General features: G+C 30.4%; 5 protein-coding genes and 1 pseudogene across 10 annotated transcripts; 4 read left to right on the top strand and 2 right to left on the bottom strand.

Annotated features, from left to right (window-relative positions):
• Positions 1-19,477: 19,477 nt before the first annotated feature.
• On the bottom strand, positions 19,478-28,937 carry LOC112785810 (uncharacterized). 3 transcript variants are annotated; one of them, XM_072225441.1, is made up of 9 exons: positions 28,074-28,937; positions 26,725-27,358; positions 25,432-25,541; positions 24,749-24,855; positions 23,830-23,934; positions 21,556-23,497; positions 21,110-21,519; positions 20,753-20,960; positions 19,478-20,346 (listed from the first exon to the last, which is right to left on the bottom strand). In XM_072225441.1, exons 1-9 carry the CDS (start codon positions 28,471-28,473, stop codon positions 19,703-19,705), a joined length of 4,560 nt encoding a protein of 1,519 aa, XP_072081542.1. In that variant the 5' UTR covers positions 28,474-28,937; the 3' UTR covers positions 19,478-19,702. The 3 variants fall into 3 exon arrangements, with proteins under 3 accessions (XP_072081542.1, XP_025685027.1, XP_025685022.1); XM_025829242.3 differs by having other exon boundaries at positions 21,110-23,497; positions 28,074-28,552; positions 28,683-28,935; XM_025829237.3 differs by having other exon boundaries at positions 21,110-23,497.
• A 233-nt stretch (positions 28,938-29,170) lies between these two features.
• LOC112785800 (lysM domain receptor-like kinase 4) lies at positions 29,171-33,739 on the top strand. Of its 2 annotated transcripts, XM_072232185.1 has the most exons (2): positions 29,171-29,395; positions 31,839-33,739. In XM_072232185.1, the coding sequence occupies exon 2, from the start codon at positions 31,946-31,948 to the stop codon at positions 33,626-33,628; it is 1,683 nt and encodes a 560-aa protein (XP_072088286.1). In that variant the 5' UTR covers positions 29,171-29,395; positions 31,839-31,945; the 3' UTR covers positions 33,629-33,739. The 2 variants fall into 2 exon arrangements, with proteins under 2 accessions (XP_072088286.1, XP_025685018.1); XM_025829233.3 differs by lacking the exon at positions 29,171-29,395 and having other exon boundaries at positions 29,901-33,739.
• A 1,359-nt stretch (positions 33,740-35,098) lies between these two features.
• LOC112785784 (carbamoyl phosphate synthase arginine-specific large chain, chloroplastic) lies at positions 35,099-41,979 on the top strand. Of its 2 annotated transcripts, none has more exons than XM_025829224.3 (5): positions 35,099-36,508; positions 36,949-37,641; positions 37,975-39,541; positions 41,114-41,316; positions 41,492-41,979. In XM_025829224.3, exons 1-3 carry the CDS (start codon positions 35,174-35,176, stop codon positions 39,478-39,480), a joined length of 3,534 nt encoding a protein of 1,177 aa, XP_025685009.1. In that variant the 5' UTR covers positions 35,099-35,173; the 3' UTR covers positions 39,481-39,541; positions 41,114-41,316; positions 41,492-41,979. The 2 variants fall into 2 exon arrangements, with proteins under 2 accessions (XP_025685009.1, XP_025685003.1); XM_025829218.3 differs by having other exon boundaries at positions 35,100-36,508; positions 41,111-41,316.
• A 375-nt stretch (positions 41,980-42,354) lies between these two features.
• LOC112769234 (alpha carbonic anhydrase 7) lies at positions 42,355-46,520 on the bottom strand. 2 transcript variants are annotated; one of them, XM_025813692.2, is made up of 7 exons: positions 46,390-46,520; positions 45,520-45,734; positions 44,579-44,685; positions 44,224-44,338; positions 43,295-43,465; positions 42,740-42,793; positions 42,355-42,560 (listed from the first exon to the last, which is right to left on the bottom strand). In XM_025813692.2, exons 1-7 carry the CDS (start codon positions 46,478-46,480, stop codon positions 42,486-42,488), a joined length of 828 nt encoding a protein of 275 aa, XP_025669477.1. In that variant the 5' UTR covers positions 46,481-46,520; the 3' UTR covers positions 42,355-42,485. The 2 variants fall into 2 exon arrangements, with proteins under 2 accessions (XP_025669477.1, XP_025669482.1); XM_025813697.2 differs by having other exon boundaries at positions 44,230-44,338.
• Positions 46,521-57,135: 10,615 nt separating this feature from the next.
• On the top strand, positions 57,136-57,815 carry LOC112769223 (putative lipid-binding protein AIR1B; annotated as a pseudogene).
• A 1,409-nt stretch (positions 57,816-59,224) lies between these two features.
• Positions 59,225-60,628, top strand: LOC112792810 (uncharacterized). Its single transcript, XM_025836183.1, has 3 exons — positions 59,225-59,825; positions 59,947-60,506; positions 60,575-60,628. Exons 1-3 carry the CDS (start codon positions 59,225-59,227, stop codon positions 60,626-60,628), a joined length of 1,215 nt encoding a protein of 404 aa, XP_025691968.1.
• The last annotated feature ends 11,461 nt before the right edge of the window (positions 60,629-72,089 follow it).

The raw sequence follows: 72,089 nt of genomic DNA, 5'->3' as shown, positions 1-72,089 counted from the left end.
TTTTTATACTCCATCATGTTAGGTCAAAACTACCCCTGGTGTTCTGCATTATTGCCTTCTATTCATGAGACTAATTAGTAATTATGGTCATTATGTTCATTTTAGTCTTTAGAAATTGCACCCCCAAAGTGTAACCGCCGCAACTTTATGACCTTTCCCGTTTACGTTTCAGCTCAACTAATCATTATCTCAATCAATAATGTTATTTAATCACAACTATAAGAATATCTTATTTAGATACATAATTTTGTCACTATTATTTGATAATACAAAAATATTATTTATACACTAAAATCAATCATTAAAATTATTAGTTATTTATATATAAATATAGATGTAGTTTAATTTATTTTTAATGTGTATTTATATTTTAATATATATTTTATATTAGTGACTAATTTTAGTGACGAATTTTAATATTCACGTAACATTACTCTTGATAATATTATGATTCCTACTCATCTTTGTTCATTTAACGTTTTTTGCTTTTGATTTTTTTAAAAAAAATGTACGAAATAAATTCTTTTAATTTAATATATAACAATATTAAAATCATAATAATAATAATAATAATAATAAAATTAGTAGGAATGGAATGGTAAAAAAGTATTTTGAAGAGCGATAAGAATTTTAACATGACAATAATTAAAAGGAGTGTGTATTATAAAAAAAATAAAATAAAAAATGTAACTACAGCATCTCCTATTACCTGTATATGAAAAACAAAATACTTTACTTGAGAATAATATCAATTTCAATTAATTTTAATTTATTGATAAATTTATTAACATACAGTTCAAAGACGTTATTTTTTAATATAATCAAAATCAATATTATATTTAATTCTGAATATATAAATAATCTTATGTTATTCCGTGATAATTTGCCCATCCTAAGAAGGATAAATGCATGCATTTGGCTTTCCATTTTCTTTGAAATTTCTCTTTCAACCCTAATATATAACTTCTTCTTTTCCTTTTCTCCAATTTAGAGGGGCATGCATCAATCATGAATAATGTCACATTACCATCAACGTTTTCAGGTCCCAGAGTTACTAAAATCATGAACCCTTGTTCACTAATATAAGCGTGAAGGACGTTCTTGTACATGATAACTTTTTTTGAAAAATAAAATAAAATAAAAGAATAATACTCCAAATAAGTTTTCAATGATTTAGCGATTCGGCAAATTTATTTCTCAGAAAAATTAATTAGGTTTTGAATTTTTAAAATTATTGGATATATGTCATATAGGTCTTAAAGTCAAGTTGAACCGGTTAATACGACACTCTCTCTCCTGTGTAAAGGATGTAGTTATGTATGACATGTTAGCTAAAACAACACGCGTTGCACTTAAGACACATTAGTCCTTGGACACTGGCTAAAATGACATCATTTTGGGACAGCACCAAACGACATCATTTTAAGGGGATAGATTCATCTCTATCTTTGTTCTCTGATCTTCAAAATTTCGATGTTATAAAGTTAAATAGGTCCCTTAAAATTTTTGTTATAAATAAAAAAGGTCCCTCAATTTATAGTATATATGTCAAATTGATCCCCTCAAATTAAGCAACTATAACGAGAATTAGAATAAAATCATGATGAAATTACCCAAAATATGTTAAAGTATGAAATTCCAAGCACATAAAATGACAAATTTTAAGTATAATTAAAATTCGTCAGTATTCTCATTTAGCATCTTATTCTTTTGCAGAATTTTGATCTCTTTATCTTTGTGAATTAGGTGAATACCAGATTCTAAGTTATTAGTAGAAGTGGGATCATACTAATACATTGTCTTGTAGTCAACTAGTCATGGTAACTCAAGTCCAAGAAAAATTTCTATAGGTTAAAGAAATAAACCAAGTTAATGTCCATTGAGATAAATTTTTTGACTTTTTCTATTGATGTACACAAGAATTCCTTTGTTGTCTCTCTAACAAAACTTTCAACACAGTAAAATTCAGGTATTATATCTTCACTCATCTAAATACCAAAACATAAAAGTATGTCACAAGTTAACCAAACAACCAACACAATACAACATCACAATAGAATTAAAAATTTAAAATACTTGCATTGTTTTTATTATTATCAAATACCTATTCGTAACCATTTCACAACTCTCACTTAAGCTATACCTATAACATACTGTCTTTGATCTATCCTAACGTTACGTGCACGTTTATCATGCTTCATTTTTTTATTGACAATTTACTGCAACAAAAGCTAATTTAACTTACCTCAAATAATGGCGATATGCACAACACATCAGCACCAAGCAGTTCATGTACACACCGTCAAAGTACTATTACAAATTTAGATAAAGGTTAATGGGGTGAAGAATATGAAAGGTTAGGTCGTAAAACCTAAGTGAGAATTTGGAATACTTGTAATTTTCCAAAAAAAATTTTATACAAGGTACCTACTTAAATTTAAGAATTTTTTTGACTTATAACAAAAATTTTAGGGGACATTTTTAATTTTAAAACATCGAAGTTTTGAGAATTAGGAAACAAAGGTGGGACATATTTGTCCTCTCAAAATAACGTCGTTTGAAGTTGTCCCAAAATGACGTCATTTTAGTCACGTATCCAGAAACTAATGTATCTTAAGTACAACATATATTATTTTACCTGACACATTATATCTATAATATCTATATAAAAGAGAGAATGTTATGTTAACCAATTCAACTTATTTTAGAGACCTATATAACATATATATATCTAATAATCTTAAAGATTTTATATAATTTGTCTAAAAAATAAATCTACTAGACTGTCAAATTTTTAAAATCCTATTTGGATATTACTCAAATATATATATATATATATATATATATATATATATATTATTGATAAATAATAAGTCATAAGTAGTAGTGATCTATATATCTTAGGATTCTTCACCCAATATATATATATATATATATATATATATATATATATATATATATATATATATATATAATTAATTAATTAATTAATTGTGGCATTAATATTTTTCTAATAAAAAAATTAAATAATTTTATAAAATTTATATGAAAAAGTCACACTTGTCATTTGTGTCTTGAATAATGTATATATTTTCCTACCGAATATTTATTTATTTTACTTTAGCCAAATAATAATAATAATAATAATAATAATAATAATAATAATAATATATTTTTTCTAATATTTACAATTTTTAAAAAAATATTTTTAACATTTTATTTTATTCAATTTTATTTTTAACGAATTTTATTTTATCTTAAAATTATTACTGGACATTAATTTCATCTAAAATATTAATTAAAGACAAAATTAAAAACATCAAATAATAATTTTAAAATAAATAAAAAATATTAGAAGATAATTTTGATGATACAATCGAAAATCTTAAGAGCAAACTTAAATAATATTAAATATAATAATAATAATAATGAGAATTATCTCAGGCTTTTACAAGATTATCATCTCATGGGAACTGGGAAGCATCAAATATTGCTAAATACTAATTAGCAATTATTTCTTAGCAGCTGATGCCTAATATTAATTCATGCTTTAGGAGTAATTATTGAATATCATCAACAACATAATTTTCGCCATTATGCATGTTAGAGTGGGGAAGGCACTCTTCATGATGTGTTCAAACTTCAAAGATAAACAAAATAAATAAATATATAATATAAGGGTCAATGGGTAATTACAGGATTTTTTCTTTCTTTTTTCTCAAATAAATTATTGCATGCAAATTTTTTAGTCTCGGCTGAGTCAAAAAGCTCATCTATATTTAGCTGCCATCTAGACGCATAAAAAATTCCTCTCCTCCCAAAATAATTTTTAAATAATTATAATAGTGTCAAAATATTTTTAATAATTAATTGTAATATAAAAATAAAAAATTAATTTTTCCTCCTTTTGTTAAGACACCGTCAAGTTTTAAAATTAAGATTATTTTTTAATTGATAAATTTCAACTTCTAAATAAAAAAGAGACATAAATAATTATATTCTTAACATATTTTTTATATAAGAATCTTTTAGATCTTCATGGTTAACAAATATCGGATTCGATTTCTATCTATGGCCATGTTTTACTAGTGTAACGTGAGAAGTGTGGCAAAAAATCTAACTAATTACCACTACCAAGAAAACGTAATTATTTTAGATAAATAATTAAATTATTAAATTAAAAAACAAGTAACAATTTTTAAATTGAGAAAATATTATTGTCAATCATTTTTTATTTTAATTAAATACATTTTCAAATTTTTAAAGATTTAATTTTTTTTAAATATTTTTTTACTAAAAAAAACTTTATATATTATAATATATACATGAAAGTAAATTATTTTAAAATTTATTTATTTTTCTCATAACATTAAATTAATAACATATTAAGTAATTTTATTAAAATAATTATATTTTATATATTTTACTCATGAATATATTTTAAATGTATATAACAAAATTATTAGAACAACTTATTTATATTATTTTATAATATATTTTTTATAATATAAAATATAAAAATATAACTTACTATCATAATAATAATACTCAACAAAATAAACTAATAAAAAATAAATAATTTTTATATTTTATCAAATCCAAAATAAAAAAATATAAAAACTAAGATAAATTTTTTATATAACAAACACTTATTAATATTTTTAATCAAAAAATATTAATTATGATTATATATATTAATAAATATATAATATTTTAATTTTCGACTCTTCCTCCATCAAATTTCTAGATTTTTCCTGGACAACAAGACTTTTTGTTAGTGAAACTAGACTTTTATGTTACAAAAATTTTAATATTATATCATAAAATTATTTTTTTAAAAAATTTAAACTAATAAAAGAAGACTCATATTATATTATACATCTAATAATATAAATAATTAATATTATTGACAATTTAATTTTCAAAACAAACCAATAATAATTTAACAAATTAATTAGCTTCTAACGGGCTTTTTATCCTTTATAAAGTTTTTGAATAATCCATCCCTATCAGTAAGGAAAATAGAGGAAGAAAGTGAGGAAGACCAAGCATTATTATAAGTGTATGGTTTGGAAATGGATTATCTCAATTTTTTTTAATAATTGCGAAAGTAAAATGTGATCTTTTACTATTAATTTTATAAATAAAATTAAAAATAAATATAAAAAATAATAAAAAATAAAAAATTATATTTTATACTCTCAATTTTTTTTAACAATTAAAAAAATTCATTTCCTATGTAACCCTAGAGCCTAGTAATAATAAGCGCAAGTCATTTTCTGTATTGGAACAAATCAACGTGTTTCTGTGGACTAAAGTGCTTTCATCTTATCATTATCCCAATATCCAACATCGATCAACCTACCAATTTGATTATTTTTAATTTCTTATTTTATTTTTGAAGGCTGCATTGTCATTTTCCTCTCACCGGGCGTGAATAATTAATTCTATTTGTACACCTATTATTCAGGGTAAAAATTTAGATGTAGTTGACTTCATGTGAAGTTAATAGGTGAGAGCTATTAAATGAAAATTTAGTCAAATCAGTCAAATTATTTAATAGTTATCAGTTATCAACTTCACGTAAAATCGACTACATCCGAATTTCTACCATTATTCAGCTTCATATTTTCTTAAAATATTTATTAAATTTAAAGGTGAAAGAAAAAATAAAAGGAATAAAGAATTCATAGATCATAATCTAATTAATAATTAATTATATATTGGGGGTTTAGAAATTTGTATACATTCAAGTATACCAAAAACGTAATCATTTGCATTTCATGAAGAAAAGGAGAATTGTTTCACTTTTTTTTGTTTTAATAATTTATTTTATTGTTATTATTATTAGCTACTTGTTCTGTTGTATTTCAAATATTAAAATATATATGTAGAAATGCAGTTCCAAAAGCAAACTTGAGCACCCCGTTTGCTAACCGGTGTTCCAGAAGGAAGAAAAAAAGAATAAAAGAGTAATTATTTATTTATTTTAGAGAGAATTATTAATTCAATTTTTTACTTTTTTCTGGAATGATAATATAATTTTTTATGGAATTTTTTTTGTTTTATTCTTTATCTACTATTTTCAGGCGAAAATTAGTGCACTCCAGATAAAGTAGGGAGTGCAACACTCTTTAAAAGTTAATATATTATCAAAAGTTATCAGGTAAATTTAATTTATTTATTATTGTTATTATTTTTTTTTTTTGTCATGGGCTGAACAAACAAACCGACACTAACAAAAATATTAATTCCCTCGTTTAACACACGGACGACCTTTGCACCACAAAAATACTCAGGAAAAAATTTGATTGAATTCCTCCATTACTTTGTTATTGTCGAGGTGATGTCTTCAAGCATATTCACTATTTTATTTGTTGGCAGGTGCTTCCATTATCGTTCTGACTAGTCACAGATTTTAACGCTTTTGAACCCACCACATTCCACCTCTACCATAAATGACCTTCAAAGTCCGAAAAATTGCTGCCATAGAAAAGAAAGACGCATGTCTGTCGCTGCTGCTGGTTGGCTAACTCCAAACGCAAAATCGATTCTGTAGAAGAATCACGGTCTCCATGAAGGCGCCATCAGATGACGACATAGTCAAAGCACAAAATAGATGGCAGTTACAACAAATTCATTATCTTTTATTTCAAATTATCCTCAAATTGTACATAATAAAATAAAAAATTAAAATATAATTATATTTAAACAATTATTTGTATTATTTTTTATTAATTCAAAAAATAATTAAATTTTAAAGTTAATTGGTATAAAATATTTCAGATATAAAATTAAGAAAAATTTTTATTTGTATAAGAATGAGCCTAGTAAATAATTATTCTATTTAATATATAATTAAAAATATTTCTTTTTTTATCAACGAGTTATAGTTCAAATGACATAATTTTCATCTAAGAGTTAATAAAAAAATAATACTTCTTTCTTTTATTAACTTTTTTTAAACATTAATTATTTATTTTACATGCAATATAGAAATAAATGAATATAATATTTATTGAATAGACGCAGTTACGTAAAATTTTTTTATTGTCATAGTGTTTGAATCAAATAAAAGAAAATATTATTTTAAGAAAAATTAATAATATATTTTTAATAATATTCTTAATACAAAATAATAAAATTTAAATATTTTTTTAAATAATATATATTAACTAAAACAATATAATTATCTAAAATAATATATTATAAATATAATAAAATAACATATTTCAATAAAAAAATTGTTAATAAAAAATTATATAAATATTTTTTATATAAATTTTTGTTTCGCACAAAATAAAATTATTATATGTTTGTTTGTTTTTTATGTTGTATATATGTTCTTTTTAATTAAATTTATATAATACAATTTTTTTATCTTTTTATTCATATTTAATGTTTTAATTTTGTTTCACACAAAATAAAATTATATATATATATATATATAACACAAAATTTTTTTTATCATTGTCTTTATATTTAATATTATAATTCTATTTCACATAAAATAAAATTTATTTAAATTTTAATATTATATATATATAACACAAAAATTTTTATCATTGTGTTTATATTTAATATTATAGTTTTATTTCACACAAAATAAAATTTATTTAAATTTTAATATTATATACATAATATATATTTAATATTTTTTTTAAGATTCTAATATATCTTTTTTTTTCCTAGATTTAGTAGATGAATTTTTAACTTATTTTTTATGTATTATTTATTTTAATTCTAAAGTCCAATAACTTTTTTTTTTGTACAGACATGTTGTTTTTAATATTTATGTACTATTTTTTTATTTTGAACTTCAGCCCAATATCTGAGATTTACAAAAAAAATCTAAAACTTGTAAAAAAATGATTAACCTGATTAACAGATTGCCTTTTTAAATCTAGACCATTCAAATAAAATATAATACATAAAGAGTTCAGATTTAATGAATTCACAAGGTGTGTAGCACTCCATACTTAGCAAGGAGAGCGTTTAAGGATGAGTACTATTTTCATGATATAATACAGTATTTTATATATTTTTCTGTCAAATTTGAACAAAAAATATTAAATAATCACATACATACCTTTAACCAATTTGAATTTTATAAATAATAAGATTCTATCCATTTTTAATTTTCTATATTAACACATAATAATCATTTCAACAAGTAGACATGACATCTCAATTATATAACATGATATATCAATATTTTTTATTGGACTTGGATAGAAAATCACATAAAAAAACCGTATCATATCACAAAAATAGAGAATAAAGATTAAAATGAACTATTTTTCCTGTAAAAAATCTAGTTGTCATTTGAAAAAATAGTTAAAAATTAAATTGGTAGTTCACTCTTTATTTTACTTATGAAAAATGATAGAAAGTCATCAAAATTTATTATTTTAAAATTATCAACTCAATTTTTTTAATTTAATTTCTTTAATGTAATTAATAATATAATAATATATTTTATCTTATACTTTTAAATATTAATAACTAATTAATTAATAATTAAAAACAATAAATTTTAATAGCTTTTTAACATATTTCTTTTACTTATATTATCGACAAGCTAAGCAAAATTATTTACTGGATGCATATGAGGTAACACGCCCTTGAGACATGCACACCTGACCGCAAGAATTGAAGTTATTTTTAGTATAAGTTTTAACTTATATTTTTTATAAAAAAATGTAATTGATAATTTAATATGTATTTTAAAAATGTTACAAATATACAAAACAAATTATTAAATTTTTAGAATAATCTTTAAATTTTATGTCATATATTAAATTTAGTTTCTGAATAAAATTTAAATTACACTATTGTTGTATTCGAAATTGAGTTTTGAGTATTGTAATGATTCTTCAATTTGTTTTTTTGACAAAAGAAATTATTATATTTTTAGAATGGTCTTTAAAATTTATGTCGTATACCAAATTTAGTTTTCAGACAAGATTTAAATTGTACTAATATTGTGTTTGAAATTGAGTTTTGAGCATTGTAATGGTTTTTAAATTCTCTTTTTGACAAAATAAATGATTAAATTTTTATAATATTCTTTAAAATTTATGTCATATGTCGAATTTAGTTTCTAGATAAGATTTAAATTGCATTATTATTGTATTTAAAATTGAGTTTTGAGCATTGTAGTAATTTTTAAATTCTCTTTTTGATAAAACAAATGATTAAATTTTTAGAATAATCATCCGAATACCAGGATAATAAATATCCTAAAAGCTAATTTTGGGTTCACCAAGATTCGAACTCTTGACTTTCCGGATCTGAAACTCTAATACCATATCCTAAAACCACTCATTCCAAAAGCATAACCTAATAGGATAATGTAACACTAATAATCATATCTCTAATACTTTATAAACCTTTATCGTACACATTGTACGCTTAGGTCATTGGCTCCCTATACTTTCTCTTTTTAGAATAGTCTTTAAAATTTGTCGTATACCGAATTTAGTTTTTGGACAAAATTTAAACTATACTTTTGTTGTATTCGAAATTGAATTTTGAACATTGTAATGATTCTTCAAGAACATCGTAGTGATTCTTCAATTCTTTTTTTGACAAAACAAATTATTAAATTTTTAGAATGATCTTTAAAATTTTGTTGTGTACTGAATTTAGTTTCCGGACAATAAACTATATTGTTGTTGTATTTGAAATTAAATTTTTAGCATTATAGTAATTTTTTAATTCTCTCTTTGACAAACCAAATGATTAAATTTTTTAAAATGGCCTTTAAAATTTACCATATACTAAATTTAGTTTTCAGACAAAATTTAAATTATATTATTATTGTATTCGAAATTAAATTTTAAATATTGTAGTATTTTTTCAATTTTTTTTATAATATCTTAACAAATAGAATAATAAACTAAACTTTTTTTGCCACCCCGGATAATAATAAAATGATGTCATTTTAATAGTTGTGGATAATCAATATTAGCTAGTATAGGAATTTAGTTCCAAAACAAACACATCTCATCAATGGTGACGAGGGAGGAGATAATATTCCTTTAAGTACTTAATTATTATTATAGCTTTCTTTAATTAGAAGGAAGCGTATTGGACTCAACTATGCATGCTTTTTATTCATATATATAATGTTAAGAAGATTTAAAAAAAAATAGTCAGGATTTATATTATTTAATATTTATTTATTAATTATTATAATAATTAATAAATATTAAATAAAATAAATTTTAATTATTTTAGTTAATTTTTTTATTAAATATTTTCGTTATTAATTATATATATATAGTTAAAGTATACTATTACAATCCGATATTGTATATTTGTGAAAATGAAAATGGAAGTTACAAGAGAAGTTCAACAAATCTTATACTAATTATTATTAAGTCGCTGCTACCGTAGTTATGCCAAGTTGACATGAATTAATAGCTAATTACTATTAGAACAATTAGTCACAGCCAACAATAAGCATGGTTTAAGTGGCTTTCGGCTTTTGGTGAGATGCAAAGGGAAAGCACTTTTATTAATGTAGCAAAAAGCAAAGCTTAGCTAAGAGGGAGTGAGAAAAAAAAAAGGTCCCAAGCAAAGCTTAGCTTTTTAATTATCCTAAGTATTGTTTATTTTTAGAGAGATCCAGTAATGTTTTTAGTAATTAGATACTCAAATAAGCTAAAATTTCAGTTATAAAATAGAGTAGAATGTATATATAAGTCAAAGTCGTACCAAAATTTTATAAATCAGTCAAATTGAAAATCAATATATAAATCAACTAGAAACACATTTTCATGTAGTTCGAATTAGAGAAATTTGAATTAAACATTCATAGTAATTTAAATATAATAATATTTTTTTTATATCAGTGTGATTCGAATTATCTGTAAATGTTTAATTCGAATTCTCCTAATTCGAATTATATGAAAATGTGCTTCTGATTGATTCATGTATCGATTTTCAATTTGATTGATTTATAAAATTTTGATATGGTTTTGACTTATATGCGCGTTTTACCTTATAAAATATATAATTTTAGCTTTCAATATTTTAAAAAAGTATAAATACAAATAATTAAAACTTTAGAATAGAAATTAAAATTTTAATAATAATTTTTTTAAATATTTTTATTTAATTTTTTAAATTTTAATTTTATCATTTAATTTCTATATTTATCTTAAACTAAATATAATATTAAAATATAATTTAATCAAATATATTTTAGATTAAATATAATATTAAGACTTAATTTAATTTCTATTTTTTAGTTTTTATTTTTCAATTTCAATCTCTTTCCGAAACATAAGTTTATATATATATATATGCGAACTATTGGTTTAGGTGGTAAGAACTTATGAATGAAAGTGGACAAAGAAAAAAAGGTCAAACTTTATCATTAAAAGATCATATTTATATTATAGTTTTTATTTTTAATATGAACTTAGCTCATAATTTATTAAAATTTTATTTAAATATTTAAGTTGACTTATTTAAAAATCTGACCTAATCTAAAATTTTTAACGAGTCTGTTCATAAATAAAAAATGTAGTAGATAAATAATAAATAATAAAACTTTTAACTTAAAAATTTACAATTTAAACTTTATTTATAACATTTTAACATATAACATATATACATGTAATTTTAAACAGTTCAAGTCCTCAAAGTCTATATCATGTAATTAGAATATATATATAATTTATAAGGAAAAAAGTTTAAGTTTATAACGCTATTGCAAAGGTTATAATATTTAATTTGGAATATGAAAATTCAAGTACAATCAATTTTACGTAAAGTTGATAGTTAAAAGTCGTTAAATAATTTAACTGATTTGACTAAATTTTTATCTAAAAATTCTTAATTATCAACTTCACATAAAATTGACTATACTTGAGTTTTCACCCATTTGAAATCGCACATACCCCACAAAAGATACGGTGCAATTGGATAATAAGTTCTTGATTCAACAAGCTATAATAAATTCATATATTATTGTTCTCTTATTAATGGGGACTAAAAATTTTAATCTAACAATAATGAGTATTCATCCAACAACCCAGTCTATTTCTTATTATGAAGTGCTATATAAATAGTTAAATACATATACACACATACATACGGATATGCATACTTATATATGATTTGAAGAATTCCCACTACCGTACGTAACGTATACCGTAGATATATAAGTCTGTGCACAGTATATTATTGAAAAGTTTTTAAATGTATCTAAAACACTGAAATTTTAATAATTTTAATCATTAATTTTAATTAATATATTTTAAATTAAAATTAACGATTAAAAATATTAGAATATCGATTTATCTGATATACTTAAAATTTTTTAATATTATTAATTATTAATTTTAATTAATATACTTTAAATTAAAATTGACGATTAAAATTAGGTATAAATTTAGTTGTAGTCGATTTTATGTGAAGTTGATACTTGAGAGTCGTTAGACGATTTGACTTATTTGACTAAATTTTTATTTAACAGCTCTCAGATATTAATTTCACGTAAAGTCGATTTCACCTGAATTTTTACCTTAAAATTATTAAAATACCGATATATCTGATACACTTAAATTTTTATAATATTATTAAAGCATTAAGCTGCCTTTTCAAAATCCAGCCTAGTATCTTCTATACCTATCTGCACAATTAAGGTGATGAAGTTGACTTAGGTATAGTATTTACTAATCTATACGAAATAAAAGAGGGCATAATAATGTGACGGTTTAATTTATCGCTCTGATTTTAGTATATAATAATACCTACTATGCATTATCTTTTTCTCGTTAAATGAGAGTAACTAATGGTGTATTTTATAGGATAGGTTACTGTAAATTACATACATGTCGTTAATAACCTATAAGACATGTGTCAATGGATCTATGATTAAGAACTTTATATATGAAGTGCATGTTTTATTCTTCTGTTAATTTTTTAATTCAACTTTTTTCATGTCAAATATGTTGCTAAGTACACTCCTAGTAAGTTTCGTATGAAGAAGCATATAGATATTTAATTTTTATATACATTTATATACTTTATTTAGTACTCTACGAGGGTATGTATGTATGTATATACGTATTTGAAATATTTGGTCAACTAATTAACTTGCCGTTGAGGCAAAGGCAGACAGTTATATATGCGCATCCACCTAGACTCCTACATTTAATTAATATGTGATGATGTGCATTTAAAATATTGAAAATTACTTAATCTGTATATAAATATAATTTTAATGTATTGTTCATATAAAAATATTTTCTTGATAATTAATCATATAAATTACTATTTTTTTAAATTTACGGTTAAAAAATCATCTCTAAACATACAAATATAATTAAATGATTGTATAATTTTTTTTATATTTTACATAATTTTTAAATATTATTAAAATATAGATTCAAAAAATTATTTATTACAACGTATTTGGTCAAATGAATAAAGTTATGTTGGGGAACAAAGATGAGTGCTTTATAAAGCATAATGGGCACTCATGGTCCATGGACCATAGCCTATATTATTATACCAAAATAATCAAGGCTCATTCATCACCAATCACTATTACTCCCATCCATTTAAATCTATCTGTGCCACTGGCAAAGCTTATAGCCACTTGAATTTCATGATAATGAAATATAAATGGACCCAAACCCTTTGTTGGACCGAAGAGTTCTCGACTACCGAAAAGATTTTGGAGAGAAATCAAGCGAGCGAACATAAAATGAAAAAATACTACATTCAACTCAAAATCTTAAGACGTCAAGTTAATGGATGTCTTATCTTATAAATTTCTCACTTTTTCTTACTTTATTTAATATGAAACTAATTTCGACATTTTTCACACTTGCAACACTAACGATCCTAATATTTAGTTAGTTGTAGAAAGTAGAATCCCAACAAAATTTAATTATTGTCAATTTGTATAAAACCAGCTGCCCATATCAATGCAACCATCACAATATAATGCAATGAAACATATATATTAAAGATATATATGTTTGTGTACATTCCTTTATTTTCATATCTCCTAATCTCTCAAGTGTAGCTAGGACCTATATATAGAAGAATCTATATCCCTAACAAAATATTATATATGGAGTACAAATAATAAAGTTGCCTTTTAGAACCTTAAAATGATCAATTTAATTTTATAATAAACTTTCATTTCTTTCTTTTTTAAAAAAAAAAAAAAGTAAAACCCTAATTTAATATTGTTAAATAGTGAATGACAAATTTGCTTTCAGAAAAACAAGTTATCTTCCATTAATTTTTTTAGATATTAACTAAATTTTGGTATAACACTCCGTTATTAGATTTAATGATATTATTTAAAATTTTAGAAGTAAGACAATATATTCTTTTATTTTGTATATTTAAATATTAAAAATATAATATATATTTTGCGAATTGTTCTACTTCTAAAATTTTAGAAAATAGCATAAACTTTAATAACCGAGTATTACAATAAATTTAGGGAAAGTATGGGAAATCAATGGAATATTTGTATAATGCGCACAATGGAGATTTAGGGAGTATTAGAGATATAACTATTAGTGTTATCTTTTTTCATTAGCTTTGAGATGAGTGATATCATGACATAATATTAAATTTTAGATTTGAAAGGTTAAGAATTCGATTTTTGATAAATTCTAAAATTAGCTTAAGCCATTAACTTCCTAGCAGGACTCATAAATTTTAGTCGATATTTAAAAAAGTTAGCCTGTTCCATATATATATATATATATATATATATATATATATATATATATATATAAAACTAGAATCATATTGAAGTAACAACTAATTAATAGATAGATAGGATTTGGAATACTAACTACATTGATAGAGTAGTCATGTCAGGAATGAAAGAGAGGACAAATCTTCCTCTCTGTGATCTCATTATCCTCAATATATAATTATAATGATAAATGTTGTTACATCGTATATCTCTTTTTTAATCATATGGAACTGTTCTACTTAATCATAATAAAAACAATAACAAAGCAACATCATCATCAGATAGTAATAGTAGTATATATTATATGTGATGAATTTTTGTTTTTAAGCTTTTGTTTATTTCTTATCAATTTTACTCATTATTTTGCGGGCTCAAATTGCGTATAGATTTCGTTACAATATTGAATTCTTCTTCGAATAATATATAGGTTGAGTTATGCTTATGCAATAATCAAAGGATTCGACCAAATTAACTATTCACATTCAAATGTGATCTGTTCTAAAATTAGTAAGTCATCAGTGACATGTCATCATCGTGTGGAGCACCATCATTACTGAATAGGAAAAATTATGAATTTCGTTCATAAAATCAAATCCCATTCATAATTCAGTTTTAAATTCAGTCATTATAAGTGAGTTACCCTTTAAATGTATAAAATTTATCCATTTCACCGCACCAAAAAAATACATAATAAAAAGATGGAAAAATATAGGAAAACAATAAAAATATTAAATAATGTGAACAATAGATATGTTTGATATTCAATTTAATAGGTATGCAGATGATTATATTGATTATTCTTAATTAGATGGTTATTTTTTTTTATTCGATTTACCCATGCACAGTTAATAATGGCTGGATGTTCAATTTACTAGGTGTGTAAATGATTATTCTAATATTAAGGTTTATGAAGTTATTTGGGATGGAGTGTTTTTTTTATTTTATTCCGTCAATTCTAAAGCCCATTATTAATATTATTTATAAAAATTATTGTCTATTTAATAAAATCGTAAAAATGGCCTATTGAGTCCTATGTTATTTATAAAACCAATTTCAATAATTATAAAATGGATATGAGATATCGAAAAATATATATTTTTTTAAAAATTATGTTGACTAAAAAATATAAAATAAGCATGAGGTAACAATTTCATATAAATTAGAACCAATTCATACGGGCTCATTTTTAAAAAGATTCTGGCTAAAAAAATATAAGTGCTCTAATGTATTTTTCCGTGAATATATGAGTATAATTAGCAATTTTTTCGCAAAAATAAAAAGAAATTCCATATAAAACTTATACAAAGTTTATTTTATATAATGACGGAAGCTCTATTTTTTTTATTAATGAAAATTTTAGGTCGGTTTCGTTGATTTTCTTTGATTTTTATCCTTTTTTGCAAAAAGATAAGAAGTATTATTTTTTAAAGATATCTCTTTTTTATCCCAGTTTTTGTCGTTTCTCAAATTAAATAAATGAATTTTCATTCTACGTTTTTGAGTCATATATCCTCATTTAACGGCCGTCATTTAATAAATTATATTTGATGAATACCAATTCAATTTTTTTCTTTTAGTTATTCTTTTTTTTTCTGCCAGTCTATTGTTGGGAATAAGACACAATTCCCCCTTGAGAAAACACCTTTGACAGAGAAATAAAATAGACACAATCACAACACAAGAATTTAACGTGGAAACTCCAATTACCGGAGAAAAAACCACGGCCGTTGTCAAATGACAACCAGAGAATATCACTATGTGAAAATTGTTACAACACATAGACTTCTTTCTCTCACCGGCACCCCAGTACACCCACACTCTTTCAAAGCAAATATCTAACTACACCTCACAACACTCTCTAATCAAAGAGTACAGAGGAAAAGAAAAATCAGATACAAGCTTAAAGTGTTTCTGACTGGTGCAAAAACAAATGAAGAACTTAGCCTCATATTTATAGCCTAGGCCACCCACTCCATTTGCTATCCTAAGCAATGTAGGACTAATTCAACCAAATCCTAACAATCTCCACCTTGATTGAAATAGTCACACATCTTCAGCTTCCATTGTCAACACCGACAATTCTTTGCTGCCATTGTCTATACCGACAATCATAGTTCAGAGAACTATCATACTCCACCATGAAAGTATACTCACTTGGAATTAGACCACTCCAAGAATTTCGCCTTGGTACAGATCGAAACCTTGCTGAAAATTCATGGTGCAACTTCCAAATTGGCTTTTCCTGGAAGTTCTTCAGCCATCGACCTAACTCCGCCACACACCTTGCATCTCAACGCCAACCAATGCCCGTGTGCAATTGTGGACCTGATTGCCACAACTCATCCTTATCCATGGCAGTGCGGTAATACCATGAGGATACTTCTTGTCTTCTAGAGAACATCATCTTCTCTCATAGAGAGAGCAACCAGAGATCTTCTCCTTCAACGCCTTGTGCAAACCTGATTGTATCAACACATCCTTGACTTGTACTTGCCACAAGCCAAAATTGATTCTTCCATCAAATTTCTCTATTTCAAGCTTCACAGCACTTGAATATCCTGACATTGTTGCAACCGTATACTGGAATATTATAACTCAACTGTAGACCGTGCACTAGGAAGGGTCCCCAGGAAAGAGAGGTGGGTCACAATGGACACACTTAAATACCAAGTCTTTCCTTAGCCAGAACCTTTTTCAAACTGCACTCTCACAGAGTCACACTGCCTTCCAGCAACAACAACAGCAACCAAAGAGATTAGACTAGGCTGCAACCACAGAGCATACTAAGAATAAATCCCACCGAACCGAAGCTCTGATACCACTTGTTGGGAATAAGACACAATTCCCCCTTGAGAAAACACCTTTGACAGAGAAATAAAATAGACACAATCACAACACAAGAATTTAACGTGGAAACTCCAATTACCGGAGAAAAAACCACGGCCGTTGTCAAATGACAACCAGAGAATATCACTATGTGAAAATTGTTACAACACATAGACTTCTTTCTCTCACCGGCACCCCAGTACACCCACACTCTTTCAAAGCAAATATCTAACTACACCTCACAACACTCTCTAATCAAAGAGTACAGAGGAAAAGAAAAATCAGATACAAGCTTAAAGTGTTTCTGACTGGTGCAAAAACAAATGAAGAACTTAGCCTCATATTTATAGCCTAGGCCACCCACTCCATTTGCTATCCTAAGCAATGTAGGACTAATTCAACCAAATCCTAACATCTATTAATAACAAAAATAATTTCTTTCTTTAGCAATTTTTAATCTTTAGTAGATCTCCTAATAGGATTTAAACTCAGATGCAATTTTGATAATCTATTAGAGAAGAAAGAACAATTAACTCTTGTAGAATTTTTAAAAAGTTCTTTGATTTTTTTTCGAAAGCAGATAATTATCACATTGTATGAATAGTCGACACATTGAAGAATATGTAGAGAGGCATTTAGAGAATGTTTTGATTCTATCTCTATTGGTTTGTTTGAAGAAATATGAAAAAGGTTTAATCCATACAAGTTTTATAACTTGTGTATGTATTATGAGCACCTTGAAAAAAAAAAAAGAAATCAAGGATGATTCTAGTTAAAATGAGCGAATATTCCTTCAATAGATTTGAGAAAAACAAAAACATAAAAAGAAGAAAAAGAAAAGACATTTATTTTCATGGCTTGTCTGTTGACTTTCCACCAAAAGTATGGCAAATTTAATTTAGAGCTACGAAAAAAAGGGATTCAACACCAAAAGGAATCATGATGAGGTTGTTTTAGTACTTAAAATGCAAAAGGGATAGCCACTATATATGTATCTGAGGTTCTCAGTGTTCATGTTCACTTTTGCTTCTATTAAAGAGAATATAGCCATTCAACTCTCTCTTTACAAAGGGCCCCTTCTTTGGGGGAAATACACAAGTGGAAACTAGAGCAATAACATAATTTTATGATTTAAGAGAGATTAGATTAACATAATTAATTAATTCATAGTTCATTATACATGACCAGACAAACTTTTGTATTAACATAACTACAGATCAAAAAAAGAGGTATTGTAATTTATTTTAGTACTTAATTTCTTTAATTCTTTTGTTGTTCCATAGTTGAGTTTGGTGGTGTGTGGAGACTAAATATCTACTAGAAAACAAGCATTTAAAAATACAGTTTAAAAGTATAAGTGTAGACTATAGACTAAACCAACCAACCAAAATCATGTGATCATAACCTTTGACCATACAGCTGTTACATGTATATTGTTATCATGATTTTGTCTTGCTTTAATTTGATCTGGTGGATGCCATAATAGTGAAACAACTAGCTAGTGTGTTAGTTATAATGGACAATTTTGTTATATTTGACTTCAACATTTGCATCACCACACATAATTTCTCATAGAGATGTCGAAAGAAAATATTAAAAAGGGAAGTATAAAAATACACGATTAAAATCACACCTAAGTGTGTCTCCATCTACTTGTTTCATCTATTTGGTTTAAAAATGCCACTATCCCTAATGGCCCCCACTTGACCTGAACCCCCTTCTAAAAAGCCACTATTTGAGTTAAAAACCGCCATATTGTAGCACCATTCTGCCACTATTTTTCTCTGATTGTGTGGATAATAATATATCATGTTCTTAATCAATTTAGAGAAGTTTAGCTTATGAACCCAACTAACGAATCATGATCGCCAAAATAATAAAACAGTTAGCTCCAATAGTCAATACAGAGAAGACAAACAATTAACTGCATTACATATATTTACATTTTACATTACAAGAATATCCAGAAACACACTACCGTGGCTCCAACAACATCATAATATCTGCCCTTCTAAACTCATGTCAGACCTCAGAAAGCCCCCTCTAGTAGGGGAAGAAAGGTTGCAATTTAATGTCCTAGGCCCTAGTGTTAGGGTAAAAAATTAAAAAAGGAATCAACGATGGAACTGATCATCATTCATCATCATCCGATAGACACACTACATCTGATGATGTAGCTTGAACGGATGCATTGGGTGGTCGTCTGTTACTGCCGCTGCCTAACCTCGTCATTAGGTCCAGCGAAGCCAATTGTGACAGACGAGGCAAAATATTCGGCGCATTCTTATCAGATTGATTGTTAGCAGATAAGTTAGCAGGGGGTAACCCACCTGAAGTCACAGGCGAAAGACCCCTATGAGGATCAGGCTGATGGTGCCTCGGCAACTGCAATGGTGGCTGGGAAGGAAGTGACACAGGATTTAAAGAAATGTTACCCAATGCAGGGTGAGTTGGCATCCCAGGTGGAACTGTACCTGTACCAGTACCAGAAGCAGGCACAGGTGTTGAAGGTCGATAAGGCTGCAGATGTGGTGCGGGAGCACGGATTTCTCCACTAGCTTCAAAATTTACTGAGGGTGAAGGCATGGGGTGGGGATGAGGTGATCTTGCAGGAACGCTGGAGAAAACTCCAGTTGTATTGTATGCGAGCCGTGGAGGCGGGGGGGCCACAGCGTGAGATCTGCCGATAGGACCACGGGAAGGCGAACCAACCTGAGGGGGCCGAGAAGCAGATCGCTGTGTTATAAACTGAAGTAACTGCTGCGTAAAACTTGCATCTGACATTAAGACAGTTGTTAGAAAAAAACAAATACAAAGAGTGGCTCGGATAGCTGTAGATAACTAGAATATGAAAAAAGATTAGATAAATGTATCATAAACACGATCAGATACTGAAGCAAATAATTACATATGAAAAAAGCTATCGTTTCCCTTGATACTGTAGATAACTAGAATATGAAAAAAGCTATCATTTCCCTTGATGTTACCGAAGTTTGAAGAAACATGGAAAAAAAGGAGCACAATGTTTTATCCGTTATTACTCTCCATATAAATCTAAATGCAATCAGTCATGCCTCTACTACGGTCAGGATAATTGGAAGGAAAAGAAGATGGGTTTTCTAATCATATGCTCAGTCAGTAGTATGGAACATATTTTTTTAGATATAAAGAAAACAAATATACCTTTCTGCATTCCTGATTTACCAGATGCGCTATGATTTTTAATCCTAAAAGCCTCAGCCAAGGCTTGATTTAGAAGAACTGTTTTATAGTATGTATCCAGCTCCATCTTTTGTTGCTGAAACACAACCTCGGCGTCACGAAATTTAACTTCATACTTCCTGCGAAGTTCTGCTAATTCCTTCTCATAATCAGAATTCAACTGCAATTTCTGTTCCAACATTATAATAAAAACAGTTATTTATTTTGTTTCGTTTTCGTTGGTGTTTTTTTTTTTTTTTGGTTGGGGGGGGGGGGGATGAAAAATGTAAATTAAGGTATAATAACATAATCAAATCAATATGTAAACCAGAAGCTAACCGCATCTTCATGATTCTTCATATTTTTCTCTCCAAGTCTACGTATTCTGTCCAATTCATTTTTAAGTGGATCACGGCTTATAGGTGGAACAATCCCAGAAGCTGATGTGCCCGCAGTTTGAATGTGAAGAGTATTGACCCCTGAGGATGTGGATAAGTTTCTTGAGTCTGAAGATTGTGCTCTCACTCCACCAGGTATAGATGAAACAAGGCCCAGATTCGAGGCTGTTTGCACATCGTGATGTGAGTGTGAAACAAGTTCCGAAGTAGAGGATTGCTGCCCTACAGCTTCATTTGAAACTTCACTTGATGACTCAAGATGATGGCTGTGGACAGTATCTCCATTAGTTTGCTGATGTTCGACTCCCGCTGCCAAAGGCAAGTGAGACAGATCCTGGTTGGAAGGAAGTAGCTCAAGAGCAGGTAACTGCTGCACCTGCTCTTGAGGCTCAAGAACCTGTGAAGAATTATCGGATTGATTATCTAGTACAATATCAACTGGACCAGACACCAAAGAGTTCTGCACTTCTCTCGCTCTATCAGTGTCTGGTAGGGACTGTACAGATGATGTTGGCTGCGATTGTTCCAGAGGCTCCGTGATATCAACAGGTCTAGATATTGCAGTCTCCTGGACCGAAGTGTTCTCTGTCATGGTTACCACTCCTTCCTGCTGGTCTGATGTGGTACTTGTATTGACTGTTTCTGTCAACTGACATTCAGCCACCTCATGGTTAGTTTCCGACAATTCTGCTGAAATTTGTCCATCAGGCATGCAGGGCAATATTGCATCAGGAATTTGTTGTGGTAAAGAGGGTGTGGTTGGAAGGGGAGTTGTATTGCTTTGACCGAAAGCTCCAACAGATGTTTGATTCAGGGGTGACGAAAGAATTTCCACAGACAATTCCCTATCTGATACAACTATTGAGGCCTCTAAAGCAGTTTCGGGTACTTCAATTGTAATTTCTCCAGCAGGTATAGTTGATGATGAGAGTCCATCATGATTTTGTTTCTCTGACGAAGGTTGATTTAAGATAGTAATAGCATTACCATCAGTTACACATGGTCTATACAACTCTTCTAAATCCAAGACATTGACAACACCATCGGGTATTTGCTGCATGGATGAAGAGGGATTCACAGCAGTAATATTTTCTGGACAATGACTGTCACTGACAGTCCCGAGCATGTCCACATGTGCTTCTCTATCTGGGACACCTACTGTGGTGCCAGCAGCAATTCTCTCGTCAGTTAAACGTGAATTCTGAGACACAGCATTGTTTGAACCATTGCCTTCAACAGCCTTGCAAGTTTGTGCAGATTTCTCAGAACTTTGCAAACACAATTCATTTAGACTATAGGCATGGTTTTGAGGTGATCTTAAATTCAAAGAAGCAATTCCTTCATCAGATGAAGGCAAATTTGGAGTCTCCACATTTATTGAAACATTGCTCTCATCAGCTACTGTAGCTTCCTTACAATTTACCATACTAGTGGTAGGTAAACATGGGACATGCTCTGAAGATGATTGTGAATTCAAGGAAGGAGGAACTTCATCTTGATCATCATTCAGATTGCTGAATTTACACATAGAAAGAGCTGCCTCTCCATTGGGAACATCTGATGTTTCCTGATCACATATCTCTCCATTACGAGATTCACAACTAACTTTTTCACTCCCTTGTGCTTCATCTTCTGCGCTTGTGGCTCCACCAGAACATTGTTCTCTAGAATTCCAAGGCTTAGAGAGAGTATCTGCTGGGAATGCAACAGAATTGTCAGGAGACTTAGATAATCCAACCTCGGATCCTGGCCTTGATATGGCTTCAACTATATTGGGTTTCTGCAATGATTTTAATTGTTTGGCCTCAAGATCCTTGAGACGAATTTCATGCTGCCGGTTTAGTTCTCGTACTCTTTTTTCATACTCACTAGTGAAAAGCTTGAGTTTTTCGCTCCTCGTCACATCATTAGGAGAACAACATCGAATAGCTGCCCACTGGAGTTTAACCCTTCTCTCAAATTCAGTCTTCTCTTTCTCCATAGCTGCTTTAAGCTTTTGTTTTTCTTCCTGTAGCATCAGATGTATGTTCCCCTCCTGGTTTTCACACTCTGGAATTTCTTTAGTACTTTCCGGAGTATCTTTGTTGGCTGAATCAACTACCGGTGCCACTTCACTATAGGAATAAACCCGGTTTGATGATTCAGGAGCTTTTGAAGAATCAATGATGCCACAAATGTGGGATAAAATCTCTTCTCTCAGTCCCAACAGCATTGAATAAATTTCATCCACCATTTCTTTCTTACAGGTGAAATTCAAATGCTGCTTTGCAAGCTTGATGGAAGCTTCAAAATCAAGTTTATGCTTTAGCAAAGAAGCAGCAGTCCAACACTGAAATTTTCAGTATAAAAAAAAAGTTATATGTATCAATTACTATACAAAAAATGTTATATGTACTAACTGCAACCAACAGAGTAACACGCTTATAATTGAAAGATTTGGAAACCCTGAAAACTAAATGGGATTATTTGATATATTGCAAAAACAGAATACATTAGACACACTAGTTCTCTTTCTTATAAAGGACAATGAGTTATCACAGAAAACAAATGGGAAGCAGGAGACGAAGGAAAGAGAAATAAAAGCTGCAAAATAACATGACCCTAAACCGAAAACCGTAAATTAAGAATGCAACAGAAGGAAACTCAAGATAATATACTGACCAAAGATAATTGAAAGGCCTGCAATATTGAGACTGGTTTTGTACAGATTTGACGATTGTTCAGAACATATTGAAGACAAGAATCAGCCATTTTCTTGACATCGTCCTGAATTAAAAAAAATATGTCAAAGATACAGTTAATTCCAAACTAATAATCGACTGAAATAGACATATACAAGATCAACCTTTTTTCAAGTAGAATATCATGAAGCTAGTGAGTGATAGTGTACAACTTTGAAAGATCACTTCCAAAGTTTAATTTAAAAATAAAATATAATAAATTTGATGAGATAATTAATTTCTAAGGACAAATAAATGGGTCTAAAAAAACAATCTACAATTAGATCGAAAACTTGACTATCTCACCACCTTTTTTCTTTCATTTCTTGCACACAGAAGTCATTTACTACTATCTTCTGTCCAATTACAGTAACACGGAATTTCCTTCCTGCTAATATTAAAACCCTTAATAGTTATTTCTTCTTCATCATTATTAACACTATGCAAAGCGCTGCAAGTTGAATAACAGCCAAAATAATAGATTCCTTCAAGAGCTTTCTTCAACATAACAGGGATCCTGCCCTTCAACCTTAGACTTCAATATTCCAGTTCAATGAATAGAATTTATTTCTACATAACTAAGCGTCAAATCACATATTTCAGAATATTTTACAAAGTATGGTTTGTTTAGTAATATGTCTCGACATATGGAAAAATTCTACGTTATAAAACTGTTTTCATAGAATACTTCTACATTATAATATTACTTTAACTATCAACGTTTCTATAAAATATCTCAGAAATCACATTACACCAACAGCAAAACAGTGTGGTAAACAAACTGATCTTATCGGCGATAAAGGAGAGCTGCACAAACACACAGCAAGCAAAAATTAACAGATAGAAAATGAGCTGCATACTGGTAAAAGAAGAAGTTCACAAAGCTTTGCTATCTCCGGCTTCAGTAGAAGTATTAAGCACCTCTGTTGTTTCCTTATATATTCAGCATCATTACCTTGAGATTTGCCTGCCATTTGATAAAGCAAATTGATAGGGTCAGAAATGCATTAATGAGGAATAATTACAGTATAGGCAAAGGTCACAATTCACATTGAGAATGATACCCCCCTTCCCCCAACAAAAAAAAAGGCATCCCGCTGCAAAGCATCCTGCATTACACAAGGTCTGCGGAAGGACTGCACCCCAAAGGGTGTAATGCAGGCAGCCTAATCTGATACAAGGATCAGTGGTTGGCTGATTCTAAAGCTTGAGTTCACATGGAAACAACTCAACTGTTGTTCTAAAACTCCCTTAAATTTTTTCTTTAAAAAAATAAAATAAAATGAAAAGCTCTTCACCTCGAAACAGTAAGGCAAGGTGGGTGCCTCTTGAAACATAGGTGGCCAGATTTAACGAAAATGAGAGAAAGGGGGTGGAGAGAAGGAAAGGGAGAGGGAATTCAAGCAACTTAACACAACCAGTTGAACTAGAATAGAATCAAAAGCTATCATAGAAACCTCAAGCTACAATACTGATGCTATTTTGTCACCCTCATTAAACTATGAAGGTCGTAAAATACTCACTAAAAATGGAGTGAACTAACCTTCCTTGTCTCGAGAAGATAGCCTTACACCATCAACTCCTGGAGAAAGCTGGTCAACGTTACTGATCAATTTCCTTTGATCGCTTTGCACATCTGATAAAGAGATCCGCCTAAAAATCCAGCTCAATGGCACTCAGACACAAGAAAAATTCAACTACCCAAGAACTATGTACACAGGCTACACATTTTCTTTTCACATACCACTTTATCAACATAATTTTAGTTCACCCAAAAGATTAATTTTATTTGCAAATTATCTTATGTATGATATCAAATGTATTGTGGAGGGTGGGTCATCCCCTACAAGCAATACAATCTATACATATAACTCAAGCTTAGGTTGTTTCTTATCAAAATCATACAAAGTAAATAAATATTCAGCTACATTGTAGTCATATCTCCATACCATGTGACACAATATTAAATAAATGCAGCTAAACTTTAAGATCAATCATTTATTAGATAATGAAAAACTTTAAGCTCCATCATTTTTGTTTCTAATTTCTTCATTTTGGTAATTAACATTCACACCGCCCAAAACCAACATGTACAATAGCAAGAACAAAACCTTTTGCTAAAAATTGAGTCAGCTACGCATGAACAATGTCTAAAGACAACCACTTAATCTAGACTTTCTTTATGGTTTTATCTATAATTTTTATTTTCCTACGATTACCTGTCTGGATGCCCTTCATCTGATCTACTGTTCCTCTTAAAGATTCTACAAATCTTCTCATACAATCTAACCATTTAATTCTACCATATTTCTGAAATAAATGGAACTCCAACTTTCTCTCTAATGCATTCATTCCCAGTCATATCTTTCTCTGAACTAACATTCATCATAATTCTACAATTATGGCTTAATAAGGTCTTTGGTTCCTATATTTCCCTATATTCATTTTAGCCTATCACATTTTCAATGTGTACATTTTAGTGTGTCAGATTTTTAACGGGTTCAATTTGGTTCCCCGATTTATGAATTATGTCAAATGTCTTACAGCATACATCCATGATCAATGTGGCTGGCCACACTAGGAGGAACGAAACTGGCCGTTGATATAATTCCATCACGTAATCATGAATTTCGAACTGAGATAGAAAAGGCATTTCGGAGTAGGGGAATAACAAAAGCTAGCCAAAGCCTTCCGATAATATACAAGCAAAGCTTTTCTACAAGAAAGAAGGAGACTCGAAGCTAATACAACAGCACCACAAAGTTTATCAAAAGTCCCAAATAAAGAATCAAAATTCTAATGTGAGAATAATTCAGGAATAGCAGTAGAAAATTACCTTATCCTTTTAGAGCATGGCCCATTGGTCCCTCCAGTACTACCACACAGCTTTGAAGGGTCAGCAGCCACAGCCAAGTTGCAGTTTTCATCATCAACCGATGTAGCAGAAACATCTGAATGCATGTCCACCATGGTCCCCTTTCTCTTTGAGGGTATCAAATTTTCACCCCTATCATGGCTAACACGTTTCTGAATCAAACTTTCATTGAAAACAGAATTCCTTATCGGTGATGTCTCGTTCCCATTGCAATCAGAGTGATCACTTTGAGCCGCACTTTGAGGCGCTGCACTAGATGCATTTTTTTCTGATAGTCCTTCTGGAGGCCCACTCAACCTAGATTGGGATCTCTTCGTATTCCTTGACACTACTGTCTCTGATGTCTCCTCTCCACGGCAACCAGACTGATTCGATTCAGATGCCAACCTAGCCTCATCAGTTGTAGCACCAGATGGAGCCACATTATTTTCCAATAATAAGTCTTCCACAGGATCACTAAACCTAGACTCGGCTATCATCTCTTTTGCTTTGTCATCTCCAGATGGCACTACACTATCATTTTCCATCTTGTTACCACTATCCTTATCACCTTCCTGAGTTGACTTATCCATCTTATTTGATTCCCCACAAAAATCTGACATCAAGATAAAAAATTAATTGAATATATATGCTATAACAATATATTAAAAACAGGCATGCTCACTTAGCAGTCAGCAGCATTCTTAATCATCTGAATTTTGATTAAGAAAATGATAAGCAAACAAAAAATTGAAGCACTTAAACAGTAAATACAATACAATACAATACAATACAGTACAAGAGAGGCCATTATTTATCCGTTAAGGTATCCTTAAATCACTGTAATAACATAGATGGCTTATTTCAATCATACCATATAAGGCCGTGATTATACACAACAGAATTCCGATGGCTTGCATAAAGGAGGAACTGATCTGAAATAATTCATAACTACTACATTTACAAAATAACATTGCTTTTGTAAACTCAGGAAGGAAGACAAAAACAAACCCAAATCTAAGCAAAGGGCTACTAAGTTACAACCGTCATGGCATTGCCCTACAAAGAGTCCTGTGATAAATTTATTCCTTTAGTAACAGAAAGCAACCATCACTCATCACTTTAATCCTATAATGATTTTCTGGCAACAATTTCACTCGTCTAACATATGCAAATTAGCATCAATTTATTCCCTAAATCATCCAAAACGTTATTAAATGTGACACTCATAACCCATTCCAGAAATTATAGCAAAATTTCCTTAATTAATAGCTCAAAATTAGATGATTAATTAAGAATTAACACTACACAGGAAGTTACGTTGCATTTACCTCCTTTAGATTTTAACGAAGCCCGATATACACGCGCATGCAATCTCTTCCTGTTAACCTTAGAATCGCTTCCTGCACGTTCCTCTTTCTCACTACCTTCCTCCATCTCTTCTTCTTCTTCTTCTTGAGCTCTCAACCGCTTCACACACTTCCGTTTCTCCTCTGTAGAACAAGACCCGAAGCTCTTCGAATTGGAGCCTTTGGAAGGAGAACCAGAAGAGGAAAGCCTCCCAGATCTCCTCAAAGGAGTCGGCACTACCGAGGCAGACTTCTCGACCTTCTTCAGATCGGAACTCCCTCTCGCTGGCGCCGGAGCAGCTGAAGACGGCGGCGGCGTCTTCTTCTCGAGACGCTCGGACCTCCGGTTCCTGGCGATTGGAGTTGTCGGAACGGTTTTCATGGACAATGTATCCCTAGTTGACCTCGGAAATGGAACCACGATCACCACGACCACAACATTGAGCAACAAAAACTTAAACCTAATATTGTTTTTAGGAACAAAATTAGGGAATACAGAAAATAATTCTGTGGGCAAAAAAAAAAGAGTAATAGTTGTTGAATTTTGCAGAAGATAGAGAATCAAAGAGGAAAAAGTAGAAAGAGTAGTACTAGTTCTTCAAAATTTCTAGCTTTTCTCTCTTTTTTCGCTTCTGACGGAAATGGCGGTGTTAAGGGGTGTTGGTGCCGGAGACAACGCTAAGAAGAAAATTCGCCGAAAAACGATTACTTGTAATTTTACTTTTTTGACTTTTTGACTTTTTGAGAGTTTAGATTAATTTTGAATTTTTGATAGGTGTAAAAGTCTTACATCGTCAATGGTCATCCACTTTCTCTTCAAAAGATGGACAAAGGGTGGTTGCTCACATAAATCACATGAACAAATTTATTTATTTATTTTATCTCAAAATGATGCTTAAAATATTGATATATAATTATATATTATATCAAATAATTTAACTAAATATATTAAATTATCTAGTAATTTTTAATATTGATAAAAATAAAATTTTAAAGTAAAAAATATATTTTTTAATTTTATTGTATTTTAAAAAAGATCCACAAAGATATATAATTTATTTTTAACAGTTCTATTCTCATTCAAAAGGTGGTATTTAATATTTTATATTAGTAGAATAAAAATTAATTGATATTTTATATTTCGCCGTTCACGTTCTCTCGGCGTTCACCGTTCGCGTTCGCTCGCCGTTCACCGTTCGAGTTCGCATTCGCGTTCGTCTGGAAGCCACGTTGCTCTGCTTCAAACTCTGCGACCAACCCGCGCGCTCCAACTAGCCGTCGAACTGCTCTCTTTTGTCGCCGTCGTGAGTTCCCTAAACCCGCCACCAGACAATACACTCAATACAACACCAATACTCTGCTTCAAACTCTGCAACTCCTGATTTCTATTACAATAAGTAACTATTTGGTTTGGTAGTGGTTTGGATTTTTTCATCGACTGAATTAAAGTATACAATAGTTATGTTCTCTTCTCTATCACATTGATATTAAGCTTTGAATTATCTTATTTCGTTCTAATTTTACTGCACTCAACATGTTTGATGAAATGCTTTAACCATATTTCTGGCTGGTTTTATAATTTCTAGCTTTTAGAAACTTAGTAAGTCGATTGCATGTGAAATTAGAATAATTGGATCTTAGTAATTAGGAAATTTTAGCTGCACAAATAGCATCTTTGCAGAAAACATATTAGCATGATGATTCCACTTTCATTAGTGTTCTTCTGGTAAGTTTTAACTGTTATTGTGAACTTGTTAATTTGCTAATTGCTCTTGTGTTGTTGTTCTGTTGTTCTTCTGTTATTTTTATTTTTTTTTGTTTTTGTTGTGATTTTCTGTTCTTGAATTTGTTAAGTTGATAATTTGCTAAATTGTTGGGCTGCTGTTGTTTTAATTTGCTAAATTGTTAGGTTGCTGCGATTTAATTTGTTGGATTTTCTATTTAGGTCTTGTTCTTGTTTATTTGCTAAATTGTTGTTGTGTATTTATTGTTGTCTTTGAGATTATTGCTGGATATTGGTGATCATTGATTTATTATATGCTTCATGTTTTCATTGTTTTCTTCTTCTGAAGGAAAAAAAATTCTGTTTTCATTGTTCTGTTGATTGTTTGTTTTGTTTCAGAAATCAATTTTTTGTGATCAATGCTCAAACTCTGAATGCTGTTCTGCTGGTTTTGCTGTGTTTGTTTTGTTTCAGAAAAAAAAAATTGTGATCAATGCTCAAACTTTGAATGTTGTTCTGCTGTTTTTGTTTTGTTTCAGAAATCAACTTTTTATGATCAATGCTCGTACTCTGAATGTTGTTCTGTTTTGTTTTAAGGCTATGTTTGGAAGAGGTGATTGATTTCTGAGTGTTGTTTTGTTTTTGTTTTAAGGCTGTGTGTTGTGTTCAATTTTCATTTTATAGGAAATTCTTTGAGGTATATAAGAATTAAGAAGGAAGACTATTTCAACGGTATTACTCTGTTGATTCTGGTCTGCTACAAGCTTGAACATAGAATTGAAGAGAGAAACCCTTTCTTATTTCATCATTGGCCTATTTTTGGCATTGCATATCATTGTAGTTTGTTTATTCATAGAACTAGTTGTTTATGATCCCCTTTTGAAGTAAAAAAAATGCAGTAGAAGAGTGTTTAGAACCAGTTACTTTATTCATTGAATTTGTATAGAATCTAAGTGTATTATAAAATGATTTTTTTGGTTGAACCAATAAACCAGTAACTAAAATAGTTCAATGACTGGTCCGGTTTTCAGAACCTTGATTTGTATAGAATATTATAAAATATAATATAAATGTAACAGATGCAATACAATATCATAGAAAACCTTAAACAAAGTAGTAAAATTAGGGTGTTTTTGCTTTCCCATATTTTAATCAAATCATTGATCATTCATTATTGATTGGCTTGATCACAATCCTCAACGTGTCCATTCTTTGGAGCTTATTGTATCTCATTGGTACGAAACAAATAGAAAGGAGTAACGTACTAACCAACATTAGTACATTACTCTATTTATTATTTATTTAATATATGTAATATGTGCATCAATCTCTGTCTTCTGATGTGTCTCTGGTTTTCTGCCGGCTTCTTAAGAGTAACCAAATAATGCATTTGACTATATATGAATCCATGTTGACAAACTTAGAATACATTTTTTTATGGTTATTTGTCCTTTTTCTCCTTAGTGATATATAAATTATTTTTTTAACACTTAAAATAAATTTACAAATTAATCTTATTTACAAATTTTTTATTGACTGTTAAAAAATAGTCATGTAATATGTATACTGAAAAACTAATTACAAAATTGATTAAATATATAGAATATATATTTAAAATGTATAAATATATAATAACTGATTTAGTAACTAATTTTTAGGATATATTTAGCATTTTTTATTTGAAAATATAATTTACATTGAACAAAATTTAGGATGTCAAAGGTGTATAATTAAAAATGCTGATCTCTAAACCTTTTTTTGGAATTTTGCTATAGAATCTACTCCTACTTAGTTTATATGCATTGTTATGCACAAGACATAGCAAAATAATCACTTTGATGTTGGACCCATAATTCTCTTTCTTTTGTTCTTGCCTCCTTTTCATTCCTCCCTTTAATTTGCATTAGTTGACACCAAAATAATCATGATTCACCTTTGTTTTGTTTCCTTAATTAGCATTAGTGTATGTTATGCTCAACAATATTATGATCCTAACAGTTGTAATTTAAATGAAACAATCTCAGGATCAAGATACACTTGCAATTCAACAAACCATTCATGCAAAACATTCTTGGTTTACAAAGCCAACAAAAACTTTCAAACTATTTCAAATATCTCAGCATTGTTCCACATGCAAACTCATGATATTCTTGAACTAAACAACCTCACATCTTCTTCTGATGTATTAGAAGAAGGTAAAGAGGTTCTTGTTCCTATTAACTGCTCATGCATTGGTCAATTTTATCAATTTAATAGTTTCACCTATAGAGTCACTCATAACACCACATTCTATGATGTTGCATGCCAAGTGTTTGAAGGATTGCTGAGTCCAGTAACACTTTCTGAGGAAAATGTTCCACTTGGGAATAAACCAGATTCTGGTTTTGAAATTAAGATCCCTCTTAGATGTGCATGTGTTGATGATGTCATCAGTAGCATGATGAAGGTTAAGTACCTTGTCACATACCCTGTAGTTTTAGGTGATGATCCGGGAAAATTGACCAAGAAATTTGGTGTCTCAGGTGATGATTTCTATGCAGCTAATGGCTTGAAAGATTGGGCAACCATTTTCCCCAAAACATCTGTTTTGATTCCAATAAAGGACGTTCCAATCAAAATCTTTGATGTTCAAGATTCACCTTCTCCACCTCCTGGTTTTCTTCCAACAACACCAGTGGTGGAGGCAGGAGAAACCACACAAGGTTCAGATTTATATATTGCAGGGCCTCTTATAGGATTTGGTTTGCTCATAGCATTACTTGCAAGTGGATTATATGTTAAGAGCTTGAAGAAATGGAAAAATGATGCTGTTGTCCCTTCCAGTGATTCAAACTCCACCAACCTGATATGCTCAACAACTGGAAGCTCTCCTATGTATATGGAAACCAGCAGAAGATGCTCCACGGCTTCATGGCTGACGCCGGATCTTCTTGCAGAAATTAAGTACTGCTTGGTTAACTACACCATAGAGGAGATTGAGAAGGCCACCAAGAATTTCAGTGAAGAAAACAAGATTGGTGATTTGGCCTATAAGGGATTACTCAATAATCTTGAGGAGGTGATGGTAAAGAGGATGAGGTTTGAAGACACAGGACAGGTAATTGATTTGCATTCTAAGATCAACCACTTTAACATTGTGGAATTGCTTGGTGTTTGTTATGGTAGTGAGAGCAAAGTTTCATCATCACCATCATGGTCTTATCTGATTTTTGAATTGCCTAAAAATGGTTGCTTAAGGGAGTGTTTATCTGATCCATGCAATAATCTAAATTGGTACAAAAGGATACAAATTGCTTTTGATATTGCAACATGTCTTTACTATTTACATTGCTGTGCTTTCCCTTCATATGCTCACATGAATGTCAATAGTAGAAACATATTCATAACTTCAAAATGGAGGGGGAAACTAGCAGATGTTGGTAGAGCATTGGCTATAAAATCCACACCCAAAAAGAGAAATAATGATAGTATAGAACTTGTTAAAGGATGGGTGGCACCAGAATACCTCTTGAATAGGACAGTTTCTGAGAAAGTTGACATTTTTGCATTTGGGGTTGTGTTGCTTGAGTTGATCTCAGGAAGGGACAATTTTGATGAGAAAACAGCGAAAGATTCACTTGGATTTTTGTTGGGGGAAGCAAGTGAAGGTGGGTGTTTTGAAGGGTTGAGGAGTTTCATGGATCCTAATCTGAAGGATTATGATCTTCCAGAAGCTTTGTGTTTGTCTTTCTTGGCAAAGGATTGTGTTGCAGATGATCCAATGTATAGACCAACCATGGATGATATCATGAAAGTCCTTTCAAAAATGGTTTAATCAAAGAGCTAGAGCATCACAAGAAAAATCCGTGGTTAAGCTTTCTAATAATGATGAAACTTTATTGTAAAATGTAAAATATCTTGTTCATAATGAGTATAAGTTTTCACATCTTCTTAGGCTTTTTTCTATTCTTGTTCATTATTAACATTGATACAGCTTTATCAGCTAATAATCATTACTTAATTCTGTAGAAGAACATCTCAATGCAAGATTAAGCATAAATCAAACAATTAAAGAAAAGCTTTTCTATTTCTTATACAACAATTGGCCTTCAGTTTTGTCACCAATCTTTGTCTTTGAAACAAAAATGACTCATGTTTAACACTTAGTCATTGGAGGTATTAGAGAACTGCAGATTCCATTTTACATATTAGTGGTGGAAGAAGTGCAATCTCCAATTGTATTTGTATCACAACAAGACATTAACCTCGTTAGTTTTTGAATTATTCTCTGTCACACACATTAACTTTGATGATGAGTTACTCTCTCTTGTTGATTAATCTTTTTTTTTTAATTTTAACTTATTAATTTATTTTTTCTTTTTGTGGCCATATGTCTGTCTTGTATTTATTAGTGAACTCATCATGGATAAGTTAAATATTCCTTTAACTTAATTTTGTCTTCACTGAGACGGCATTAAGCTCCTAAGTTGCTTTTGTCATCATATGTCAATTTTTTCCGAAATATGAAAAATTATTTTTATATGATCATATATTATGAATAAATAAGAAAGAGTGTTATACGGTAATTCAATTTAATTTATATATTTAAATAACTTAAACTAGGGGTGTGCATGGCACCGGGTCCGGACACTTTAGAGGCTAATTTGTGTGATTTCATCGGGTTTAGAGCCGGATAAGGGTCTCAAAAATAGATCCGATCATTATTTTGGGTTCGGGTTCGGGCCATGGTTCGGGTCACTCGAAACCGGCCCGGTCATTATACACAATTAATATTTTGTGTATTAGTGATGGATGATCGCTATTCTTATGTGAAATTTAAGTATTATAAACCTTAATATTTTGTATTATTAGTTATTATAAGACTATAAGTTAATGTTTTCTGTTTAAAATGCATAAGATTTTAGACTAGTTAATGCATAATATTGTGTTATTTGTATTGATTTAAATATTTGGTGCTATTAGATAATATTAGTATTGATTATGATTATGCTTTAATTTTAGAGAAGAGTTGGTTCTTGTTATATTTTTTAAGGGAATTTTATCAAGTCAAATAATAGTTGGAGTTTTAGAAATTTGGATATTTTCACATAGCTTATAAGAAGGTATCAAAGTAATGTAATATTAACGGTTTGGTTTTCGCCCAATTTTTACCAAGTATAATCATGACCCGAAAGTGTATAGATTTCATTGGGTCTAGAATCGGGTTCGAATCTAATAAATAAGCCCGATATATATTTTGGGTCGGGTCTAAATCACACCAAACCCAGTTTCACCCAACCCATGCACATTATTAACTTAAAACCTAAACCCTCTTTCTCTCTGCTAAAGTGCGCCTCCTTCCTCTGTCACTCGGAACCTAATGGGAATCGGACGTTGCATTACTCAGCTCGACAAACTCCCTCTCCCCTTCCTCACCCGTTCCCCTTCCTTCTCCTCCTCCTCTTCTCGCTTTAAACCTTTCGCACCAAAAGCAACATTCCGGACCAGCTTCTCCCCCCTTCCCACAACCTATGGCAAAAGAAAATCAATTTTCTGTTCCAACGAACACCGCCACGTGTCTTCCACCGCCGCTGCAGCGGCTGTTGCTGCTCCTGTTCTCGCGGCTGACACTGCGACCAAGGTCGGGAAACGGACGGACATAAAAAAGATTCTGATCCTTGGAGCTGGACCAATCGTCATTGGTCAAGCATGCGAGTTCGATTACAGTGGAACGCAAGCATGCAAGGCTCTCAAAGAAGAAGGGTATGAAGTTATTCTAATAAACTCAAATCCTGCTACTATAATGACTGATCCTGATATGGCTGATAGGACCTATATTACCCCTATGACCCCTGAATTAGTTGAGCAGGTTCTCGAAGCGGAGCGCCCCGACGCTCTGCTTCCCACCATGGGTGGCCAAACCGCCCTCAACCTGGCTGTGGCTCTCTCTGAGAGCGGCGCCTTGGAGAAATACGGTGTGGAATTGATTGGGGCGAAGCTGGAGGCTGTTAAGAAGGCCGAGGATAGGGATTTGTTTAAGCAGGCTATGAAGAAGATAGGGATTAAGACCCCGCCGTCCGGGATAGGAACCACCATTAGGGAGTGCATGGAAATTGCCGATGAGATTGGCGAGTTTCCGCTTATCGTTAGGCCTGCTTTTACGTTAGGTGGAACGGGTGGTGGGATTGCTTACAATAGGGAAGAGTTTGAGGAGATTTGCAAGGCTGGGGTTGCTGCTAGTTTGACCAGTCAGGTTTTGATTGAGAAGTCCTTGTTGGGGTGGAAGGAGTATGAGCTTGAGGTTATGAGGGATTTGGCTGACAATGTGGTTATTATATGTTCCATTGAGAATATTGACCCCATGGGAGTTCATACCGGTGACTCAATTACTGTTGCACCTGCACAGACTCTTACCGATAAGGAGTATCAGCGCCTTCGAGATTACTCCATTGCTATAATTAGAGAAATTGGGGTGGAATGTGGGGGATCCAATGTGCAGTTTGCTGTCAACCCTGTGAATGGTGAGGTGATGGTGATCGAGATGAATCCGAGAGTCTCAAGGTCCTCGGCCCTGGCGTCGAAGGCTACCGGATTTCCAATAGCGAAAATGGCAGCAAAGTTGTCTATAGGCTATTCATTGGATCAAATTCCAAATGATATAACAAAAAAGACACCAGCTAGTTTTGAGCCCTCGATAGATTATGTGGTTACTAAGGTTAGTGACTCGATAATTTCATCGTGCATTTTCACTTTTGTAAATTATATTGTTGTCGAGGACTTCTATTTTATTAGTTTCTTTAGCAGCATTATTACACCCCTTATATGCTTGTAGAAAAGTCTTGGTTGTTGATATTATACTATTTTATTAGTTTCTTTAGCAGCATTATTACACCCCTTATATGCTAGTAGAAAAGTCTTGGTTGTTGATATTATATTTGAAGTCTTGAATCTTCTTGCCCTGTAGTTTATCTTAAAGTTTTGTTTGCATCAGCGCTGAAATCTGATAAACCAACATTTATGCTAGGTTATCAAATATTAGAATTATCTTGATGAATCATTGAGAATATCTATTTTGTTATATGTTTGATAATTTTTATTCAAACTCGTTTTTTTAATCCCATATGTACTTTTCTCCCATGGCTATTTATATTTCAGATTCCTCAGTTTGCTTTTGAGAAGTTCCCTGGTTCAAAGCCAATATTGACAACGCAGATGAAGTCTGTTGGTGAGGCAATGGCTACAGGGAGAACCTTCCAAGAGTCCTTTCAAAAAGCTGTCCGCTCACTGGAACACGGATACCCTGGATGGGGTTGTTCGAAAGTGAAAGAGTTAGACTACGACTGGGAACAATTGAAGTATAGTCTTCGAGTTCCTAACCCCGAGCGCATCCATGCGATATATGCTGCAATGAAAAAAGGCATGAGCATTGATGAAATTTTTGAGTTGAGTTATATTGACAAATGGTTTCTTACTCAGCTCAAGGAGCTAGTTGATGTGGAAAGTTTCTTGATGTCCCGCTATTTGTTTGATTTGACGAATGTTGATTTATATGAGGTTAAGAAAAGAGGGTTTAGTGATAAACAGATAGCATTTGCAACTAAATCTGCTGAAAAGGAAGTTCGGTGCAGGCGACTGTCCCTGGGTGTTACTCCAGCATATAAGCGAGTTGATACCTGTGCTGCAGAATTTGAAGCTAATACTCCTTATATGTATTCCTCTTATGATTTTGAGTGTGAGTCAGCTCCCACTAAAAGAAAGAAGGTTTTAATTTTGGGTGGTGGACCAAATAGAATTGGCCAAGGGATTGAGTTTGACTATTGTTGCTGTCATGCATCCTTTGCTCTTCAGGTGTGTTTTCTTCTATTTTATGTTGATTAGATTCCATATTTGAATATTCTTACTTTACTGGTTGCAAATTTGCATCTCAGAAACCAAGTAAAGAGAAAATACATAACTCTTTTTATCTCTCTGTTTGCTTTATTTTTTTCTCTCTAAAAGTGAAACTGTAAACTTAAGGTGAGAGTAAAATTGATGAATTGCACGAGTTAAGCCTTTGATCTTGATGGCACATTGAATTCAAATGTTACATTACATGACTTGTCATGTCTTGGTGCTTTCGGTTTGGCATATGCTTTTAAAATGATTAATCTTCCCGTGTGCTGTCTCTCTCTATATTTGCAGGATGCAGGATATGAGACAATCATGGTGAATTCAAATCCTGAGACAGTCTCTACAGATTATGACACTAGTGATCGTCTATATTTTGAACCCTTGACTGTTGAAGATGTTTTGAACATTATTGACTTGGAAAGACCTGATGGTATCATTGTGCAATTTGGAGGGCAAACACCATTGAAATTGTCTCTCCCCATACAACAATACCTGGATGAACACAAGCCAGCATGTGCTAGTGGACTTGGTCATGTACGTATATGGGGAACATCCCCTGATTCCATAGATGCTGCTGAGGACAGAGAAAGGTTTAATGTGATGCTCAATGAATTAAAGATTGAACAGCCAAAAGGAGGAATTGCCAGGAGTGAAAAAGATGCACTCGCCATTGCGGCAGAGATTGGATACCCAGTTGTTGTTCGCCCTTCCTATGTTCTGGGAGGTCGAGCAATGGAGATTGTTTATAGTGATGATAAACTTGTGACTTATCTTGAAACTGCTGTTGAGGTGGATCCAGAGCGCCCTGTATTAATTGACAAGTATTTATCTGATGCCATTGAGATTGACGTAGATGCACTGGCTGACTCACATGGCAATGTGGTCATTGGTGGGATAATGGAGCACATTGAACAGGCTGGGGTACATTCTGGTGACTCTGCCTGCTCTATTCCCACAAGAACTGTTCCGTCTTCTTGCTTGGAGACAATCAGGTCATGGACTGAAAAATTGGCAAAACGATTGGAGGTCTGTGGGCTCATGAATTGTCAGTATGCAATTAATAATTCAGAGGAGGTATTTTTGCTTGAGGCCAACCCTCGAGCTTCTCGCACTGTTCCATTTGTATCAAAAGCAATAGGCCATCCGTTGGCTAAATATGCTTCCCTTGTCATGTCTGGAAAGTCTCTCTATGATATACAGTTTACAAAAGAGGTCATTCCTAAGTTTGTGTCCGTTAAGGAAGCTGTTCTTCCCTTTTCGAAATTCGCAGGCTGTGATGTGCTTCTAAGTCCTGAGATGCGAAGTACTGGTGAGGTCATGGGTATTGACTCTTTGTATAATACTGCATTTGCTAAAGCTCAAATTGCTGCCGGCCAGAAGTTACCAACTTCTGGAATTGTGTTTCTTAGCTTAAATGATTTAACGAAGCCTCACCTTGAGAAGATTGCAAAGACCTTTGTCGAGGCTGGTTTTAAGATTGTTGCTACTTCTGGAACGGCTCATGCTCTTAAATCAGCTAATATCCAAGCTGAGAGAGTGCTGAAGATGCATGAAGGTAGGCCTCATGCTGGTGACATGATTGCCAATGGAGACATTCAGCTAATGGTGATAACGAGTTCTGGTGATGCACTTGATCGGATAGATGGTTTAGCTCTGAGAAGAATGGCTTTGGATTACAAGGTTCCTATTGTCACAACGGTTAACGGAGCTATAGCAACTGCTGAAGCAATAAAGAGTTTGAAGTCCAATTCTATCAAAATGATTGCTCTTCAGGACTTCATTGAGTGTAAACTGTAAAGAGTCAGAATAGTTTTGCAGCAGCCTCTTTCTCTCCTAAGTGGCTATGTGATAGATACTAGTAAGCTTCTATTTCCCTCTTAGTGAGAATAGTTTTTCCTGTTAGTATTTGTTAAATGAAAATTATCTTATAATTTGATCGTTGTTCATATCTTGCTTTTTTTACTTTTAAATCCAATTAATAACAATAATTTCTACTGGTGCATGTTTGCATGATATATTGGTTGATTGTGCAGTAACACTCTAATTCACATTGCATTTTGTCATCATTTATAATTTATCTTGCCATGGTTGCATGTAGAAGGGGTGATATCACATCTTAATTAATATGAAATTTAAGAACATTAGTATGGTCCTGAAAATTTATTGATATTTTTTAAATTTATTCTCTAAATAAATATCGATATTTTTTAAACTTGTTCAGTAAAGGATTAGGAGAGGCATATGAAAGGGACGTGGCACTTGCTACCGCCCTCGAAGATTTTGGGGGTGACCATAATGATCTTCATTTTGCTGCTTTAAATTGTGAACCTTTAATCAGGTCTAGAGAGGTTCACTTGGATATTGGTCTATGTTGTCTTGAATTTTTTTTTTTAAGTTTTCAGTTCTACTCCAAGCCCGAGATAATCTGAACTTGCATATAAATTGTCTTGAGTATTTATAATGCCAGATGCATGTACTATATATTATGTAGAAATTAATGTAATTTTTTAATATCTATGAGAAATATGCTATTTGTTTCCATCTCTAAATGGAAGTGATTGTATTATCATGGCTTCAATTTTAAATCATTCCTTGCTGTGGACATATGGAGTTTATATATGAATTTTTTTTTTCTTGAGAAATGCTGCTATAGTTACATCATTTTGTTTAGGATGCCATCTAATTAATATGTTTCCTTTTTCTGTTCATTATTTTTGTTTTTCTATTTGTTTGTTTTAAAAATACTATTGATGCCTAAAATTTTATAATGGCACAAATATGCATGTATATGATCAGAAACGGTATGTCTGATTTATATTGAAACTTTTGGCTTTGCATTACAAGAGTTACTATCTCCTTCAGTTGAAACTACTTATTGGTTGTACTTTTCTCTTTGATCCATGAATCAAGAGTAGTTCATTTGCTCATATTTGTTCTGAGACTTCTTACGATGCATCAGCTCATATGGTGAATCTTTTCATTCTATTTTTTTTTTCTTTTTGTCCCTTCTCACATAATGTGTTGCCTTAAAAAATTTTCTGCCATATAAACTTTGTTTTTCTATTGCATGCTCCCTTCAAAGTGTTTTTAACTCACGAATGTAAGCATTAGTATATAAGCTGATTTTGATTTTCAACTTAAAAAATATTATGCTATTCATTTACTGTTATAATCCATGGACCACGGTAACAGATAAACGAGAGAAAAATTGACAGAAAGATAGAATTGAATTTTACTAATGGTGAGATTTAGATTTACATTAGAGATACACACTATGTAAAGGATACTAACTATCAAGAAACTAACACATTGTGGTAACTAATGACAGAAATTACTCACATCTATCTCCAATTAAGTAACTAATATCTCTAAAATTTATTCTGATTGGTTGGTAATTAAATGATCGGTCTAATTTTTTAATTTACAGCAGGGTCAGGATGCTCATAACACTGGGATTCATGTTGGCACCTTGAAATAAGAGCAGGGAGTGGATGAAGAAAACTGTCTCAGCATCAATGGCAGTGAAACTAATGCTACCGTTTCTAGAGCACTCACATAGAACTATGCATAAGCTTAAGTCTTTCTACTTTTGACAACTTTCACCCACTACAAATTTAGCATCTTAAATTGACCGTAAGTTCGTTCTTTCTTTTTTCTTTTGGCCTTGAACCATCAATTCATTTAACCGATGTTATTTTAAAACAAAAAAAGCTTTGGAATAATATTATGTTCATCATATATCATATATTTGTATTCGTAATTAAGGAGTCAAATATTTCCCTTGACCAATATGGTTTTGGAATTTTAGGTCAAGTCTTGAGAAAGTTTCTGATCTAGATGCCTTGTTGATCACGGTTTAAGATGATCAAAGTCCAACCAAAAGTGGCTATGTGGAGTTTGTATTTCTTAAGAAGCAGATGCATGAGGATGAAAGACAGTAACTAATAATAAATGCACTCAATTTTCAAACTTGAGCCACATGGCACAAGTACAAGATGTTACCACAACTACTAGTAGTATGAGATTCAATGATTCATACAACTAGTTCCCCTGTTCAGTTTCAATTTTGAACTAGTACAACAATATAGGTAATATTTATTTCAATTTACCAGATTTTCTTTTTAAAAAAATGAAAGAATATCTGCACATTGTTGAAGGTATTAGTTGTCTATTATAATTCTTAGCTATAGTTATAACAATAAAATTCAGATTAACGGTAGTATTGAAATTATAATGCCAGATGATAACTGTGCAAATCAAAATTGTGTCAAAAAGTAGTTAGAAGTTCTTAACTAATTCTGGCAGCTTGTGTAGTATTGTGGTTACTTTCTCCAGTTGCGTAAATAATGCGTCTTAGTCTAGTGTGTATTGTGATTGAGTTCTCTTCTGTATTCTAGTGTTAATTGATTAGGATTTTTTGTTCTCTCTGTCACTGCTACTACTACATTCTCTTTCTGATTCTTTAAGTTCATCTATGTTCATTTTTGCTGACTTTCTTCATCTCTGAGCAACCCTTATAGAACTTTTTGTGGTATAAGGGCTTCTGATTCCTTAATCCATGAATAATAATCTATTAATTTATAAAAGACAACTAGTAGTAGTAGTAGTAATAATAATAATAATAATAATAATAATAATAATAATAATAATAATTTGGAGAAGAGTTTCGCAATTCTTTATTGGAGTGTACATATTTTGTATATAGTTAATGGAGACATTTATTTTCTTATATTTTTCCACGTAGTCTTATACATGCATATAATGATGATGAATTGCGAGTGCCTCTATTGGAGTTTAATTAATTAATTATACTCTTTATTGAGTTGCACTTTGCGATTGTTTGTTGGTTGTATTGGTCTCGCATTGCCGTTCGAATCCTGCAACATATGTCCCAATTTCAAACATTATTCCAATTATTATTCTATCTTTTTCAACAAATTTTGCATTGAATTAAATTGTATTATGTATATACCAAAAATTAGATGTATATTAAATCAACTATTTGTATAAAATATATATATTATGTCATCGTTTTAATTAAGAGCCGAAAACTTACATCAGCAACAGCATTCTGAAGCAGTTTGATTTGATCCCCTCTAACTTTTCTAACCTGAACAATTTTAGATCTCTATTAGTTAACTTTTTCTATTATTATTATGTATACATATATAAGTGATGATTACATAAAATTAAAATATTCTCATCAATTGAAAATAATAGATAAAAATCATTAAATAATTTGATATATTCTATTAAATTATTAAACATAATATTATTTTTATATAAATATTTTAAGATGAGTAATTACTGATGTCATATATATAAGATCCCATTAAAATTAATATGATTTTAAAATATCCTCACCTGAAATTATCCTATATAAAAGAATTTATAGTAATTAATAACATAATTATGTTATGTGTATACTAAATTTAGTCACTAAAATTAATTATTAGTATAAATTATATGTATACTGGAATATAAATACACATTGAAAATAAATTAAATTATATGTATATTTATATACAAATATATTAGTGATTGATTTTAGTAGTTAATTTTAGTACACAAATAATATTTTTGTTAATAATAAGTTGGAAAATTGAATTACCCGTTTAAGGATGGTCCAAGTAACATTCTCGGTACAAGGAGGAGTAGTCAACGAACCCATGTATCTGTAGTATAAGTCTCTTTCTATGTTAATCACACTTGGATCAAATACACCCACTGATCTATTCGCTCCAACACTTAACCCAGAAAGTGCCTTCAAATCTTCCTCTAGCTACAAAATCATTTATTAGAATTTCAAAATATAATATATACCAAGAATTTCACCTTTATGCAACGTCAATATAAAAATAATTTTATACAAATAATAAATCGTGTACTATCACATCAATAAAAATAACTAATTTTAAAAATTATCTAAACATAAATTGAATGGCCACGTTATAAATATGGATCGAAATTAAACGCTATATAACAATACAATATTATAATATCCAAAAATTTACATTGGTGACAAAAATAATGTCAACAGATACAAATGACAAATAAATTTACGAAAAATTAAAAAATACGACAAAAATAACTAAATATTAAATATATATTATAAAAAATAGCGATCAAATTTCGATGCAATTTTTGCAAATTCTTAGAAAAATAAAATATTTTTATTCTTAAAATTTAATAATTTTATATCAAATAAATTAAAAAAAATAATGTGAACTACCAACTTGGCTTGGAAAAAAAAATTTTAGAGATCAAATTTGCTATAGATTTTTGTGTGCATCTTTTAAATATTATTCAAATGTCACGCAAAAATTTGGATCCAATGAAAAAATTATTTACTTAATGTAAGAGTTTTTCTTACCATCTATAAAAAAATATAGTATTATTAATTATTTTTGTTACGTTTTGAATTATTTAAAGACTTATTTATTGTTCGTATTTTTAAAAATTATTTTTGTTAGTGATATAAGCTTTCAGATATCATTTTGATAGTTATCCTAAATTTAATCAATCAAAAAATTATTGTACCAATACCAATAGTGGGTCTGTTCTTGATCCAGTCTTGAAAAGTATTCCAATCACTGCTGTTAGATTAGTTGTTGGAGTTTGATGCACATGCACCAGGTGTACCTCTAGATCCAGTCTGCAATAATATATATATGTTACTAATAATTAATAAGTAATTTATGGGATAATTTTTTTTCAGATGATTGATGAACTAAATAAGAAATTAAGTATATGAAATAATAATCGAAGTATATGAACATATAACTAATTTATCAAGCATGGAAGTTAGAAAGTAATAATTAAATATAATAGTATTGGCAACCTATATATGCATGCATACATGTATGTATGTATGGCATGTATGTAAAATATGTACCTTCGTCCATTAATCGTGTGCTCAGATGGAATGTGCCAATGTAAATTTTGAAGTATATAACGAGTTCCATTGATTGTTAGAGAGCTTGTTGGATCAAGAAACAGCAACTAGTCAAACAAATAAAACAACCAATTAGTCGAAAAACAAAAATTTAAGGGAGTCAACTTTTATTTGCTTAATGATGTATGTACATTGGTAACTAAATTATTTATCATACTTAACTCACTATAACAGACATGAATAACAACGACAGTTTTTTTTTTTGTATTTTACGACAATTATAAACTGTCACAAAATCGATTTTCAATGGTTTTCCAACTGGCATCCTTTAGCACACGGGAGTTAATTATTGCACCAATTTTTAAAAACTGTTGATATAACCGTGGCTATTTGATTATTGAACTACTAAAAATTTGAATTAGTCAAATAATAAATAAATTTATTTTATTTTTTATAGTTTTGAATTCAAATTCCAAGATGCACCTTTAGAAACTAAATATTAAGGGCATTATATTGGGGCATATATGTAATATATGTTGTCAAGTGATTTAATTGAATAACTTGTCTAAAAAATAATAAATAATACTATTTGTACACCAAATATTTTTCTTCATATAAAAATACAACTATTATTAATTATTTATATTTAAATTATTTTTAATTAATAGAAAATTATTTGTTGCACTACAAAAGAAGCGAAAATTAGCGGCGTGTTTTTTTATAATTTTGTGACGGTTTAAAATAATCACAAAACTGACTACCAGCATTTTAAGAACCATCGTTGTCTTTTAAAACTTAGAAATTAAGATTTACGACAATTTTTTACAACTGTTACTATAACCGTCACTAAATTACCGCCACAATCTTGGGCGTGCATGTATTATAGACTTATAGTGTTAATTATTAAGAAAATTAAATACTCATATCAAAATCGTATTTACCTCAATTTCATAAATATTTTTCTTAAGGGTAGCATTGGAGGGGTTGTAGTTCAAGTTAAGGGGTCCTAGTTTAGCCAATTGAAGCCTCTTCTTATTCAAATCAATTGGTGATTGCATTCTTCCAGTTTTGCATGTTCTCCATTCTGGTTTTATGTTTCCCCAATGAGATGGTCCTCTGTCACTATTTTCATCATAATTATACTCGTCCTCATCCTCTGTAATTAATTAGTTAAATAGAAAAAAACAAATTAGCAATAATTATACACATCAAATGTATATCATATCCTCCTAATACTAGGTCATGAAAAATAAGCCTACATTTGGTTTACATTTCCATTTTTTTAGAATTTTATAAAAAAATAATAAAAATAAAAAATATTTAAAATGATACAGAAAATAAAACTATAAACTAAACACACACATCCTAATTAAAGAAGGAAATTAAAAATCATAAAAAAATAAACTAAACATGTATATGTATATATAAATCATGAACTCACAATTATTCAAATAGTGTATGTGATGTTGTAAATGAAATAAAAAGTCTATGAAACAATTTGTTTTACACAAAGACAAAAACAAAATTAAATAAATAAAAAATAATAAATTCATCTCATCGAATATATATTGTATTCTAGCATAAGGTTACATTTGATTTGTATTTTTATTTTATATTTTAGTTTTTATTTTTAAAATTTTGTGAAAAAAATAAAAATGGTAAAAACAATAAAATTCAGTTTTTTTTTTATTTTCTACTTTTTCTTTTTTTAATCAAAATATTGAAAAAAAACACAAAACAAACACCCTAATTAAGAAAAGAAATTAATAATCATATAAAAAAATAAAGTATATATAGTTATTAGTACTTACCAAATAATTCTTGGGATCTAGCTGGGGAATATTGCAAAAGAAGTGCTGCAAATAAAATGCAAATGAAAAACTTCGATGAAAACTTTTCCATATTGAAGTACAATTTAATTTCTTTTTCCTCCTCTGATGAAAAGTTGTATGTGGCAATGATAAAGGTGTAACTATCTCATATTTATAGGCTGTTACAAGTTGTGAAAATTAAGTAAGAAAATTGGATTATTAATTAATTAAGGAGGTGCATGCTAAGTTTTCAAACAGGAGATAATAAGCCTTTGTTTTGACTAAATTGAAGATACTTTTGTTCATCATAATTTTCTAAACCCTAAACTCTAAAATTATGTCAACCAATACATTTTGTTAATATGTTTGGTTTAATTAGGATAAGCATTTAATTTATGTATGAATCCCTTTTAGAACAAAATTGAGACACTCCGATCACTATTCATAATTAAATTAAAGCTCATTTTTTTAATTAAAAATCTCAAATCTATTATTACCTAATTAATTAGTCTAACAAAATTTACATAAACATTTTCAGTTTGTATTATTTTTCTTTAGATGAAAAATCAGGTGCAGTCGACTTCACGTGAAGTTGATACTTGAAAATCGTTAGATGATTTGACTGATGATTTGACTAAATTTTCATTTAACGGCTCTCAGATATCAACTTCACATGAAGTTGAATTCACTTGAGTTTTTACCTTTTCTTTAAGTATGATGAGTATTTTTTGTCCAAATAAAAAAAAATTCTCCAATAAATTAGTTTTTAAAATTGAATTAGATTCAATCACTTAATTGTATCAATTATAATATAATATCAGAATATAATTCTTTAATTTAATATTGTTGAACCACTCACGTACAAATATTTATGTTCTAATTGATTATTTTTGAACATGAACGAGGTGTATTATATATAAGTCTCACATCTTTCGAAACTAAAATTTATAAAAAAATTATAAAATGAGATATTTTTTATTCCATGAACTAATTTTTTAGATTAATTTAAACTCACTCAATTTCAATTTTAATAACTTTGGTATTCCTAGCTAAAATATCATTGATTGATAAAAAAAGCACTAACGAGCACAATAAAAATGAAGGAAGAAAAAAAAACAAGTTCCATAGAATATTCTCTTATCAATATTGAAGACTGTACATTGATATTTGCCTTGTATTAATGACTTATAATCATATTTCCCCTCCCTATGAAATAGCGGCTGCTAATTAATAATTTGTAACCCTAATAATCACTAAAATAGTAAAATCTAAGTACTTTTTAGTAGTCTCTACCTAAATATTAAGGCATGGTGAGAAACTAAATACTCTAATGAAAACTCTATTAAGCATTTTTTATGTGAAAATGTTCTTTTTTTTTTTATTATTGAATAGTTGATTGGCTTAATTTTATGTGTTACAAGAAATATTATTATTTTTTTAAAATCGTTATTTTCTTTCATAGATTATATACTTTTAAAATATGATTAAATAAATATTTTTATGAAAAAATATTTTTAATATTTTGCCTGTCAAATAACTATGATACGAAGAGAAAGGTGCATGTATACCATTTCAGTATTTTCTTGGTGGCTTCCACATGTCAATGGCCTATTTAATTATGAAAGAAGAAGTATAAAAAAATTACTTTAATTAATTAATATGAGTTACGTTATATTATAAAATTATATTGTTAATTTTATTTTTGAAATAATTTAAAAATTTAAAATTTAAAATTTAAAATTTAAAATTTAAAATAAAAAATAATTAAAAAATATAATATTAGTGAAAAGATATTGACTCTCTAGCTAATTGAACTCGTTTTAAAACTACCTATAAATATGAACGAATATAAATATATTTCAAATAAAATATAATAAAAAATATATATAACATTATTTGTTGAAAACTAATTTATTATTAAAAATAAAAAATAAAATGTTAAATTTTAATTATAAATTTTAAATTTAAATTATTAATTTAAAATATATATATTAAATAAAAAAAAATTAAAATTGATTCCCTACCCTATTAGTTTTGTCATTGTCTTCGTTCTTCCTTATACTCCTCACTTCTTTTTTTTTTTTTTTGTGTCTACAATAATTTAGAAATGTGTTTTGTCGTTTAATTTGCTTCATTTGCCTTTCAATAATATTTATGGCATCCATGTTTTCAGGGTTATTTTTGCACTGTGTATATAGTATCCAAATATGTTACCAACATATACCTAAAAATAGATGAAACAAATCTATATATAATAGTATAATTTTAACATATAATTATTATTGGTTTAGTTATAAGAGTTTAATATAAAGATTTTTACATACATGTTCATCTAATTAAACTCATATTTATATAACTTTTTAAGTAATAAATCTAAAAATAAATTAATTATTTTTATTAATATAATAATTAAATATTTGTATAAAATTTTTTATATTAATAATATATAAAAATTAAATTATAATTATAATTATAATTATGTTATTAAATTTTATTTTATCTTATAAGCTTTGATTTTGTGACTAAATAACTAGAATAATAATGAGACCTGCGGTGATTGCAACACTACTATTATTATTATTGATGGTGGCAATTAAAATATGAATATGACTAAATAACTAGAATTAAAATTAATTTAATTAAAGTACTTCTCACTTAAGAAAGAACGCTTTAAAATAAGCCAATAAATATGAATATGATATATCATCATTATCTTGCTTATTTTGATCGCACAAATCAATGAATCATCAAGCTGCAGTTAACTTCGCAAAAATGTAAAATCATTATCAATGTTTTTTTTACAGTATCGTCTAACATAACAGACTAAAGATTAATCTATCGTAAGTCGAAATTTTATTTAAAAATTTATTTGTTATTAACCAATAAATTATTTTATATATAAATAATAATGCTAAAAAATTAAGATGGTTTCAGCCAAAAATCAGCCAAATGCCTCGGAATGAATCTAAAATCTCTATATGAATGGTACTTATGCTAGGCATTAGGATGTTTCTTTTCTTTATAAATTGAATGGTTATGAATATATTTTCTGATTTATCATATTTTAGACATTTAGAGAGAAAAAGAGGATGAAGAGACAGAAGCTAATTGAATCAATTTTTGTGATTTACGTTACAATGATACTGAACGTATCTCCTCCTAATTTAAATGTGGTTAAATATTTAATAACCAATATTTTAAATCATAAATAAATAAAACTAATTACTATATTTATAATTAATCAAATTGTTCTATTTTTGGCTGATTTATTTGGAGTTAGTTTCATATACTTTTCCATATATAAAATGAGATTCGAATTCCTAACACTTAATTAAACGAACTAATAAACTATCTACTAGATCAACCAACTTAATTCATTATCAATGTTAGTTGAGTTTGGCAACATCACTCCTAATTCACCACTATTATTTATATATATATATATATATATATATATATGCTTTATTGTAGGGTAATGTTAGGGAGATTAATTCACCGCTATTTTATATATATATATATATATATATATATATATATATATATATATATATATATATATATATTCACGGTCAAACTACCAAATTCAAAATGAACTGGCCTAGAAATAAAAAACTAAAATGGGTAAATTTACCTCTTTTATTTAAAAAAATATATAAATAAAAAAGATAGTTAGTCGGTTCTTATGAATCTAATTCATAGAAATTTCGTCCAGTAAAATGGACGAATTATAAATTTCTAAAATAATAGATAGAAATATAGCAAATAAAGCCATTGCAACACCCATTAAAGGAATAGTTCTCCACCCCGGAGCTACTTTACCATATTCTGAATTCAACGGTTTTAATAAAGCCCCTACAGTAGTTCGTCTTGGACCAGATCTAGAACTACTCTCAACGGTTTGTGAAACCTCTTTCAGATATGAATCTACCTGATTCAGAAGGGAAGAACTTGCATCAGTATCTCAATTTGAATTCAAACGTGGGTTTGATTCACACTCCATGTTCTGAGAAATATTTACCATCCGAAAAGAGGAAAAAACGGAGTCCTTGTCTAAAAAAATGCCTTGAGAAAGGGCAGATGTATAGAACCTTTCAACGAGATAGTACTCTTTTAACTCTCTCCAAATGGAATCTATTCCAAACATATATACCATGGTTCCTTACTTCGACAGGGTACAAATATCTAAATTTAATATTTTTAGATACTTTTTCAGACCTATTGCCGATACTAAGTAGCAGCAAAAAATTTGTATCCATTTTTCATGATATTATGCATGGATCAGATATATCATGGCGAATTCTTCAGATTCCATTGTGGAAGACATCCACAATGGAATCTGATAAGTGAGATTTCGAGTAAGTGTTTACATAATCTTCTTCTGTCTGAAGAAATTTTTCATCAAAATAATGAGTCACCATTGATATCGACACATCTGAGATCGCTAAATGTTCGGGAGTTCCTCTATTCAATCATTTTCCTTCTTCTTATTGCTGGATATCTCGTTTGTACACATCTTCTCTTTGTTTCTCGAGCCTACAGAGAGTTACAGACAGAGTTCGAAAAGGTCAAATCTTTGATGATTCCATCATACATGATTGGCGATCAAAACTGGTAAGCCCATCGGTCCAAACAGTTGTCCATGTACCAGTAGAAGATTCGGTAGCTACCACGGCACCCGCTTCAAAGATAGTTATTAAATCGTTAGCGCCGCATAAAATGAATTCTCAAATAATTTCTTTATATGGATCATTCGGGGTTGAGAACAAATATCAAAATAACATTGCCAGAAATAAATGAGATAGTATCTCCATTTGGAATATTGAATTTCTAGAATTCGATTATTTAATCTATTTAGAAAAAACTAGCTAAAAAATATAATTTTTATGGAAAATTTTGTAATCCAACAATGATATAGGTCGAACTTATTAGCTACCATTGACATATATATATATATATATATATATATATATATATATATATATATATATATATATATATATATATATATGCTTTATTGTAGGATAATGTTAGGGAGATAAAAAAAATATTTTTGTATATTGTATTCATTATTATACAATTCAATGCATTATAATTATTTTTTTTAGTGTTTTTCTCGAATTTTAACATAATATTAGACTCATGTTATTTTTTTTAAAGGACAGGTTAGTTTTTTCTTATAATTTAAATTATTGTATTTTTTTAAATTATTTTTTATTTATACATTTTTTTTATCTACTATTTTTTATATTTTTTCACCTCATCGATGAGTCCATTTTTTTCTAATATTTTTTATTCTAACGAGCTAAAAAATACCATCATTTACTTTTTGACGCGCCTCCATGCATAGCTGAAAATTTACTATTTGCACCCAATTGTCGTGCTTCTTTTAGTTGCAATTTGAGATAGTTATAACATTTTCATCCATCGACCATACCATCGTCTCTGTACTCTGTTGTGTCGTTCTCAATTAAAATTTAAAAGCAACCAACTCCATCAACCACACCGTTGTTTACTTCTAGCCTTCTAATACTATTTATGGTAGGTAGATGGTACTTCGTAATCTCATGGTATATTTTAGCTTGAGTAAACCATTAATTTTGTACTTGAATCATTAGAAATGCTAAAACTCATAAGTAATCTCATATTAATCTGTGACACGTGACATTAAAACTCATCAGCAAATAGTTGGATTGTTAAACAAGTCAGTTCGACTGTTTAGACTCGACCAACTTAAACTCGTAATTTATACGAATCAGTTCATTTAAATTTATTTTATTTATAGACTATAATTTTTTAGTTTGAACTATTTAGGATCAATTCGACAAATTAAACAGGTTAACCTATTAACTTTTTATTTTTTTAAAAAAATATTTTCATAAAAAAATCATTTTTTGGTTAAAAATCTTTAACAAACTGAATTTTTATAAATTGGTGAGTCGGATTTTTAAATCGGATCAAAAATAATATTTTTAAAAAAATGATTATTTATTTTGAGAAATGCGAAAAAAAGACTACCCGTTTAACTCATAAACAGATTCGTTTAACTCAAAATTTTAACCGATATAATTTTAAAGATAAAGTTTTATCTATTAAATAAATAAATAGACTAACTAGATAAATTTTGCTCATTTCGACCACCCTAATAAGTGACGTAGAATCTGCCTTTGAATTTCCTTTTTGAAGATATAGAAAAAAAGAAAATGTTTCATCATAATTTCTTCTAAGTTAACATGATAAATTTTTTCTCCTTTTCTATGGTTTTTCCCCACAGCTAGTGATCACATTAGGTTAAGATAAAAGTGATTACAGAAAAACACGGCTAAATCCAAAAGTTAAGTTAAGCATTACCCTCTTGCTTTCATCCAAAGTAGTTAACCTTACCCACATTCGAACTACTTATTTGCCTTCAAGTGTTAACCGCACAATTTTTTATTCTTAAAATTTTCACATGATCAATATGATCTTGTAAGATTATAAATGAGCGTCGTGAAATCACTTAATATAAGAATTTAAATTAATAAAAAATACATTTAAATAATTATATTTTTATAAATTTGAATAAATTTTAAATTTTATTATTTATTTCTCTTAAAAAATCAACAAAAATTGAACTATAAATCTCATAGTAATAAAATATCTAATATTATTATATTATAATGTTCATACCTTAATTTGTTTCTATAAATGCATCAAGAAAGCATATATAGTATTTGAAACTAGATTTTGATGTAAACGGGGCTAACCTGCAAATATCTATGTAAACAAACTCTAAAGGACAATTAATGCATTTTTGTCGCACTGCAAAATTCACAAACTTGATAAGATAAGTTAGACTTTGAGAAGGGAATGTGACATTGACTTATTACTTTTTGAACATTTTCTAAATTGCTATGAGTTGGGGAATGTATTATGTGTTGATGCATGAGTTTGAATGAAAATTTTGGTAGAGTATGTGGAATTCGCTAGGGATTTGTTAGAATAGTGGAATTTAAGAATTTAAGATGTGAAGTGGATGATTTTGAGTTGAAATGTATAAATTGAGTAAGTTCGAATTTGGTTGATTGTTAATGTGTGAATTGGAGTGGGGTCATTTTGTTGAGTTAAAAACTATTTTAGCTTGTGAACTTTTGGAAAAGTTGATAAATTCTATTTTTGGTTAAAATTGATTTTTGGCCAACTTTGGTGGGCTATAATTCAGTCCTTGAAGTTGGAAATTTTATAAAATTGGAGTTTTATGAAAATTTATTTATCGATATTTTCAACGGTTCAAGAGTGATTGAAAAATAAATTTTGTGAAAAAAGTTATGAATATTTGAAATTTGGGTTGAAAAACTGGTTTCTGCAGCATATCAGCATTTTTGAAGTTTTGATATGTCATGCGTACGCGGAACCCATTGTGCGTATGCGAGAGTTGGTCACTACTCACACCCATGCATACGCTAACATGGTCTGCGTATGCGACCTTATCACGTTTACGCTCATGCGTACGTGAGCGAGATCCACTGCCCAAATTTCTCGCGTACGCGATGGTGGTCCACGTACGCGACTATACCAATTTTTACCCTCATGCGTACGCATGTTCACCCAGTTTTGCAAAATTTGAATTTTTGAGTTTTTAACCATTCTATTAGCCTTCTAAATTTCTATAAACCCCGATAAGAGTCTAGAGTCACTGTAATTAAAGATGGAGGAGTTAGAGACGAGACATAAAGAGTTGAGTTAGTGGATGGGGGGGAAATAAACAAGATGTGAAGTGATGCATGTATGATGAGGACGAATGTGATGATGAGTGATAATTGATTATGATGACGAATGATGATGTTGAATGAGTTTAATTACTATTGAATATGAATTGAAATGAGATTGGAAGGGAGATTGTTAATGAGATTGATAATGAAATGGATAATGAGATTGATATAGAAATTGATTCTGATTGAGATATATCTGCTTGGGTAGATGCAGTAGTGTTGTTTCACTTGCTCCGAGTTATGGTTTGAGTCTCTTGGGGTAGATGCAGTGGTTCGTCCCCACTTGCTCCTAGTTGAGAATGATACGTGATATAAAAATTTATCTGAGTCACGAATTTTTCTGGGTAGATGCAGTGGGTTAGCTCCACTTGCTCCAGGTTGAGATATAGATTATGTTGACCTTTTGTCGCAAGTTGTGACCGGACACTTTAACTCCTCAGATTCCCCCAATGAGATGAAAATTGATTGATGAATGATTATGAATATATGCATATACTCTTGGGAATGCACGCTTAGGAACTATCCAGGGTTCGCTACCGGACATGTCAAATTTGGCTATATAACCGACAAATGAGACTCATCAGTCATAAGGCAGGCATACATCATTTGCATATGTTTGATTTGTTTGGGTTTGATTAATTGTAACTGGTTTGCCTAATTGTATAGGTTACATGATTATATGCTAATTGCTTTACTTGAATCAACTTGTGTATTACTTGTTTGCATTATTTGTGTTTGCTCACCTGAGAAGTCCCTCATACTGGTGTTGGTTGATGCTAAGGACTGATTCTGGTTCTATTCTGTTTGGAGAGTTGTTAAAAGACGGGAAATGTTGAATCAGATTTAGAATCCCCTTATGATAGTTGCCAAATTATGAATTAGAGAGAACTTAGGATGGATATGATGATGCATGGAGTATAAGATTGCTTAGTGAGTTCCTATTGCCTTATGCAATATCTATTTGGCATTTTTACCGTACTGAAAACCCATGGGTCGGAGGTTCTCATTCCGTATATATTTCTTATTTTTCAAATACAGGTCCTGATGCTCAGCAGTGAGTTGTAATTCATATGGGAGATGGCGAAATTTTCTGAACTCCTATTTTATATTTTATTTAGAATCTCTCCTTATTTATTTTGAAAAAATTATATGTATGTAATTTTATTTTGAAAACTCGCCTATAGAGACCTTGATGCATATTTTGGGAGAGATAGAAAATGTTGTTGTCAACTGATTTTTATTACTGTAACCCTAGCCGACTAAAACTTCACAGGTCGGGACTAAATCATACTTAATTATGTTTATATATATATATATATCCGATCCTATCTTTATTCTATTCTTCCTTAATGTTTTATTTTATTTCCACTTCCCGATAGCGCTTTATTTTTTTCATCAATACGCGAGCGTTTCTGTTTGTGATATTTCTCTTATTTAATAATTCCTTTCAATTATATATGTATTATAAATCCATATTGAGTTGTACCACCTTATTATCATTGACTCATCATTTGAGCATAAAAATTTGAATATTAGAGTGTTATACAACTAAAATCCCACCCAGCAATGAAGTTTGTAGTAAATTTTGCACGAAATAAAATTCGCAACTAATTCTGCAACAAAATTCGTAACTAAAATTGCAGCAAAATTTGCAGAAAATGAATTTCATAACTAACTCCGTAACAAAATATTTGCAACTAAAATCGCAACAATAAAATTCGCAGCAAAATTTATGAAAAATAAAATTTGCAACTAATTCTGCAATAAAATTTTGACAACTAAAACTGCAACAATCAAATTCGTAGCAAATTTTGCAACAAAATTCACAAAAAAATTAATTTGCAGCTAAATGCGCAACAAATTTTTCGCATCTAAATCCACAAAAATTGAATTCGCAATAAAATTCACATAAAAGTAAAATTTACAATTTTACAACTAAATTCGCAAATTTTGTTGTTGCAAATTTTGTTATGAATTTAACTCAAATTTATTGTCAAAATTATCTACAAATTTTACTGCAAACATTTATTTGCAAATTTTTTAAGTAATATTTTTCGCTTTCTATTATAAAAAGTAGTTGTAAAATTTGCTGCAAATTTTAAAATTCACAGCAAAAATTCTATATATTAATCGCGAATGATAAATTCACACTAAAATTTGTAATAAAGTTTTGCAAATCACAAATAATATCTACAGCTATTTTACTTTTGTTTAGGAGTGACTTTCCTTTGAGTGTAGTCATTGGAGTGAGATAGTGGAAGCTAAGGTCCAAATTTCAAGCAAATTACAGTAATAGAATCAGAATTTATGTTAAGGTACCGGGGGGCAAGGCATCGTTAATTTCCTACCCCAACGAGTAACGCTTATAATAGAGGGGAAAATACGAGGAGTGAATGGAATATTTATATAATATATACAACGGAGGTTTATGGAATATTAGAGATATAATCATTAGTGTTATATTTTTTCATCAGTTGAAACTTTTGAAATGAGTGGTATCATGACATGGTACTAGAACACTAAATCCGCAAGGTAAAGAGTTTGATTCTTGGTGAACTCCAAAATCAATTTAAGCTTTTAAAAAGATATTTATTATGCCTAAACCTTATTACCTGATAATACTATCTGTCATTTCATTAGCTTAATTTGTCTTAAAGTCCATTTAATTATTTTCAGCATATAGTTTGCATGGTTATGAAGAGCAATGTTAGGGGCCAGCAATTTTTGTGATTGTTAGTCATCAACTAGCCATCAATGATGATTTGAAGGTGTGAGATTGGTGTGAGATTTCATCCAATGGCTCACATTTCTCTACTGGTTATATGCTGGCCAAAATTCAATAAAACTGCTGGCCCCCTAGACTTTTTCTGATTATGAATATGCCCTATGTAAAAATAAACATGGATCTACTGAGCATCAAGAGAAGATAGAGTTATAATGTTACTTTTGCTCCTTTTTTTTTTTTTATAAGATTTATACGTCCACTCATCAATATTTCGCACTATATAAACAACCGTTCACTCCAAGTATTTCCCATCTTCAACAAACACTAATAATATCTTAATTAAGCTCAAGCACTTGTGAGTGAGTTACATAACTAATTATTAAGTTGAAGAGATGGCTTCCAAAACCACTTCCCTTGCTCTTTTCCTCACACTCAACATCCTCTTCTTTGCACTTGTTTCCGCTAACAATAAGCACCACCACAAGGGTGGATCGGGTGGATCTGGTGGATCCACCCCATCCACACCTTCTGGCGGGCGTGGCACTGCAGCCTGCCCATGTGACGCACTCGGACTCAGCGCGTGCGCCAACCGCCGAGCGGTCTGTTGAATGTGACTTTGGGGCAGCCACCGGTGGCCCCTTGCTGCTCCTTCTTTAACGGCCTCGTCGACCTCGAAGCCGCCGGGTGCCTCTGCACCGCCCTTAAGGCAAATCTTTTGGGCCGCAACCTCAACATTCCCATCTCCCTTGGCTTGCTCCTCAATGCTTGCTCAAGGAACGTGCCACGTGGCTTCCAATGCAACTAAGCAATGATGCAAAATATATTTATGGTATTGGTTGTTGTTTTAATTTCCATTATTATTGTTTTCTTTTTCTTAATTTTTCATTATTGATTGGTGTGTGATTCTTGTACGTGCATGGAGAGATTAACTTCTCGTTATTGTCCCTTCCATTCCATTCATTGTATGCTTTATCTTTAGAGTGTAAGGGTCTTTCTGAAGCTGTTGAGCTATAGTATGTACTTTATTTGATTGAGAATAAATGATTATATATTTCAATAATTTTTTATTATTTTAATCTCTCTTTTCTATTTATCAGCAAGCTAATAAATTATTTTCGCTTTCTTACTTTTTTCAACAACAAACAAGATAAAATTAAATCAGGAAAAATAAAATAGAAAGGGAGAATAAAGAAAGAAAATAAAAACAACCATGTTAATAAACCCTGGTATGGGCCCGTGAGAAGATTCTTGTATGGGATATGTCTAATCTTTTTTTTACAACAATGCTATTTGTATATTAAAATTAATCATTAAAATCAGTCACTAATATATTTGTGTATAAATATATGTGTTGTTTAATTCATTTTTAATGTATATTTTATACTGATAATTAATTTTAGTGAATAATTTTAGTATATATACAATATTACTTTTTTTTAATGGGCAAATCTAATACAACATAAATTAAGTGGACCTTGTTGGATTTTTATAATCGCAAATGTTTTGGTAACAAAAATAATTAGCCAAACATAATTTAAATTTATTTTATTTAATATTTATTAATTATTATAATAATTAATAAATATTAAATAAGATAAGTTTTAATTATTTTTGTTTTTTTAATATTATTATTTTATAATTAAAAATATATATAACCCAATATATTAAATGATCAATAATTAAACTTTAATCATATTGTAATATAAGAGGCCAGAAATAAATATGTCCCATAGTAAAACCAAAACTAACTAAACAAAGGTCATCAAGGCCAAAAATGGTAAAGACAAAAACGGCCATTAAATTTGCTGTCTCCTACGAGTTGCTTATATACTAGTCGATATCCCATGTAATTGCACGGTCTTATATATGATATGAAAAATAAATAATTTAATATTTTAATTAGAATGAATAAATAGGTTCATTTTTTTAGTTATTGTAAAAAATCTGGTGTAATGCCTCAATATTGGAAGTAAGGGTGTTTTGTAAAATTATTGGCGGCGAGACAATTCGCACTTTGCGAATTGTCAGGAGCAGATTCTGCCTGCCACAGCCATGAGGACAAGATGCAAAGGGCGGATTGTAATTTTATAATATTTAAGGGACAATACACAGTCTGCGTATTGTGTTTTTTAATATTAAAGGGACAATACACAGTCTGCGTATTGTCAATACACAGACTGCGTATTGTCAATCCACAGACTGCGAATTGCAAAAACACAAATTGCGTATTGTTAATCCGCAAATTGCGTATTGTATTTTCGTAAATAAAAAATTATAATTGAAGTACTATAAAAGAAGGAACGGTATTAGGCTGATTGAGTGTGAGAGTGTTTTATTTTTTTGAGAATGTAAGAGTATAAAAATGGAGAGAGGTATTAGTTTGAAAATGTATTATAATGGTCAAATCTTTCCCCAAACATCTGAGGGTGTGAGTTTTGTTTGTGAGAATCCACGTGATATTGTTATTCCTTTTGCAATAACATACGAGGAATTTAAGAGTATACTTTGTCAATGTGGTGATAATCAAGTATTAAAGAGAGTCGTTAATATTTTTTATAGACAGCCTGTTTTAGTGTTCGGTGGTTTCGTTCAGTTTCAAATGATGAATGTGGTTGACGAAGGAAGTATGCAAGGAATGTTTTCGATCTACCAACAAACACGGGCACAAGTGTCTATTCTTGAATTGTATGTTGAGTTTGAAGAATTAGTTGAGGTTGATTTACCGGAGGCTAACATCGACTGGACTGTTTATAACAGTGAAAGCGAAGAGGAATTTGAGGGCACCTACCATATTGTTGGTCCAACTGAAGAAGTGGGTGAAGATGATATAATAGTTGAGTCTAACGTAGCAGATGTGGCAAATGCACTGGCGAGCCAATATCCATCTAGAGAGCCTTCTTTCATGCATGCCTTGGATGTAGACGCTATGAATGCACCAGAATTTCCTGAATATATCAATTCAAGTAAGCAGTTATTATTATTATTATTATTATTATTATTATTATTATTATTATTATTATTATTATTATTATTATTGAATTGTAAAGCAATAGTTAGAATTATTTGTTGTTGTTATTGCTGTAGATCCTGTTGTTGTTTCGGACGGTGAATTTGTTGTTGGCATGGAATTCAGTTCTAGAGAGACTGTTATTGCAGCAATTAAAGATTATACCATTCGCAGGGGAGTGGATTACCGGGTGTGTGAATCTGAGCCAACGACTTTTTATGCTAAGTGTGTACAATACGGAAGAAGTTGCGATTGGCTTATTAGAGCTAGTCTTATTAAGAGAAAGTTTTGTTGGGTTGTAAGGCGATACAATGGTAGTCACACATGCACTAGAACTAGAATTTCTCAAGATCATGCCAAGCTAAATTCAGACATGATTGCAGAGGTGATAAAGCCATTGGTTGAAGCTGATCCATCTTTGAAAGTGAAATCAATAATTGCTGAAGTGCAGTCAAAATTCAATTATACGACAAGTTACCGCAAAGCATGGCTCGCGAAGCAAAAGGCAATTGCAAACCTTTTTGGTGGTTGGGAAGCTTCTTATGAAGCTTTGCCGTCGTGGTTTGAAGCAATGGTACAAAAAGATCCATCAGCAGCAATCGAGATTGAAACTGCACCAGCATACCAAGGGGATGAGGTAGTCCATGATGTAAGGATACTGACGCGGGTATTTTGGAGCTTTTATCCTTGCATCAGAGCATTTAGGAGCTGCAAGCCAATCGTACAGGTGGATGGGACACATCTGTACGGGAAATATAAAGGAGCTCTACTAGTTGCTGTCACTATCACTATCATCCTCGCCAACATTATCATCCTCAGCCATGGGTGCCTGCACCTGAGGAAAATCAACAGCATTACTAAACCCAATCCCTCTGGCGACACTCTGGATCGAATCACTCTGAATCGAGTCAATAGACCTTCTAGCTCCAGAGCGTGGAGAGGGGCTACGACGTCGTACTTGCGAATCAACAGATGACCGACCACAAACAATTTGAGGTGATTGTCTACTACACTGCGGAGCCTGCTCGTTAATTTCAGGAGGTTGCGGCTGAAATTGTTGCACTTGCAGTTGAGGGTCCAACAACTCATTTACCCATTGCGACGTGTCTGTTTCAGGTGCCCACCGATACAACTGACGATTTGAAGATTGCTCAGCTGTGTCCCTCTGCTGTGACATGGCAGGTCGATAATATGCTTGATATGGTGGCATCTGTAATGAATGTGAGTCATCAAATAACTGACTAAAGAATGAGACTCCAGGCTCAGTGTACGGTTGTGTGTACGGGTACTGGTATGGGTGCATCATAGGCTGTGGTTGTGGCTCTGGCTGTGGATGAGGTTGTGGCTCTGGCTGTGGCTGAGGCTATGGCTGTGGGTGTGGCTGTGGCTGTGGAACATAACCAGTTAAACGCAGGTGAGCTCTATATTCGTCATTATACCATTGCATATACGCTTCAGATGCTTCATAGTGCACTACGGGATCACCAACCAGAACAGAGGTCAAACGGTTTGTCCACATCATAATGTATGCATAATGCTCATCTCTCCAATCTTTGTTCGTTGGTCCAGTCAGGACCATGTTGTGAGCTTCTGCAAGCATCATCGGTTGACTAGGAACTTCCTGCTGTAAACCAAATTGTCTTTTGACCCTATCTGATGCATGCCATTCAATGCACTCAAATGATATCAGTGGCACAGTTGCACTCCACATTAAGCGATGTTGCAAGATTTCATTAGGAACTACAATGTTTCCCATACGTTCATGGCTGTACGGGTTCCACACAAACTGCAATCGCATAACAAAACAAACATATAAACATAACTACAAAACAATGCACAATAATAATAAAACTAACAAATGTAATAAAAAAAACTTACCCCATCTGTAGGAATATCATCTATTAACTGCCTAATATGCGAGATGGTCCACTTTTTATAGCCATGAAATTGCGAGCTCCAAGCAATCCAGCTAAAATAAAATGAAACTATATTATACTAAACCTATACATGTAAATCATATATTTGAACAATGCATACTAAATAATTCATAGTAACATGGTATATTAACATTAGTAACCTTACCTGTACGCAAGCGGAAAGCTTGGTTGCGATCGCACAGGTGCTAGGAACGGTAACCATTCCCAAGCCCATACACAAAGCAGCGCCAATGGACCATCCACATCTTTACAATTATAACGTGATACCCGACATAGTGTCCTATACAAATGTGCCAGGCAAGTTGAACCCCAACTAAAGTCCCTAATCTCAGCAAAATTACGGAGCAAAGGCAAGAACTTCCAGTGGATTGTCATTCCGGACTTGTCACAAAATAAATTTGTGCCGAACAACAATAATATATGAATCGTTACATACATTTGCCTGCCCAAGGCGGTATCCAACTGCATGCGCCGCTTTAGGGTGCGGAGCCATGCAAGTTTGACACCGCTTCCTTTGTGATCAGCTGCAGTAGGTACTGTCACAAATTGTATCATGAATTCATTTTCGAGGCTACTACTACTGCTATCTGTCAACCCTGACACCGGTAAACCATCCGTGGGGAGTCCAAAAATCATTGCAACATCTTCCAAGGTAATCGTGCATTCACCGTATGGAAGGTGGAATGTGTGAGTTTCCGGGCGCCATCTTTCAATCAAGGCATTGATAAGTGCATTGTGCAAAGTAAGTTTTCCTAGTATCTGAGATATGTGATAAAATCCACTATCCCGTAACTCGATTTCAACTCGGGGATCATACACATCTTGGTGGAGATATCTTGATCCCAAATCTCTTGAATTCTGAAACAAAATAAGAAATATAATGAGTATCAAAAACAAAAACAACAACAACAATAAGAACAATAATAATAATAAATGAACAAAGATAAAAAATAATTACATATGGTGGACGATCCAGATATTCAACAATATGATCTTCAGGACGCGTAATGTCACGAACCATATTCTGCGTTTATTTTTTCCTGAAAAAAATATATTATATAAACTTTATTAGTCTGAATTTAAATATTCATATTTAAATTAAATTTGAATTTAAAAAATTAACTCTTATTTAAATTTATTATATTTAGATATTTATAAAAAATATCAAATATCTGTAACATATTTAAAATATATTTAAATTAAAAAATATTTTATATCAAACTTAAATATATATTTAAATACATATTAAATTAACAATTAAAAATATTCTCAATTTTAAATATATATTATGACTATAAATATATTCAAATTCAAAGTTAGATATATAGTTAAATTTGAAACATGTTTAATTTATATCTAAATTTAAATTATTAAAATATATATTTACTCAATTTTAAATAAATACCGAAAACCAACCAAAATGTAATTAACGACATTTTTTGGACTGTATTTTATTTCAAAAAATATATAATTTTAAATTATAAATATGTATTTTCATACTTTCAAATTTTATTTAAATTTAAATTTAAATATTTAATTAAAGCCAAAATATATTTAAAGTCAGATTTTAAGGTAGATTTAAATATAAATTTAAATTTTAAATATATTCAAATTCAAATTTAAATTTATAATCAAAACCAACGTAAACTTAAAGTCAAATTTAAATACATATTTAAATTTAAAATATATTTAAATTTAAATTATAAATATATATTTACATATGTTTAAATTTAAATTTAATTTTATAAACAAAGCTAAAATATAGTAACGTCAAATTTATTTATATACATAAATTCAAAATATATTTAAATTCAAATATTAATATAAAATTAAAACTGAAACATATTTAAATATTTATTTAAATTTAAACTTTCTAACATATAAATTAAATTCACAATTATATTTTATTTTCTGATTTAAATAGCCTAACTAAAATATTAAATTTAAATTTAAAATATATTTTATTAGTACTAATTACTAATTAATATCATTATCATTCATCTAAATATATAATAAAGGTATAATTTTTATTTATATATTTTTTTAACTACTAATAAATAAATACTATTTAATTTAAATAATAACTATATATATTATTATCACATTATCTCTATTTCAAAAAAAAAACACAGTTAATCTACTAATTATATTAATAATATTTAAATAACTTACTTGTTAAAACTTGAAGAAACAACAAATTTGATAAATGAAGATGAAGTCTCTGCAGGAGAAAGCATGGAAGGATAGAACTGAAGAAGTATTAAAGAGTAGAAGGAAAGAAACGTTTGAAATTGTGGTTGTCTCTGAAAATGTTTGTAAATTGGGGAAGCTCATGTACATTGACGAGAGAGAGAGAGAGACAGTCAAACATCACCTTATTCACGGGCTTGCAGTTCTTTGACGCGTGTCGACCATGCACGCAATACGGGTTTTGCGTATTGTAAGGGAATACGCACTTTGCGTATTGTGCTTCCCAAAGAACGCGCCCCCGGACCCCTGTTAAACACCATTTTCTCTAATATTCTCGTAAATCTCACTCTCTTCATCAATAATGAAATAAAAAATCCAAATAAATACAATTAGTTAAAATAAAACGCGTATGTTACTTTATGCATTTATAAATAATAAAAAAAAATATATAACAAAATGCATACATATTAAAAAATAATGAGTGAAAGATATATTAAATAAAATAGAGACAGAATAAAAAAAATAAAAAATTAAAAAAAAAAGAAGAAAAAGAAAAATAAAAAAATAAAAGAAAAGAATGAAAAATAGTAAAGTATAAATTTAGTAATATATATTCCATGAATTTTTTACATAAATTCAAAAATCATTTAACTTTTTAAATTTGGTCAAATTTAAAAAGTGCGAAAAGATTATACGTGAGCATGTAATCCATTAATTTGGTATTTTTTATAATTATCTTTTTTTATTGTAAATACATTATACTATAACATTCTAAAATATTTTTTAATTCTCTGTTAACAATTTACCACAAAAATATAAATGAAAAATAAAACAGATAGAGAATCAAAATTAAAACAGTAATAATAATTGATGAAAAGTGGCTGCTCTCTATTCTCTGATATGGAGGTGGGAGTGAATTTAGAATTTCAGAATTAATGGGTTATTGATTTTAAGGAATTTGTTTTGTTAATTATTTATTAATTATTATACATATTAATATTGGTAAGAATTTTTTATTTAATGTTAAAAAAATGTGCATTGATATTAGGAAATTAATAGTAAAATATAATTTTTATTAAAGAAATTTTGGTAAAATTAAAATTTAATAAATAAAAAATTATTGAAAAGTATATTAAGAAAAAATATTTTACCAATTAAAAATTTTTTTAAAGATAATTTCGTAAAAATACAATTTAGTAAATAGAAAAATAATTTGTTAAAACATATTTAAATAAATTGAATCTTATAAAATAGGTTAACATTCTAATTTATTTTTATATTTAATACAATAAAACAGTATCATTACAAAAAATTAACCACAACATAAAATAACATTAATGTAAAAACAAAACAAAATAAATTTTATCAAATATTTCTTTAAATACGACATTTTGAGTTAAAGTAGAATCATCATTTTTCTCGCCAGATACCCAAATTCTTAAACCATCTTTGCTCTTCCCTCGAGAAATAGCGACATAGAGTTGACCATGAGAAAATACCGGTCGACGCAAGAACAATCCAACACCGGATAGAGTTTGACCTTGGCTCTTATTGATAATCATTGCAAAACACAAGTTTATAGGAAATTGTCTCCGTTGAAATTTGAAAGGCATCCCAGCATCACTCGGAATTAAATTCATCCGAGGAATGAAAACTTTATCTCCAATGTGACTCCCTCAGACAATCTCAACTCCAATCACATTTGTTCCTAGATCTCTAACAATAAGGCGAGTACCATTGCATAAGCCACCAGCTGGATCAATATTTCTCAACAAAATAATAGGCACACATTTCTTCAATTTCAATGAGTAATTCGGTAACTCTGAACATTTTATTTGATTCAAAAACTAAGTATTTATCCAATCAACATCAACGTCACAATAAGCATCACAACCACATATAAAATCAGCACTTAGATACTCTTTTTCTACCCTAGGTAGTAATTGAACAATGTGATCATTGATTTCTTCAACAATCTCTACTGTTGAAGTTAATATGGCTCTGTCTTAGAAAAAACCAGTATCATCAAAGTTTCTAACTATGTTAGGATAAATTGCATTTATAATATCATCTACTGGATTATCAGAAGAAAAAATCAGAAACTCATTTGGAATTTGAACTAAAAGCTTTTCGTTAATTATTGTCCCAATACGCCCTTCTCCAATCTGAAGAATCCAATCAAAAAACCTTTTCAATTCGTCCAAATTTGATTGATTTGTAGCACTTTCTAACCGCATATTTTTTGTCAACGTCAACACTTCAACGTACTTCCAAAGAATTGAAGAATTGATTGATGCCATAATAATCTCAGCACGAGAAGCTTTAGGAATAACAGGCAAAACCTGTCGAAAATCACCCACAAGAATAATGATTTTTCTCCCAAAAGGTAGATCTTTGTAAGACACTGAAATCGACGTCATTATGTCTCGAAAACTTCTGTCTAAAGCTTCAAATGCCAACTTGTTAGTCATTGGAGCTTCATCCCAAATAATCAGCTCAGCAAGCCGAATTAAATCAGCCTTTGGACTATCTTTCAAAATTCTACAAATAGTATGTTCATTCAATTCAAGTGGGATACCAAACATAGAATGAGCTGTCTTACCACCAGGTAACAATAATGAAGCAATTCTACTTGAACCAACATTAATAACAATTCTTCTTTGAGAATGCAATTTGGCAGATAAGAGTCTATACAGAAAAGCTTTTCCAGTCCCACCAAACTCATAAATGAAAAACAACCCATGTTCCTTGTTAGTAACACAATGTATAATTCTATTATAGATTGACTTTGTTCTTCATTCAAATTTGAAAATTTTGAATCATGTTCTTCAAGCATCATAGAAATGTCATATTCCAATTCACGCAACACCATAGAATTACTAAATTGTGAGACCAAATCAACATTAGGAAGAGGCATACCAGCAAAATCTCTTAATGATTTTTCATTGGCCTGTAGCAATTTCTCTATCTCTATTAGACAAAATGTTTGTAACTCTTCGTCAGTCATTGTTATTCTTGCAATATATTTTTTTCAGTTAGTAAATTCATCAATATATCAAAAACTTGTATTGTTTGAAAATTTTCCCTATCATGCTATGTATGTATTCCAAACTTTGTGCATATCACTTTCTATTTATTTATTGTTAAGAGTTTTTCTTAATCCTTTAAATAAAAAAGATAAACTAAAGATTAAGTAAATACCTGGAAAATGAAGCTCACTTCGCCTGTAATAAATGATATCATCAGATAAATATTTCCAAGTTTGATTCCAAACTAAAATGGGCCTAGAGACAGAACCAAATATTAACAATGAAACAAAAAGTTTTCTCAATTGGGCGCCAAGACAAACTCATTATCATCTATTAAAAAACCCATAGCAGAACATGCCTCTTGAAATGTATCATATAAAACAGAATTGACAGTCCTTATACTTCGAAAACTGGTGCATCCTCTTTGTACATTGAGAAGCATACACATATAGAATAGCTCACCAGTTGAAGGATGAACAAAACTCAATATTCCAATAGAAAATCCCCTTCTTCTTGGTTTCCACTGTCGAGATTGTAAATCATAAACGAATTTACTTGGGAACTCAACATATGTTAGTGTTCGCCATTCAACATATGTTCGATTAGCCATCATCCAAGTAGTAAACATTTTCATCAAATCTCTATTTCTTATTAAAACAGAGCCAATAGTATCATGATCATCGAACACAACATGCTGCTGATTAGGTAAATGAAATGTGAGTCTTTGCACAGGTGGCCATCTATGATGAATTTCATATGCAAAAATTCTCCACATAAATTCACAAGGTAAAAGATACCGACAATCATAATACTGTTTGATCTCATCAACCACTTCAAAAGAATGAGTTGTCTCAGTTGAATGACTAATGGTTGCAGTTACACGATCTGGACCCTTGTTAATATACTTGAAAAGATACTTTATAACATTTGACTTGTTGCGAAATTCCAAATTGATATGAGCCTGGTACTTCATCAACAATAATGGATTATATGGAACAACAAATCTATTATCAAGATTAACACCATGACTTTTAACTGTAACACCAATATCTCGATTCTTGTAAATAGGATAACCATCTTCATCAAAACTCGTATAATTAACAAACTGCTTCGGATAAAACTTGGAGCATCTTCCATCTTTCATGCATGGAGAAGTTGGTCTTACCTGACCACAAGGGCCATAAATCATGTATTTACTAACCACACTATACAAATGTGGATACTTCATAAGATTAGGAAGTTCTGCACATATCAACTCATCAACCATTTCAATATTCTGCAATCTATTCCTTCCATCAAGCCAAAGTAGAATATGTGCATATGGCAAACCTCATTTTTGAAACTCAATTGTATACATACCTAAAAAGTAAAAAAATTGTCTGAAAATATAGAAATTTTTATAAGTAAGCATAAATTTAATATAGAATTCTCTATATTCGATATATCTGCATTAAGATGACTAAAAAAAAACACCATTCTTAAGATCATTAAGAAGACACTTCATCTTAGTATGAAAGACTCGGCAAGTAATGTCTGGCCGATCAGCAATTGAAACTTGATCACGATTAGTATATCTTTGAAACTCAGACCAGTTAGGATTGCAAGTAAGAGTAAGAAATAGATCTGGATACCCAAAATGCTTACAAATAGCCATATCATCTTAGCAATTATTAAACATGTAACGTTTACCACCAGTAAAGGAAGAAGGCAAAATCACTCGAGTACCAATTGATGATGCTTCAGTATCACCGCGTCGCATAGCTTCTTCAATACCTTGCAAGACTTCTCCTCTAATTATGCTATGTTTTTTCCTGATTTCATAAAGCCTCTGTGACTCAATCATAGAGAATGAATCAACAACAAACTGTTGGAACAATTTTCTAGACTTATGAATAATGCTATCCTCATGCTCTCTCATTTGCAAACGAAAACAGATAAATTCTCGCATGGATACTCTAGTCCTTCTCCCTGCAACATTTATATCTTGAATATCTTGATAAGGAATACCCAATTGATAACCATCTTCCCCGTAAGGAAAAAGCAAGGGATATTGCAATGGCCAGTATAAAGCATGTGTCTCATATATTCTTTGAAATTGGCCAGCTGCAGATTTAACAATGACAATATCAGAAGAATCAAAATCACCAACAACCAAAGCAGCAACTTCATCGCACGAAGGATAATAATAAACTCTTTGATCACGTTCTCTTTGACTAAACAATTTCAAAGAAAACACCTCAAACGGGGGATTCTCATGGAATTTTCTCACTCTTCTAAATGATTGTGCTATAGGATTGTATTGATCAATCATTTGGGTCAAATCAATTATCAGCTGTCTATCTATATTTGAACTTTGCCTATAATTAAGAAAAATAGTAACACAATATTACTAAGTAATTTTACTTAAAATGAAGAAACATGCATTTTTTATAATTAGAATGACTCTTAACAACAATATTTAAACAATAAGATACGAACATTTTGATTATAATAATCAAAGTTACATCCATATTAGTATCTTACCAACTAAAAATTAAATTGAAAATAAAAGAAACAAATTAAAATTACAAACAATCGTAACAAAATTTTTGTAAGAGTTGACCTTACCCAAATGTTCCTTCTCTATGCGTTAACTCATGTTCTGTGTCATATATGTATAATTGGGCAAATTTTGGAAGTTAACCTGAGGTAATAAACTTCCAATCCTATGATAATTTTGGCCACTTATGATGAATTGTGGTAGGCCAGTTCCATCACTCACTGAGTCTATTACTTTACCACCAAGAGAAATGAAAGCAAACATACTATTATAATACCAAATTTTCTTCAGAAACTGTAAAGACTTACTATCATGACCATGAATCAAATTATATAATAAATCTGGAGCTTTCTGAAGATACGGTAATTGAATTTTTCCTTGAAAACAACAAAGTGTAAAAAGAGGTTGATTAATTCTTGACTGTTTTTCAACCCGCTCTAGTAACCAAAACGACGCACCACAATATAGACAAGTATACACAGGGTCACTAATATCGAGACAACCTACAAAAATGAATAAAAAATTTAAATAATAAACAAATCCTTACAAATTTAACTAAGTAAAAAATTATATTAAATGAAGACTTAAATGCTTCTTAATTTTTTTTTACTTAAAAAAATATACCAGTAAAACAATTAAAGATTCAGAAATTATTCACTGGATACTCATATTGTTTACAAATTGAAAATATAAATATTTGATAATAATAATAATAATCTAACCAACTTTGAGACACTTATATTGAAAGCATTTAAAATCAATGAATACTATTTTTTATCATATTATATTTGGTAAAAAAAATGTCATATAAAATTTATTACGACCAGAATATTGAAATTATAAAAGGGACATAACGTGACTAAATATACTGAATGAGTAGATTATATCTAAATTAATACGAAAAATGCAAACTCCATAAATAAATCAATTATAAGTATACTGAAATATCTTGAATTTCACTTTGTGAAAAAAGTGGATGATCAACAGGAGACCGAAGCTCATTCCAAGAATTTACAGTAGGATCATATATTTCAGAGTCATCTTGATTTGAATTTTTATTATGAAATAAAAAAATTTATTATAAATAAATCAAATATAAAGATATACACATAAAAAAATATTTAAATAGACAATCATGAATTATGAATTTATTAATAACTAAATGCATAATAAACAACATAAAAAAATAAAATATACAAAAATTAATTCAATAATGAAATATATAAACCAAAATAAATAGACAAAAAATATAAACATGACAGAACCAAGCCCATCTTTCTCTTCACCACTCACATCCTTCCTTCATAAAACCCCACCTACCTCACCATTCAAATTCAAACCAAGCCCCTCCCAAACCCTCCCATACATGACCGAACCAAGCCCCTCCCCACTTCTATATAAATCCATCTTCCCTCCTTCATTTTCACACAACCTAAACACCACTTCTCCCCCTTTTGGCCGAACACAAAGCCATTCCCTTCTTCCTCATTTCTTCTTCTTCTACTCTCTTCTTTCTTCTTTTGCTCGAGGACGAGCAAACCTTTTAAGTTTGGTGTGGTAAAAGCAAAGCATTGCTTTTTGTTTTTCCATAACCATTTATGGCATCCAAGGCCGGAGAAACCTCTAGAAAGAGGAAAGGGAAGGCAAAAGCTTCTACCTCCGAGTCATGGGAGATGGAGAGATTCATCTCAATGGTGCATCAAGACCACTTCTATGAAGTTGTGGCCTTGAAGAAGGTGATCCCCGAGGTCCCTTTTTCACTCAAAAAGGGTGAATATCCGGAGATCCGACATGAGATCCGAAGAAGAGGTTGGGAAGTTCTTACCAACCCCATTCAACAAGTCGGAATCTTAATGGTTCAAGAGTTCTATGCCAATGCATGGATCACCATGAACCATGATCAAAGTGTGAACCCGGACCCAAAGAATTGGCTTACTGTGGTTCGGGGGAAATACTTGGATTTTAGTCCGGAAAATGTAAGGTAGGCATTCAACTTGCCCATGATGCAAGGAGATGAACATCCTTACACTAGAAGGGTCAACTTTGATCAAAGGTTGGACCAAGTCCTCACAGTCATATGTGAAGAGGGCGCCCAATGGAAGAGAGATTCAAGAGGGAAGCCGGTTCAACTGAGAAGGCATGACCTCAAACCCGTGGCTAGAGGATGGTTGGAGTTTATTCAACGATCAATCATTCCCACTAGCAACCGGTCCGAAGTTACCATAGACCGGGCTATCATGATTCATAGCATCATGATTGGAGAAGAAATAGAAGTTCATGAGGTTATAGCTCAAGAACTCTATAAGGTGGCGGACAAGTCCTCTACCTTGGCAAGGTTAGCCTTCCCTCATCTCATTTGTCACCTCTGTTATTCAGTTGGAGTTGACATAGAGGGAGATATCCCTATTGATGAGGACAAGCCCATCACTAAGAAGAGGATGGAGCACACAAGAGATCCCACTCATCATGAGATCCCTGAGATTCCTCAAGGAATGCACTTTCCTCCACAAAACTATTGGGAGCAA

This window comes from Arachis hypogaea, chromosome 3, assembly GCF_003086295.3.
Source record: "Arachis hypogaea cultivar Tifrunner chromosome 3, arahy.Tifrunner.gnm2.J5K5, whole genome shotgun sequence".
NCBI lineage: Eukaryota > Viridiplantae > Streptophyta > Magnoliopsida > Fabales > Fabaceae > Arachis > Arachis hypogaea.
This window is presented reverse-complemented; position numbering and strand designations above follow the sequence as displayed.

Excerpts from the sequence above, each read along its gene's own strand:
- LOC112792810 (XM_025836183.1), top strand. The coding sequence starts at position 59,225 with ATGGAGAGAGGTATTAGTTTGAAAATGTATTATAATGGTCAAATCTTT. Across the intron at positions 59,826-59,946 it reads TCCTGAATATATCAATTCAA|ATCCTGTTGTTGTTTCGGAC; the intron begins GTAAGCAGTTAT and ends TTATTGCTGTAG. Across the intron at positions 60,507-60,574 it reads CAGCATACCAAGGGGATGAG|GAGCTGCAAGCCAATCGTAC; the intron begins GTAGTCCATGAT and ends CAGAGCATTTAG.
- LOC112785800 (XM_025829233.3), top strand. The coding sequence starts at position 31,739 with ATGATTCACCTTTGTTTTGTTTCCTTAATTAGCATTAGTGTATGTTAT.
- LOC112785810 (XM_025829237.3), bottom strand. The coding sequence starts at position 28,473 with ATGAAAACCGTTCCGACAACTCCAATCGCCAGGAACCGGAGGTCCGAG. Across the intron at positions 23,935-24,748 it reads GTGAACTTCTTCTTTTACCA|GACGATGTCAAGAAAATGGC; the intron begins GTATGCAGCTCA and ends TTTTTAATTCAG. Across the intron at positions 23,498-23,829 it reads AGGCCTTTCAATTATCTTTG|TGTTGGACTGCTGCTTCTTT; the intron begins GTCAGTATATTA and ends TGAAAATTTCAG.
- LOC112769234 (XM_025813692.2), bottom strand. The coding sequence starts at position 46,480 with ATGGAAAAGTTTTCATCGAAGTTTTTCATTTGCATTTTATTTGCAGCA. Across the intron at positions 44,686-45,519 it reads AAAATATTTATGAAATTGAG|TTGCTGTTTCTTGATCCAAC; the intron begins GTAAATACGATT and ends TTGTTTGACTAG. Across the intron at positions 42,794-43,294 it reads CTTGGACCATCCTTAAACGG|GTTAGAAAAGTTAGAGGGGA; the intron begins GTAATTCAATTT and ends AAAATTGTTCAG.
- LOC112785784 (XM_025829224.3), top strand. The coding sequence starts at position 35,174 with ATGGGAATCGGACGTTGCATTACTCAGCTCGACAAACTCCCTCTCCCC. Across the intron at positions 36,509-36,948 it reads TAGATTATGTGGTTACTAAG|ATTCCTCAGTTTGCTTTTGA; the intron begins GTTAGTGACTCG and ends TTTATATTTCAG. Across the intron at positions 37,642-37,974 it reads ATGCATCCTTTGCTCTTCAG|GATGCAGGATATGAGACAAT; the intron begins GTGTGTTTTCTT and ends CTATATTTGCAG.